General features: G+C 46.7%; 1 protein-coding gene across 1 annotated transcript; it reads left to right on the top strand.

Moving 5' to 3' along the window:
- Positions 1–38,366: 38,366 nt before the first annotated feature.
- Positions 38,367–46,479, top strand: BDNF (brain derived neurotrophic factor). The gene is made up of 2 exons (XM_009483459.2): positions 38,367–38,396; positions 45,718–46,479. Exons 1-2 carry the CDS (start codon positions 38,367–38,369, stop codon positions 46,477–46,479), a joined length of 792 nt encoding a protein of 263 aa, XP_009481734.2.
- Positions 46,480–72,089: the final 25,610 nt, after the last annotated feature.

Raw genomic sequence — 72,089 nt, 5'->3', positions numbered from 1 at the left:
AGGTTGCAATAGTAACAGATTACGGCTGTCATGTTTCTTTTTTCTCTAGGTTCTGATTTCTCTCCCTATGTCTGGTTTTATTGTAGCAAGAGATACCCGGTGGCTCATTTTGCTCAGGTCATCCAGGACAACTTATATGGGCCAACAGTTTCGATTACATCTATCTCATCTCCTGTCTTTTGCAGCTAACCTAAATGAGTGCCACACAAGCAGATAAGATATAGTCTGAACTACATTTGCATCATTGGTAGTTTGACAAAAGCAAAACCTTAATTCTAGACGTTTTCCTGAAACTTTTCTATAAATGACTAAAATAGTTTAAGCAAAACTTTTTACAGTAGTTGATGGCAAATTAATACTTAATGCAAACCTCTCAGACTGGTTCTTAAACCCCTGCTACAGCCCCAGTGTGCTGCAAGAGCGATGTAGGGGGACCTAGAGCCAGCCAAAAGTGCAGAGCAAGGGATTGCCCCAGCAGGAGCAAAGCGGTGGCTGACACAACACTGGCAGACCCACTCTTACCTCTGCCACATTTCCTCCCACTCTAGCCTGCACTGTTGTCTCTACAGTGAGGAACACTGGCCAAGCCACCCGTCTCAAGGTGTTTGCTCCAAACACCTTGGATGATGGAAACCGTGATGTTATCCTGACTTATATCAGGTCTGGGTTTCCTTGGGCATACCGAGCTTGAGCTTCCCTTGGGTCTTTCTGCTGGTTTTACCAAGCGTGAACACGAGCTTGGCACAATTTGTGATTTTAAAAGAAGTCAATATGCAAAATGCCTCCCACTGATGCTGACACTGAAACCCCTCTCCTGGGTCGCTGAGCTGAGGTGGGTACGAGCCAAGGCTCTGTGCTGGCTGTGGACCCACTGCTCCACCTCAGGGCTCTCACCCTCTCTTCCCTCCAAATATGCGCTTGGAGGCGAGTCCGTGCCGAGCTGTTCTGTGAGGTACAAACACAGAAAGCACACTTGCTGCTGCCTGCCTACTCCAGAGGATTTCCTGGTGCTTTCAGGAGACTGAAAGCAAGCTGAAATGTTCTAGCACTTTAAAGGAGGACTAGGCATTGGTGGGAGGCTTGTTTGGTATCTGAGTGGGATCATGACTACGATGTTCATCTGCATGTTACCAGCATGGAATATACGCAGTTGGGAGCAGTTTGAAGACTAGTAGGCTCGGAAAGAAAGGAAAACTCCTCCAGGGAGGGAGGAGGCAGAGTGAAAGACTGCTAACACTTGCTGCATGAAGATCAGGGAAAAGATGGAGATATCAGAGCAGGATAATCTCCAGGAGGAGGAGATCAGGCACAGAAAATCAACACTTGATGGGAGGCTACCCTAAATATCTACTGGGAGGATGGTATTTACCCTCCGGGCAGTAGCAGGATGGGTGCCAAATCCGCCTGTTGAAGAAGCAGGAGATTACCAGCCAAACTAGCACACAGTGACCCCAAGAGACCTTTCTTTCAAACACACCATTAGCTTGCTGGCATGCAGGGAAGCTGGCAGCCCCATTTCACACCAGTGATGATGCAATATAGCTCTTATTTCAGAACTATCTCCATAAAGCCACTGTTATCGTCTGATTTCACTCAGATTGCTAATGCTGGGGGTTGAGGTGGGTTTTCAGTGATCTCTGAAGGAGCAGCCCGTGCGTAATGGATGTAAGGTGTCTTAGCATGTGCTTAGCAGTCATCCACACATTTTGGTAGCCTTTCAAGCACGTGAAAAAGCCAGCCAGTAATAGCTTATTGTTTTCAACCATGTTTTAAGGAAGGGAACGATCATTTGCAACTCACTTAGAAATTTGGGGTGTTTGGTGGGTTGGTTCAAGGCACTGTGACTTTTTAGCAGTGCTCCTGCAGTATTCTTCACATTCTTTTGCCTAAGAGAGGGAAAAATGTATGACTGATTCCCACTTAATTAGGCCTCATCTGCTAAACAGTTATGTCACTATTTACATATGAGTAGTCGCACTGAAGTCAAGTCCTACAGCTGTATACTTCATCTGGTAACAATGTAAATCCAAGATAAACAGACTTGGAACAAGAGATGTACATTGCCTTATATGTATGAACTACCTGAATATAGCAAATACTGTGCGGTGTCATTCTGCCAAAAGCTAACAGCTACCCTGTTTCAACACCCTCTAAATAGATCACCTGACTGTGAGTTTTAAATGATGGACCAAACTCTACTCACTAGTCCCAACTTTTACTGCAGTGTACAACTTGTCAAATTAGTAACTTTGAATCAGTCGTGCCCCTCTACGGTAATAAGGAAAAAAAAAAAAATCCTCCACACCTACTGACATCAAGTGATTTTTCATGGCTGGGTCTCCCATTGCCTAGGGATCAGCCCCTCTAGAGATAAAAAACATAGTCGGAAACAAGATGTAGGGAAAGGAAATGGCTGGAAACTCAACAGACATCTGGGTTTAAGGTTTAATTCCACTGCGTCCCCTTTCTAATGCCCTTCTTGCAGGAATCCCTCTCAGCTGCCTGTCAGTGGTTTTCCTCTGTCATTTTGGTGCATTGACTGATGCCCCATCTTCAGCTCTGGTCCATCAGAACGACTTGGGCTGTTGTCTCACCAGTGAATGGCAGTACAAGGAAAGGACCGTGATTGCTTTATACTGCCTCCTCCTCTTCTGCCAGATAATTCCCATGCTCTATAGCACCCCTTATCACCCTACCAATGACCTTTTATTCTTCCATACACTTTGGTGCCATTCTCTTGATTACTGTGCCTGTTTTTTTCATGAATTACCTCAGACTGACATGATTGAAGCAATGTAAAGCAAACTATGCCCTCAGCAAACATGCTTAATTTGGTCTAACAAGTATGAGATGGGTTATCAGCTGTCACCTATCCCTGGTGAAGTGGGTGGTGTCGTGTTGTGTTATCTTAAGCAGAAGACTTGTCCAGGAGTGATTCTAGTTAGCTCTTTAAAGGAATATCTTTGCTTGTGGTTCTGCCAGCATGACCCTGCCTTAGTATTACTGGCCAACCCCATCGATTTAGTCTGGAAAATGCAACTGGACAGAACTGAAATGATAGCATGTCTGGTTCCTGCTGTAAATCTCCTGGGAAGCTTTTGTGGAAGTTTTTCTTGTAAGTTTAACGTTACTACATAGATATAATACCATGACCCAGCAAAGGTTTCCTCTGGACATCTCTAATGACTGAGACCATCAGAAAATGGAAATATCTAGAAGTTAATGAGATGGAAAGTAGGGGGGGAACAGCGTTGTAGATAAAATACTTTCTTACCAATGATATAGCTGGAATTACTTTCTCAATGAAAGACTATATTTCTTCAGCTATGAAATAAGTATGTAGAAATTTTTTTTTTTCACTGATACTGCATTTTTATAAAGTTCTCTCTACCCAAAACCACTGAGGACTCCATGGAGTCAGTAACTTCTAAGACTTAGATACAGATTTGTGTAGTCAAGATACAAATCGTGTGATTTACTACCCAAAGTAGACATTATGATGGTAATGTCTCCCCTGAGGGAGAGGCAGGAGCTATTTGCTTAGGGGACTGGGAGAAAGCAGAACCCACTGCAAGCCCACTTGAAACGTGACCTTTTTTTTTTTTTTTTTCCTTTAATGTAACTTAAAAAGTGGTATTCTGGACTAGTATTAACACTAACTATGAGTACTTCCAACTGTTGGAAGAAAACTTCAGCTTCCTGACTGAAGATGAATACTTGAGGTTGGGGCTCAGGTGACAACTGATAGGGTGATCTATTGGGTGCAGCCTTACATCAGCAACAGCCTTTCTGAACAGCTCTGCCTGTTACATGTCATACAGCAAGCATGTCATGCCGGTGAAGGGATTCAGCAGCCCTCTTCAGGGCAGCTTTGCTGGAGACCACTTGACTTTTCTTCTAACACCTTGCCCCCGGGACAGCCGAGGCAGGAAAGTACCAGCTGTACCAGTCTTAGGGCAGCATCTGCTGGTTATTGCATGGATCAACATAAATGGTTGTCATGGAAGAGGCTGCTTGCTTTGGCTCCCAGGCAGAGGTACCTGGGACTCGGGGGGGGGCGGGAGAAACAGGGGCGCTCTGGAGAGAAACGACCCGTACCTGCAATTGCAGCAGTCAGTCGGGAGAGAAGGGGAGCGGGCAAGGAGCTTCTGGGTCTTGGTCTTGCTTTTTCCTGTTCTCAGAGGCAGCACCCACAAACTTTGGAGAGTCCCGGGTCAGTTGGCTGCAGTTCGCCGCCAAAGGCAAAGAACCCCGCACCACCATCACCCTGCGCCCGCCCCACACACGCGCTTCGCGCTGGCGATAAATAAAGTCGCGATACGGAGCCAAAATGGGGGACGAGGACTTTGGGAGACTTGGCAGGAATAATACCGGGGCTCGACCACCTCCCTTGGGGAAAGAGGCGGCGGTGGTGCCCCGGCGGGGGTTTTGCCCGCAAGAGGGGCGAGACAGAGGACGCGGGAGCACCGGCGGCCGGCGGGCCGGGGGAAGGGGAGAAGGGGAAGGCAGGTCCCCGGGATGCGCCCCCCTTCCCTCCCCCTCCTCCTCCTCCGCCTCCCCGGCGGGGCGGAGGGGGGCAGCCCGCCCCCGGGCCTCGCCTCCCGGCGAGGGCAGAGCGAGGAGGGGGAGGAAAAGTGCTGGGAAGTTGCGGCTGGGGAAAGGCAGGGGTTTCCGAGGGAGCTCGTCTTGGCAACTGTGCCATGCTCCTCTTGTGGCAGGAGCGAGTATGCAACAAGTCCCTGGAGCACTTCCCGTGTGAGCGAGAGTGAACGTGACATTTTAAAAAGCCAAATGTTTACTTACCTGTCACCAATGCAAATCTCCAGAGCCAGCTCGTCTTGCACGGCCCCAGGTGCGAGCCGGGAGGTGGAAGGAGCGCGGCCGGGAGTCAGGGCTCATTACACAGCGCGCCCGGCCGGCCAGGACTTTCCTCGGGAACTTTCTGTCCCGCTCCGGTTTCCTGGGAGGCGGCTGCGATCACGTTTTATACCGTGTTAGTTGGTAACCCCTCTCTCTCATTCATTAAGCTCACGTAAGAACTCAAAGGGAAACGTGACTCTGAGCTAAGGCGTTTGCGTAAATCTATAGGTTTTTAAAACTCCCTGCCAGTTGCTTTCCGTCTTCTGTAGGCACCAAGGTGGTGGAGAGTTTAAGCTTGCGGATATTGCAAAGGGTTATTAGATTCATAAGTCACACCAAGTGGTGGGCGATCCACTGAGCAAAGCAGAAGTTCTCACATGATGACTTCAAACAAGACACATTACCTTCCAGCATCTGTTGGAGAGACTGGATTTTAAGACACTTCTGTCTCCAGGACAGCAAAGAAACAATGGTGAGTACCAATAAAAAAGCCTATTTTTATAACTGGAGAGAAAAAAAAAAAAAAAACCACAACAACCAAGGACGAAAAAAAAAAAAAAGCTTGAGATGTTGCTTAACGACAGTATCTAATATCACGGGCTCGGCTTTCTAGTACTTAATATACCAAAGCACGTAACCCGCGGAGGCCGGAAGAATTGTGCTTTAGACAGTGTAACTTTAATTGCAACGCTCTTTGATTTAAGGCTGCGATGGGAACACCGCGTTTGAGAAACTTGGAGCTGCCGGCGACTTGCCTGCGGCCGGCCGCCCGCTGCCCGGGCTCCCCCGGCGGGCAGGGGAGGCGGCCGACGCCCGGTGGGGGGGGTGGGGGGGGTGCGGGGGCCCCTCCGCGCCCGGGCGCGGAGCGAGGGCCGGGCGCTGCCCCGGCGGCGCGGGGGGGCGCGGAGCGGCGCGGCCGCGGCACGTGACGGCGCGGGGGGACGGGGGCGAGGAGCGGCCCGGGCGCGCAGCGGGGCGCGGCGGCGGAGCGGCGGCGGCAGGAGCGGCGGCGGCGGCAGCACCCTGGACAGAGGCGGGGGGGCGGCCCGCGGGGGGCGGCGGCGGCCCCGCACCGCTCCGCACCCCGCTCCGCGCCCCTGCGGGCTCGGGGAGCCGCTGGCACTTGGTACCGACCCCCCCACACACCCCCCCCGCCATCCCGGTCCTTCCCCTCCCCTCCCCGCCCGCCGCCCGCTCGCCCCGCTGGAGCTGGGCGAAGTTGAATTCCTAGCGGTGCGGGCTGGAATAGGAAAAGGAGGAAAAAAAAAAAAAAAGGCAAAAACCCAAAAACCAAAAAAAAAAAAACAACAAACCACCCCAGAGTCTTGCAAGCTCCGGGGGTTGGTTTGACGGTGTCAACTTTGGGAAATGCCAGTGTTTATCTCCGCGATCTAGCCACTGCCCGTGGTGTTAGCTGTGACTAAGGTAAGCGGAGGGGTCCCCCCCGGCGGCCCCCCCTCTGGCTCCTGCCTCTCTCTGTGTGGCGCGGGGATGGGTGCCTGCTCTTTGCCTAGTTTTGTTACCTTGCCGGCTGCTCGGTGTGTGGAGGCTAGAAAAGGTAGGAGAAGCTTGATGAGATTGCACTGCGAGTTGAGTTAAGTTGTGCCTGATTTAATCTGGGAATCTCGTGTCTCTATGTGCGTGTGCATGCTTTGGGCAGAGATGCAACTGATCTTTACCTAGATAAGCAGATGCGACGGATTATTTTTCCTAGCTAAGGATGCAAGTTGATTTTGCATAGCTAAAGAGATGCAGCTGAGCTCTAGCTGGCACTGTGCACAACCGATCTTACAGAGATAAAGAGGCGCAGCTGATCTTTACCTACATGGAGATTAGCTGGTCCCCAGCTTGAGGGATCACTGATGGCCCCTCTGTGTACGCAACCTACGACTGAACGGGAGAGCCGTGCATGTATTGCTGATGATCCAATATCCGCATCTACTTTGCTATAATTAAAAGGGGGGGGGGGAGGGGAGGTGTTTGACAAGCCTGAAACCCAAACGCAGCCCCCCCCCCCCACCTGGAGATCATTCGGATAAGCTTTCTGCTCATCTCCCTCTCTCCAGTGCCTCCCCCCCTTCCGATTCTTCCTACGTAGAAATGTAGCTAATAATATTTAGTCTCCGGGCTAAAAATAAGCTCTGGAAAGTCAGCAGTTTGGCGGAGCAGCGGCGGGAGCAGCAGTGCTCGCAGGTAGAGAAGCTCTGGGGGTCTCCGGCTCTGCACGGAGACCGTGCCTCGATCGCCCACCCGCGCTGCCGGGGCGGGCTGCGCTCCCGCGGAGCAGGGGCCGCTCCCGCGGAGCAGGGGCCGCGCCGAGCCGCGCCGCCCCCGCCGCCCCGCTCCAGCCAGCGTGCGCCTGCCCGCCCGGGGGGGATCCCGGCCGCCGGAGGCCACCCCTCCTCCCCGCCCCGGGGGAGCCGGGGGGGGCCCAGCCCAGCCCAGCCCAGGCGGGCGGCTCCGGCCCCCCCAGCCCGCCACGGCGCGGGGGCGGCGGGCGCTCCCTGCGGCAGAGCCGGCGGCGCCCCGCGGCCGGCCCCGCTGCAGCGCCGGGCCCCGCCGGGGAGGGGGGGAGGGAGGGAGCGGGGGAGGGAGGATCCCGCGGCCCCGCCGCCCCCGCCTCCCGCCGGGCTCCCGCTCCGGCTCGCACGTAGCGCCGCCGAGGAGGGAACCCCCCGGCAGGCGGGGGGCTGGCACCGCCGGGGCCGCCCGCCGCGGGGGAGGGGGCGGCATCCCCACCGCGCAGCCGGGCGGAGCCGCCGCGCAGGGCGCTGCGCGCCCGGGCCGGGGGCCGGGCTCCCCCCGCCGGTGTCCCCGGCCCCCCCCCCGGCCCCCGCCGCGGTTGCTACGGCGACCGCCTCCCCCCGGGGGGCACCGTCCTGCGGAGACGGGGGCGCGGTGCCCGGCGGGGGGGGGTTGGGGATGCCGCCCCTCTCCCGCCACCGCCGTGTGCCGTGTGCCCCCCCCGGGAGCGGCACGTCGTCGACAGCCCCCGGACGGTGCCGCTCGCAGCACCGGAGCCGGGCCGGGCAGCGGCACCGGCGCGCACAGCCAAAATGGAGGTGCTGCAGGACGGCACCGGGGGGGCGCCGGCGCGGAGCTCCCGCCAAAGTCGGTCACCTGGCGTCTCCTCTGCGTTAGGATCTATTGGGGGGGAGGGGGCCGTGGTTCTGGTGGTTTGGGTTTTTGGGGTTTTTTTTTTATCATTAAAGACAACCGCCCGCCTCTCCTGGAGATGCGTACCCGCGGCCTGCGCGGACCCCCGCCCCGTGGGGTGGGAGCCCGGGGAAGGGGCCGGTCAGGATCCCTCCCTGTATTTTTCCATTTCCACTTGGAGAACTTGCGTTTGCTGGGGATGCCTGTCTGGGTGCGGTGAGAGGTATTTCTCGGGAGCTCTAAGGCGAGGAGAAACTAGCCCGAGAAGAGATGGGTCTCGGAAGCGTCCGGCAGCGGCGGGCTGGATAAAACTCAAATGCACCTAGTTTGCAGTATCAGTTTCATTAAATTCATAATGAAATGTCCTCTCGCCTTTTTTCACTTAGGAAAGAGTCAGGTGGTAGAGCTAATACTTGAATACATCCACTGTGATCTAGTGGTGATGAGCCCTACTAAAACCCATCCAAATCAATGGTTCTGTTATATAGGAGGTTGCCAAGGAGCTTCTATTTATACAAATTTTCCGCCCCGTGGATAATTTTGTATGCCTTCCTATATTTTAATTTTACACCCATTACTTTCTTACCAGCTCTTAAAAAACTCTTGGTTCCGATACTTCCCTTTCTGCCTCTGTTGCCGTGTTTGTGTTGAATTCAAATCGTCCTCTGCAGAGACGCATGGGACAGACGGCTGCTAACAAATGACACTGGGCCATATTTGGTCACATTTGCTCACAGTGACTCATACCTTCATCTGCAAGTAGCTTTATTATTTTAGTATCTACTATTTCTCCAAGAGCTGTCACCACTTTGGTGGTGGTTTGTCACCACCTTTCATCTCTTGTGGTTATGATACTGTAAAATGTCCGATCTCCTTCAAATATCTCTTCACCCTGCAAAGTTTTGACATGGCAGTCTTTCTTGCTCCTTTTTTACAGTTTTCCTTTTATTTTACCTTATACCACGAGTGTTGTCTTCAGTGGTTTGGTGGCTGTCGGGTGTCTGTGTCCAGCATGAGATGGTTTTTTTTTTGAATGTGGTATTTGACGTAGGCATGGTCTCCAAGTTTGTCATTCTCAGCACCTCTCCATTTGGAGAACCGCTTGATTTTCAGCATCATTCAATAATTTCCTATTTCAAATGGTCTGATAGTTCTCACTATTTATTTTTAGTGGACACCATTCACAGGCATGTATGCTGGAGGATTATGTCTAGCATTTCATTAATCTGAGGTGGCTGGATGCACACATTTGCCTTTGTACAGCAAGTCCTTCATTTCGTTTCTTTATCACACTGATATTGTTGAGCTCTCAGAAATGCCCAAAGAAAGTGCAGACTGGCTGCCATTTAGTAACCACACGTTGCTTCCTAAATACGGTGGCATACGATTGCCCTGCCGTGAGAAATTCTGGAAAGGTGGATGAATCTCGAGGGACAGATTTTCCTCAGAGCTGTAAGTCTTACCATGAATCACCACAGTAAATCACCACAGAGCACTCGAAGATGTAGCTGCTAGAATTTTTTTAATCAGATACGCAAACAAAGAGAGCATCCATAAGATTTTGGGAGATCTAGTTCATTCCTCTAGCAAAAAATAGTCATGTCAAGTGCTGTAAACAGCATCTGTAAGAAACAGTACCTCTCCAAGTTGTTGAAAAACAGTAGGATCCCTAGACCTGGGAAAGAGACAGGTAGCACGAGGTAAAATACATATGTGACAGACACTTTCACAGCTCCCTCCCCTTTGAGCTAACATTAGATTGGGGCTAAGAAACTGGGGCTAGCAAAACCAGGCTTGTCAAAGTGGTCCTTAAAATGGAGGCGGGGGCTTTTAGGGCATGAAGAGCTAGAAAGAAAGAGCTGAGAAATGCAGGACTGGTTTTGTAATCCTCGTTGCCATTTGTGGTCAGCGAGTCCAGCTAGTAATAGGGACCACAGAATATGGGAAGATGGTATGTAAAATAAAAGGTGATGCTTGTATGCCTGGAAGTAAGAGCTTGAAACAAGTGTGAGTATCCCATGTTTCCCTCGTGTTTGGGTTTCCAAACGTTTTTACACCTCCTTCCTGCGTCTCTCCCACCACATCATTAGGAATACTAAAATGCCCTGTCAGGGGACGTCCCACAGCGCCTGGGGTGCATGATGAGCAGTTTTCGCGTGCAAACCTATCGCCAACTTCAGTGAATCCTCACACCCACACGCCAGCAAGGTGCAGGGCAGGGCAGGGCACCGACTTCTCCGATTAACTGAAAATATCTCTGAGACATACTCTTGCAAAATTATAGCCGGGAAAACATACCGACTGACATGGAGTTCATATAACAACTGCCCACCCATATCATTATTTCACAAATGTGCGATTCGTGCTTGTGAGCTGTCACCGTTAACATTTCCATCTGTCTCAATATTGCTTCTATTCTTAGTCGCTATGCGATAGATGTAGGTGTGTGAAAAGGATTTTTCCCCCTCCTCCCTGTGTCATGAAACAAAATAAATGAAAGCCACATATATGTATCCACGCATTTCATGCAGGCAGCAAGAAACACAGGCACCTTCGTGGCGCTCCCATTACTAGAAGTGGAGTAAGAAGCACGTGCCTGTGGCCTCTCAGTGCTGCTAGAACATGTACTCAATGGAGAAAAACATAAATATCAAAATCTAACTGCAAAAGGACAACATTGCTTTGATCTCCTTTTGAACATGCAGTTTGAAAGACCTATTTTCCTAATCACGTAAGTATGGGAGTAACTTTACTCATCACGTAATCCTAATTGGTCTTTTCCTGAGGCAATCTCAAAGGGAAAATAGCTGTGACACGCTTCAGTGTTCAAAGGATCAGGTCCTCAGCTGTGTAGGTATTTCCAAACTCGGAGCTTTCAAGGTGTCGCTTGGACAAACAGAAGACTCTTTGCATAACATAGGCAAAACCTGCATTTCTTGGTACCTCTATGCCCAAATGGGATTCGATGGGATACCTGTAGAAGTGAACAGACATTTCACAACAGCCTCCAGCAAAAGCGAAATCTGGCTCCAGTTGCTTTATTCCTGTTGTCATTTCAACTTCATGGCAGAGTGCGAACTCATAGTCTCCTGATGAAAAATGTCTTTTGAAGTCGCTAATGGATGTGACTTGATTTTCACCCCTGGCACAGCTCGCTGCTTCCCAGAGAGGCAGGGATTAGCCAGCTCTGGTCCGTGGCGTAAGCAGGGCTGCGGGGGGTTGGCCCCTGCTCCTGCTTGGCTAGTGGAGAGCCTCGGGGCGGGCCATTCGCCATAGAGCCAACTCTGCTGTCGGTAAGTGGTTTCCCCACAGTCCCAGGCTGTTGTATAGTCTCCTGTGGGGAATATTAGCAGTGGGACTGTAATGGACCAAGGTCTTGCCAGAAGTGGCCAAGTGTATGCTTTCTCTTCCTCCTACCTTTTCGTGGTCTGGTATGTCCGTCTGGGGTTTTTTTCCTTCCCAAAATAGCAAACAAAACCCCAATTTAACAAGCGTAAACCGTACACTCTGGCCTCCAATTTATTTTGACATTTGGCAAGAATGATTACGCAACATGTTCATTAAGTCATAACATTTTCACTACTTTCCCATTTCAGATCCTTATTGACTGTAGCACATGCAAAAATAATGAACTTACTTATTCTCCAAATGGACAGTAGACCCCAAACCTCCCAAGAAAACGCATTGTTTATGGATACAGTGTATGCAGGGACTTTTAAAGCCCTAGGTCTCGCCTGACTGTAAAAAAAATAATGGTTCATTTCTGAAAGGGGTGAGGAGGGCTTTATCATCCACTAAAACGTTTATAGGGTTGTGCGGCTAAGGTTTATAGGGTTGTGCGGCTAAGGATGTCTCATCAGACAAGTTGTTTCCTTTTTCTTAAACAGAGCCCCTTCCTCCTTTGTGGGACTTGGGAATAATGCAGTAAACAGTTATGGTAATAGATAATTAGATGGACCAGCTAAAAGCAATATGAAAGGGGGCTGGTAGCACAAGGATTACAGAAGGTGTGTGGGCATTTTGACATCCAGAAAACATTATAGATCTGGTCTCAGCTACCTCAGTCTCATGATGATAATTAAGAAATGTGGGTGTAGAAAAGCTCTTTGCATGGTTTGGTTGGATTATTGCTGCAGTTCAAAACACAATTGGCACAGACACCCACATTGGACATGATTGCCCTTTGATGAGGCAGATACTGACTTTTTAAAGCTGACATAGTGAAAATTATGTCTAAAGTTTATGGGGCCACAAGCTTCTGACTAGACTCCATTATTATAACAAATGGTAAAATAGAAGTTGAAGCAGTTTAAAAAAAAAGGTTGAGGCACATGGAGGAGGAAGGGACCCTGGCAATGGGAAGGCTTCAGGATTAACCCTTCTCTCATCTGTTTGGCAAGAGTAGAAGAACAGGGGCAGCGTCCAAGGGATTTGCTTTGTATGCGTGGTCATACATCCTTTTTAAAGACAGACTGGAGAGAAGACCAGCAAGGCTAGTTCTGCGGCTGCTCCCATTAATAACCCACAGAGTGTAAAGTCTAGTTCCTATACAGCTTGTGCGTTGTATGGCAGATCTTCCCAGTTCTTTTGCCTCCGTTCATCAATAATACAGAGATATTACCAAACTTCCCTCTGAGCACTGAATAAGTTGAAAAATACTATAGATTAAAAAGAAAAAATTATGTTCAAGCTTCTTTATAAGTACAATTTTTTTTAAGAAACACTTGTGAATGGTAAGAGATGATAGAGGCTGTATAGATGGGGACTGCCCATGCCTGAGATAAGACATAACAGTATAGCTTAACGTACTCATTCTTGCAGTGTGTTATTCTAATATTAGAGACACTAAACCTGTACAGCTACGGAAATGTCAAAGTATCGACTTCAAGCCTGATCCTGCATTCAGGTTTATTCATTCCTTTACACGTTTGACTCCTTAAAACAACAGCAACTGAAGAAGGTTGTATGGTGGCCCAGTGGTCACTCTATATTTATGACAGCTTCCATTCAGGTTTTCCCTGAGGAACCGGAAAAGGCCACATGTTGACAAAGTAGACAGACTTGCAAAAGTATTTGACATTTCAAAACTATCTTTTTTTCCAATATTTTCAACACAAACTCAGTTCTATATTGTTTTACAAAGTGTTCAAAGAGGCTTTCAGTATTTCCCTCTAAAACTATCATCAGAAGTCCGACAATGACATTGGATAAAATATTTAGATTCAAAACAAAATAGATCACAAAAAGACAGTGGATTTCAGGGAAACAGGTGGTTACCAAAAGAAAAAGAAAAAAGGGGGAGCTGGTTTCTGAGAGCAAATACCTTTTGAAACCTGACCAACTCTACTGAGAATGGGATGCAGTGAGAGTCATGAGCAGGGGTCAAGAGACTGGAGCTGCTTAGGCGCTTAATTGGCTCTGACAAATACATGTTCATTCACGTCTGCCGAAAGTTTATAAAACCATCTGAGAGGATATTTGGCTGAATTTTGTAAACAGATATCTGATAAGATAGTATTGGCCAGGAAAACAAAAAGCCCTAGCAGTTTTTAAGCGAGGCTGAATTCTGGGTTTGGAATTTTCCGGTGGATGACAACACATCTCAAATGTTTTTTGCTTCTGTACATGTCACTTGCTGTAGCTTGAAGTGTGGTACCCCTTATTCTACTGCTGGAAATTTATTGCATCAGAGAAAAAAAAAAAAAAGAATAATATATCTATTGGTTATAGAAAGAGTCATCCGCACAAGGAGTGAATTTCACAGTATTTCCCATATGAATCTCTTTTTGTGTCCCAAATTTGGTTTATTGACTAAGTTATTCTAAGTCCTTATACCACACTCATCATTCATCGTGGTATTTGAACACCTTTCTAAGTGACATGAGTAATATCTGTCACACGTTTTGCTTTCATCCTCTTCCGAGGGAACAAGCACTTGAAGTCTAGGGTTTTTCCTTAGGTTTTTTTTTATTGTGAATAAGTCTTTCATAAAGGCCTTGGTGGCGCAAGAGGTAAGAGTTTAATCATAGATTCACCTGATTCTTCTCTTTCTCCGTGGTATTTGCTCCTACATCAGCAGTCGGTCACTCTATCCACCACCTATTCCCCAGGCAGATCTGATTCTCGTGCTTTTTTTCCGCCCACCACCTGTTGTTTTCCTCTTCCCAAATCCTTCACCTAGACTCAGTCATCAGCTGCCCACCATGGTCATAGCCCAGGATACCCACTGCTTTTCTTGCCTCATTTTTCTGAACACTTTCAAAGACCCAAACATGTCTGACTTCAGAGGGGCTTTTAATCCCCCATCTACTGCCTTTGGCACCAAATAGTTATTTTTGTCATGTACTTTCCCATCACAGATTTCCTGCAGCATTCCCTAAAGAAAATTCTGCTGGCTCCCAAATTTTAAGGAAACCAAAAATAACTGACGACAAGGCTAAGCCCTTTTTAAGGCAAAGCTGGAAAGTTAATTCAAAATGGCCAGAATTTTGTATTCTTTTATCCGTAGGGATTTTCCAGACAAAGCAGGGAGGAAATTCAGACTAATGTGAGGCATACGCTTCAGGGCAGGAGGAAAGCCAAAGATGATGGACCATTCAAAATTGTTTTCTTTTGGGTCCGTACCGTCCCCTGGCAAGTCAGCCCGTCCAAGAGCAATAGGGCAAGACCAAGGCAATGTACTGACTCGCCTCCTTGACCACCAGAGGCCATTTCACCAGCTGCTGCTTGTGTGTGACAGCTGCCTGGGGCTCTGATTAGCAGCAGAACTTCCCGGCTTGCCTCTGCCAGGGCTGTAAACACAATGATGATGATCTGCATTATGCCAGTTCCCTCTCAGAAACGGAGGGTCGGGCAGACTTTGGTGCATCCTCCCCCAGGACGTACTGGGGATGATGCAGCCACGGAGCCGAGTCTCGTTTGGAACAGTCTGTCTTTTTATCTCTCTCAGTTTGGGTTTCCAATATGACTTGCAGGCTGGGGTATCCCCCAAGACCCTGCACATAGGATCAGCCATCCCCACGAAGCCGAGAATTGCCTTCAGCTCACGGAGTTAATTGTGGGCGGACATTAATACCTCCCTGCATAGCCATAGCCTCCTGCTTGCCCTCGCTGCAGACCTGTCAGTGCTAATGAGCCACGCGCTGTTCCCACAGACGGAGAAATGGAGATAGAGGGATGGGGGACTGTGCAAGAAGGTGGTTCGGAGGTCGCAGAGCCCCTGATCCGACCAACCATGAGAAAAGGGTGAGGAAGACATGGAGAGCCCCTGGAAGAGGAGGTGGGTTGTGTGGCACGAGGGAAGGAGCCCCATGGAGGGGTCTCTGTGGGGAGAAATGAGGCAGGTGCCTGGCGTGCTCCGGGTGCTCAGCCTGAACACTTGGCATCACTGCGAGTTTGGTCAACCTCTTCTCAAGCCTTTTCCGACCCCACTTTTGACTCCTCCTAGAAAAAGGCAACATAGTCTTTCAGACACAGATGTTCAGAGACTTTGGGCCAGGACACAGCACCACTGCTGTGGTGGGATCGAGCCGTGGCCACGAGCCCTCCCCACACCCCCCAGTACCGCTCCCACAGTGACAGCCCAGTGGTGCCCTCGGAGAGGAGGCACCTGGGCTGTGGCTGAGTTAATTTTCCTTTGTCTGTTCTCGTGGGCACTGTCACCGCTTGGCAAGGCAGAGACTACATGGAGATATGGTAACGTAGATAGGCAAGTGGTAGGGAAGGAAAATTATAGGGTTGCATGGTTCAAGCACATACGGAAGGGATGTGCTTTAGGTACCTGAGAATACTCCCAAAGCCCTATTTATTACACTAATACAAAAAATTGCTATGGAAGGCTGTTAGTGTTTATCTGAAGACTCTACCAGGTTATTTATAAAGATTAATTTGAACGTACCTCTCTCTTCGGCAGATGAGGAGAGAGGAAGCACTGGGCCAGAAAGCAGCCCAGATCAGGAGCCTACAGTGCACTTACACGGGCACTTTAAACCAGCATAAACGCCTATCCCCGTCCCTGCTGGCTTAGCGCTGGGCTGGAGCAGGTCCCTGGGCTGACTGGTGGTGCGGCTGGAGGGTGGACCACCACAGCCCCCCTGCCAGCGAGGAGCTGTGGGAGCACCAGGAGGTGACGGATGAGCACCAATGATGGATAGCACTGGAGCCCCGGCAGCCCCGGCTGGCCCATGCCAGGGGAGTAGTGCTCGGATGGAAAAAAAATAGCGGTGCGTCTTGTCCAGTATGGGGGAACATGGGATGAGACGTCCATCTTCCCAGCAAGCCAGCTTAGCAATCCCTCGGCTTCAGCAATCCTGTGGGCGTCTGCGAGCATGTCCTGCCTGGCTGTATCTGAAACCTTGATGGGGGAAGCTGTCTGCCGCCTTCTGAGTCCGTGCTTTTTGTGGGATGTTAGTAAAGATGAATGGTTAGCTAAAAATCAATCGGCTAAATTCAGATGGAGGTCTAGGACCAGTTTGTCAAACAGACAGCGAGAATATGTTTTTCCTACGCTTGTCTTTCGTTTGTGTTAGTAGTTGGGCTCAGCCTTTTTTCCTGAGTCTCTCTAAGCCCATCCGTACATGGAATTAACACAACATTCATTTACTGTGAGGGTGAGGGCCTGACAAAAGCAGTGCAAACCCCAAACTGCAAAATAAACTATGTTATCAGCTACACTTCCCCAACACTGGTAATTGGTGCAATTTTCTGGCAGTTAACAGGGTCTAAATTAAGAAACTAATCAGAAATAAACCTCTACATTATACCGGTTCTTATTTACTTTCTTTTATCTTGATACAACTTCTTAAAAGAATATTTTTAACAGATCTTTTAAACATTTCTAGTAAGAGGCAATAGACAAAATGTCATAATTTCCATATGAAGGAGTTTCTCTCAGTGCAATTCCTATCTAAAGAGCCATTTTACCCTAATATGGTCCCAGAGTCTAAGTAACATATTCTGTCGCAATGACTTTTGCATCAAAACAATTTTTCTGTTTCATATCTGAGAAAAAATGTTGAATATTTAAATTCCATATCCTTTTTGATCTTAATTCCCATCACAGAAGAGCTCTTTAGGCCTCATCAATGTGCTCTAGGTGCAATATCAGAGTATATTTTTCATATTATGGGATCTAACCCAAATTATGAAACCAAAGGGGAAGAAGCTATACATGCCTGGAAGGGAAAGGGAATCTGCTCGGAGCATGTAGCAGGGTAAAGCATCAAACAGAAACGTAACGGAAGTCTAAAAGAATGGTTTAAATGCCTTGCTGCAGAGTCTTTGCTGAAAGTCTAGCAGTTGGCTTTCTTCTGATTTAAATACTTGGCATTCCTGTTGACTTCATTGGTGTTTATATTCAAATAAGTAAAGGCACTATAAGGCCATATAGTACAACTGTGGGTTGCAATAAATTATAGCAGATTAAACAGGCTAACTAATGAAATACAAAGAGGTGTTTAAAGCCACCACTCCCTTGTAACCATTTACGTTTCAGCTGTATAAGCTACATGAAAAATAAGCAGTGTCCAGGAAATAAATGTAGATAATGTTGTTTACGAATTTGTACTCCAATGGCATGAGTCCTGAACCACCAAGAAGAGGCCCCACTAAATGTCTCGCCAAAGCCAGGGGTGGATTTCACTTGAGTAGTCTTTGAGTTGCATCCAACCCTAAAAATAGAGGGGCTTTGGGCACATTGGGTAGAAGGAAAAGATAGGAGAGGAGCCAGTGCTAAGGCACTGCGGGTCAGCCCGTTTGTGAGATGTTGGATGGTGAGAGCAGGCTGCCGCGCCTTGGGAACACATATTGGATGTGAGCGATTGCTTTCCTCCTGTTTGCCGTTCTGGTCGCGTGGGTTTTGTGGTGGCAGCTGTGTCCCTGCTGGTGGACGCTCCTGCCCCCTCGCCCCTTCAGAGCCACCCCAGCCTTGCACAGGCTGGCTTCTTCGTGAGACAGAGAAATCAATACGTTTCCCCATTTGAGAAATGGTGTAGAACTTGAGGAAAGTTATTTTAAAATATCTTAAAATTTGTATTGATTTTCTGAATCAATATTTCAGGATTTTTGGATTCCAGAGCAGCCATACATCCGCCCCGTGTTTCGTTCCCATCTCTCTGCATCTATAAATGATAGTCCGAGCACACCACGTGCTGTAGAGAGAGAACCGGCTGCACATCCAATTACTCCCGTACTGTACTTGCAAGGAGGAAAATAGTATTTTAATAGGAGTACCACAACTACAACTATACCGGTACTAATTGCTATTTAAAGAAATTCTGCATTGCAGGTAGATTAAATCATTTCATCTGGCCCATGCAGAGAAATAAAGACCCCTGTGCAGATCCGGTCCCTGGGGCTGGGCTGGGTGTTAGGGTGGAAGGAAAGAGGGAGCGGGGACAGCACCCTCTTTTTTGTTGGCATCTTTTGCTCTGCATTAACACGCCCCCGGGACTGGGTGAGCACGTAACCCGACGCTGGCCCAAATCTTGACTCTTTTGCCTCCATCGGTGCTCGCACACCACCCGGGCACTCCTCCACCACGGATGAACAGACAACCCCTTTTATCTGGACAAGTGAAAACTGCTGGCCTGACACATGGCTGCCTATTAATCTCCAAAGTGAAATGCAGTAACGTTTATACACAACATGGTTCCAGTTGTTAAATTAGTGGAAGATTAACAATCCCAAGTGTTCAATAAACAGAAAAGACAGCAAACAAATGAAATGTGTTAGTCAAGGGAAATTTTGGCTTTAGTGAGACTAATCTAGTACTTGTTTCTTGAGCCACAAGTCACAGTAACTGGAGGAGGAGAACATAATGTGGTGTGGGTTTCATTTTGAGGACTCTATTTAATTTTTATTGCTGCACTGATAATTTTAGTTTGCAATTAACAAAAATATCTACTGTTCCTCAGATACTTCTCTCTTTAACGCTTTAGGTGGTTAATATGGAAAATGTTTTGAACTCTAGAGTTGCTTCTTAGGTAAAATAGCTCTATACCCTATTTAAAAAAGAATATCTTGAATTCATCTTAAACACATCAGCTCGTTAAAAGTATTGATGTGGCTGTGCTTTAAAGAGGGATGGAGCCAAAGCACCTTAACCTCTTTGGGAAGATGAAGAACTATCTAACTGCAGCATAAAACACTTTAATATGAAAGTAGCACGGGGCAGTAGAGCTAGAAGAACTATTTAATGTTTACACATGCTTTTCATTCCCAAGGATCTCTGCGTACCCGAGGAGGATCCCTGCTGCCAGCTCCAGGCTGGAGCGGGGCCCCGCGGGCAGTGGGCACCCCAGCACAGCTACCGGCCCCCGGCGCCGAACGCCATCCTCCGTCTCCCCTCCCTGACTGTTTGCTTTAGATCTCTTATCACCCATCACCCTCCGGGCAATATCGCTGAGCCGCCGCACCTGGCGAACAGAGTGCTTGAGCTTGATGTCAGAGGAGATTTTAGTTGCTTAAATAGAAATAAACTACAAAGGAGCATTTGCAGGGCTGTGAACCTGGGGTTTTGGGACTTGCTTATTTTTAGGACATAGCCAAAAGAAGCTCTCCACAGTTAAGCACTGAGGAGGGTTTGGTAAGGCACGTACCTACTCTGACAAGATGCCTGGCTAAGTTTATTAAACTCCTGGAATCTGATCCCTTTAAATATTAAAAATAATCCACTGTATTGCATCTAATTGAAACCCACTGAATACTTAGAGGAAAGGAGAGATGAGTCAATCCCAGCACCTTTCACCCACAAGTGCACCAACAGTTTTCTGATCTTCTTTAGTCATAGAGCTCCAATGGCCGGATTCGTCACAGGAGTGCATCTCCAGCCATCTAACCTTTCCGCACTCGGCTCGGGTTTCCCCCATCCCGAGGAATCACACATAACCTCTTTGGGGGAGAGGGGATTTTCTTTTCCCTTCCCATGTCTGCGGCTCACTCGGAGCCTGCTTTTTTGTTGTTGTTGTTTCATGTCCTCTTTTCTGTCTGCTGCAACAGAGCCGTGGCTGGGCTGTTAGCAGGAAGGTCAAGGGCAAGCGGGGAAGGGCTCGGACACCGTACGCCAGACACCCGGTACACTGGATACTCTCAGGCGCAACCCGGATACTTTGCTCTTTGCTCAGGCGCAGCATGTTTAAAGCCTCCAAAACGACAGCAGTAAGGCAGAGATATTTGGGAGATGGATTCCTAGTTTTAGTGAGCGTCAAAGCATCAGGGAATCATAAACCCAACTTTTAATTTTGCTGCTGGGTTGGATTCATTCTCTCCTTTTCTGGTTCTCACCGTTTCGGCCATGCCACCGTCCTCAATAGCCACCCTCCACCCCGAAGCGCAGGGTCAGCCTGGCGCAGCTCTGCGCTGGCCGCAGGACCGGGCGGTCAGGACGGAGGGGGAATTATCCTCCTGGCTACCCCCAGCCCTTCTGCACGGGCAAGAGGGATTTTGTGTCTGGTTTAGGAGTCCCACTGCCCAAGCAGCATGTGCAGTTCATGCCAAACCCCAAAGGGGAAGCCTAGAGATTTGGATGGGGAGGCGCATGTGTGCGCGTGCGCGTGTGTGGTAATTGTCACGTATGACTCATATTCCATTTCTGTGACAGTTGATGGCAGTAGGACAGCTACACGAGTGGTGGCAAGGAACACACACAGAAGGGGCGTGCTCATCAAAGAAGTATGTTCATAAGCAGCTTAATAAATTTATATATAATAGACACATGCATTTCCTCATTTGCAAAAGACTAACCTGCACCTACCACAGAGCTCCGTTGTAGAAGTTTCATGCACCTAAATTGTGCTGAAATCCCTGACTAGAAGGCATAGGACAAGATCCAGGGTACAGATCCCCCCATATGATGGAAAGCTGGTGTACCTCTAGCAGACATGAGAAGAGACCAATTATTTTAATTGTTTATTGGAGTTTTAAATTCACTTTTGCTGTAGCTGCAGGGTGACGATTCTGAGCTATTAGGTGATATTTTCTTCAGCAAAAATGTGGTTTTGGTGCCTGTGATTGAAAGGGTAGGTTTCACCGCTTTATCCTGTACACATGCAGCCTACAAACTATGTCTAATGAAAGATCTTTGGGTTTGTATTCCCGTCTTTACTGTTTCACATAATACTTTCCCTGCTAAAATGAGGCCGAAAGGCCTCTCGGCAGACGTTGTTCACTGAAGGCGAAATTATGCTTGATATTAAGAGCAAGTACCCTGTGCTATTTAAGGCACAAGGTATATTCTGGCCACCCAGCAAGCTACTTGCAGACCAGAACCACAGCAGCTCTTTGCAGGCTGGACACAAGGTAAACCTCGAGGCTGTGAGACCCACGTGTCTCCAACCCCAGGGCATTAACACGCAACGCAGATGCCTGGGAGAGGCCGTGGCTGCAATTTGGCCAAGCCCTGGGTGCAAGGGGTGGGCTGGAGAAGTGCTCGCCACTCTCCTCTCTTCATCTCACTCAGCCACAAAGACTTTACACAGTCGAGGCCAATTACAAAGACTTTACGTAGTTGAGCAGAATTTGGGTTCAGTCCTCAAAAATGCTGAGGGTTTTCTACTCGCGCTGATGTTAGTGTGGAGCATCAGTGGCTCCGCTGCGTGTGCTGCGATCGCTGAATCATCGGAGAGTGGCGTCACAGCCCAGTCATCTTCTTACAAACGCGACGTGCTTGCAACTTCCAATTGTGTTTATAACCCGTTGCAATTTTTAGCATTACTTGAGTTGGAAAAGTTTATTTCCATGAACTTTCCAGCCCTTTAATGTGAAAAAATAGCAAAGATAGGTAACTAGGAAACACGAATAAACATAATTAAACATAAAATGCTTGTAGTGATATAAGAACTGACCTCAGCCAATTAAAATTATTAATAGAAAAAATACTCTAGTGTCAAAACCCAAATACATCAACAGCATTCTCATTTGTGTAATCAGGATTAGTTTATATTTCCTGACAACCAAGTGAGAGGCAGTCCAAATTGTAGCTTCTTGACCTTTTTCTCGTTCAAAACCAGGTTGAGATACTACGTGAATAAAATGAGGAGTGTAAAGATACATTTGGGGGGGGAGACTGACTCACCAGTTATGTATTGACTAACTATGGACCTTTTGAGAATGTTACTCTTTTCAAACATTGACTTTTTTTTATTGCTTCTCTTACAATTGCAATGGGGGAATTTAAGAGCCCCACAAACTACTTTATCATATAATTAGTTTATCAGTAAATTTGGACCTCGTACATCAATCACTATAATGCATAACCTCCACCGAGACAGAAACCAGATGTGCGTGCTTCTGCTTTCTTCTTTATAGTATCTACAGCATCATTAGTGCCTATGCTACAGTTTAAATTTAATTCAGCAAAAAGCAATGGTCTTACCCCCCTGCAAGCAATCTGATATTGCTGCAGGGATAAATCAACATTATGTTGATTGACAACTCGTACTCTTTCTTACTCCTTCCCTGACACTGTACAGAAAAGGGTGAAGTGTAATTTGTGTATGCAAAAAAGAATTTTAACTAGTTGCGTGTAGGAGAAAGATACTCGGTTTCAAGGTGAATGCTGTAGGGCGGGCATCCGCCTGGGAATCCGCGGGAAACATCGGGACGTCTGATCATTGCAGCCTAGGTATCCCACAAATTTCGAAGGCGAGGGTGTATGTATACCTCTAAGCTTACAGTACGTCTTGAGGACAAAGGAGTGGAGCTCTGACCAGGGCAGTGTCTCCATGTGATGACTGTCGGTTGCTTCACAAACTAATACCTTGTGGGCCCAATCTTTTGGGGCTCGTTCATACAAAATTCTCCTTGAAGTCAGGGTCTGATTGAAAAATAAGGAGCCCAGCTTGTATGTGCATAAAAAATCCAAACAGATCATTATTTACACTATTTTTTTTCATTTTCCCAGTAATCAAGCACTGGCTGCTAATAATCCCCAAAGGGCCGATTATACCGGCTAGATACAGCAGCTCTCTGGCCACACCTCTTCCCCGGGGAAACCTCCATACTGGGGCAAAAGGCAGTGTGTTTGTAGCAGAGCAAAATGGGAACTTCAGCGCACAGTTGCCTGGAATTGATGGTTCTCACGTTCTTAGCGGAGCCGAGCTGAAAGCGCGTACCACGGAGCGAGGACTTGTCAGGCGGTCTGTAACACGCTTCCTTTCCAAAATTAAAAAACTTATTCTGATTGCAAGCAGACTTTTTCAGAATATGTGCCTTCTCCTTCACTCCTGAGAACAAGCCAGCAGATGCTTCGGTGTCTCTAAAGCACGATACTCACTGCTGCTCATCTGCATGTCTGGTGTACCAGGAGGAGAGTCCCTCCTCCAGGAATAACATGTGTGTAATGTATTACATTACAGCTAATTAAAGTAGCCTCTGCTGCTGCTGTTACACTTGACTGGTAGATCATCCAAATATTTGCAGGCATCGTCTTATGAACACACAATATTAAAACTGTGCTATCTTATCACTATGCAAAAAGGCTGCTGGAAACATGCTGCCCTGGCACCCAGACTAATACAGTAGTACCTGGAAAGCTGAATGGTATCGTGGAGAGAAGTCCAAAACTGTAAAATAAAATGCACACGTTAACTTAGCAAGTTCCAGTTACGATCCCCGTGTTTGATATCGCACCCAAACACCCACCTGACAGTATCGTTGAGAGATAGAAGGTTATACCGGTATATTAGAGCGGGAAAAGAAATGGCTCATGTATTCCTAATGGCAGAATTTGAATATTACAGAAACAGCTGAGCAGGACTTGGCCTGCAGAGCTACCTTTATTAGCGTCTGTATATCAGACAGCAAGAGCTGGGCGTGATTCCTCAGGCCCAGGCTGTTAGCGAGGACTTTGAAAAACCGTCTCCTTTCTTGTAAATTGAGTAGATTTGGACTAGCAATCACTGGGACAAAAGAGATGGAACTGTCTTCACAGCTCAGTGACACTTTTAGTTCAAACATGTGAACCCAAAGCCCCAAGTGCAAGAAGGATGGTAATGCGGTACTGGAACATGATTTTTAAAGAAGTTCTTAAAGCTGCAAAGGATATTAACCACCAGGATTGTTTCCCTTAATATATATTAAAAGCTGGTTTATGTGGAAGGCCTTAGGTGTACTCAAATTTCAAACGCCTGGGGTATTTTATTACTTTACTGATGTAATAAATGCAGGTGTTTCATAGCAAAAGCACACAGGCAATCAGACTGTCTGAAGGCAGCAATGAGTTGCACACGTTTCTCCTAGCATAAATAAATGGCCACGAGTGCACTGAAGCGGATGGGCCTTTGGCGTTAATTGCAATTAGATGGCAGTCGGGCTTTAAGGTGTAGAAGGATACTTGTTTTAACCGATTCATAAAAGACGTGGGATATCTTCTTCTGAAAATTGACCGCCTCCAATTTTACCGGTGAGGGGACAGGGGAGGGCCGGAGGTGGGGCCACAACGGCCCGTGCCAGGCTGGGGGCCAAGCGGGTGCCTCTCCCACGCTGGCTGTCGGCATGGGCCGTGGCATGAGGCGCACGCCGTGGTGTCCCCCAGCACACGCCGTGGTGCCCCCCAGCACACGCCGTTGTGCCCCCCAGCACACGCCGTGGTGCCCCCCAGCACACGCCGTGGTGTCCCCCCAGCACACGCCGTTGTGCCCCCCAGCACACGCCGTTGTGCCCCCCCAGCAGACGCCGTTGTGCCCCCCCAGCACACGCCGTGGTGTCCCGCAGCACACGCCGTGGTGTCCCCCAGCACACGCCGTTGTGCCCCCCCAGCAGACGCCGTGGTGTCCCCCAGCAGACGCTGTGGTGCCCCCCAGCACACACCGTGGTGTCACCCCAGCACACACCGTGGTGCCCCCCAGCACACACCGTGGTGTCCCCCAGCACACGCCGTGGTGTCCCCCAGCACACGCCGTGGTGTCACCCCAGCACACGCCGTGGTGTCCCCCCAGCACACGCCGTGGTGTCACCCCAGCACACACCATGGTGTCACCCCAGCACACGCCGTGGTGTCACCCCAGCACACACCGTGGTGTCACCCCAGCACACACCATGGTGTCACCCCAGCACACACCGTGGTGTCACCCCAGCACACGCCATGGTGCCCCCCAGCACACGCCGTGGTGTCACCCCAGCACACGCCGTGGTGTCACCCCAGCACACACCGTGGTGTCACCCCAGCACACGCCATGGTGCCCCCCAGCACACGCCGTGGTGTCACCCCAGCACACGCCGTGGTGTCACCCCAGCACACACCATGGTGTCACCCCAGCACACACCGTGGTGTCACCCCAGCACACGCCATGGTGCCCCCCAGCACACACCATGGTGTCACCCCAGCACACACCGTGGTGTCACCCCAGCACACGCCATGGTGCCCCCCAGCACACGCCGTGGTGTCACCCCAGCACACGCCATGGTGTCACCCCAGCACACACCGTGGTGTCACCCCAGCACACACCATGGTGTCACCCCAGCACACGCGTGCGCTCCCGCTCACCGCAGCCAGCCCGGCCGGGGAGCGTGCCACCTCTCTGTCTTTACCAAGATCAAATGGAGCTACTCAATCAGGGGATGCCATTATTGCCTCCACCATGCAATTTCCACTATCAATAATTTACTGTATTTGCTGCGCAGGCAGAAGGGGGGAAGGCAAGCCAGATTTTTGACAGGGGGGAAGGAAAAGCCAGCCGGCGGGCAGGCGGGCAGAGCCGAGCGGGGCGGCTCGCCGGGACCCTGCGGGCACCGCGGCCGCCCCGGGCTTCGCGGGCGGGCGCTGGCGGGACGGGCGGCCGCGGCTGTCGGTGTCGGTGCCGGTGCCGGTGCCGGTGCCCGGCGGGCAGAGCCGCCCCGGGGCCGCCCGGGCTGAGCACCCGCGGCCGCTGCGCGCCTGCAGAAAGTCACCGGTGTAACGTTACCTGGGGCGCTCATTAATAAGCAATGCCTGTTATTATCTTGATTGCATTCCTAATAGGCAAACTGCGGAGAGGTCAGCGCGGGAGCGATGTTTAAATGGGTCGGGCTTGCTTAATACCCGGCGGAGTAAACCAATATCCCGCGGCGGGCGGACCGACACCCCCCCCCCCGCCCCGCTCCCCGCCCGGCCCGGCCCCTCCGCGCCCTGCCCGCCGCTCGGGGGGCGCCGGGGGAGCGGGGGCCGGGCCGGGCGGGCGGGGCCGGGGAGGCGGTGCGGAGGCTTTAAGCGGGGCAGCGCGGTGCCGGCGGCCGCCGCAGCCGCTGGCCGGAGGCGCCCGGGCGGGGGGCGAAGCCGCTTCGCGGGGAGGCGCGGCGCGGCGGGGCCGGGCCGGGCCGGGGCGGGAGGCTCCCGGTGGGCGACGGGGGTGGGGGATCCGGCTCCGCTGCCCTCCCGCCCCTCATAAAGCTTTGATGAGACACTTGAGCCGCCGCCTGTGTTGCCGGGGCGGCGGGAGGCGGCCGGTGGGACCGGGCGCCCGGGAGAGGATGTGACTTCCCGGAGGGGACCCGGCCAGGCTTTGTGTGGACGAGGAGGTACGGCGGCGCCCCGCCGGGAAACTTGAGGGGCCGGGGGCGGGCGGCTGCGGGGCTGGGCGGGCGCGGGCCGGTGCGAGGCGTCCGGGGAGCGGAAGGGCGGCGGCGGGGAGGGCCGGGCCGGGCCGGGGCAGCCCCGCGCCCCTTTGTTCCCGCACCTGTCGGCCCGGCCGGTGCCCGGCGGGGCGGGGGCCCGGCGCGGGCGGGGGCGCGCTCCCGTCGGCGCGAGCGGCAGCGCGCGGGGCCCGGCGGCCGTTGGGCGCCCGCGGCGCTTCCCCGACGGCGTCGGCGGCCGCGCGGGGCGGGGCGGGGCCGGGCGCGGGCCGCGCTGTCCGCGTGGCGGCGCCCTGCGCGGGGCGCGGCGGGCGGCCGTTGGGCGGCGGGCGGCGCCCCCTGGCGGCGGGCGCGCGGCGGGGCGGCGGCCCCGGCCCCCCCTCTGGCGGCGGCGGCGGCGGCCCGGGGCCGGGGCGGGCGGCGATCCCGGCTGCGCTCCCGGCGGCGGCGGCGGCGGCGGGACCCCGCCGAGGGGCGGGCGGGCGCGGAGAGCGCCGGGCTGCGGGCAGCGGCGGCCGCGAGGGGAGCGGTGGGCGGGGAGCGAGGCGGCCGGGCGGGCGCCGCCCTGCGCTGGCGGGCGAGGTGCCGTCAGGGAGGGGAGCCGTGCACTTGTCGAAGCGCAGCCGTCGCCGGAATGCGAAGCACGCCGGGCGCCCTCACCGGGATGCCGGTGCCATGGGCGGCTTTGTCCGCCGCCTTCCCCCGGCCGCCGGGAGCCCGCCGTCTGCGGCCGGGAGGGCGGGGAAGGCGGCGGGGGGGAGCGGGGCGGCCCGGGCGGCTGTAGGTGGTGTGGCTGCCGCGCTCGTCGGTGCGCGGGGAGGAGAGGGGAGAGGTTAGGGCCTCTGCTCCTCAAACGCCACGGGTTCCGATTGCCGATCGGTGTGGGACACGCTTAGCCTCCAGCCAGAAGGCAACTGGCGTCAGACGGCAACTTTGGTTGGCACAGGTTTAATGCTTTGGAAGCCGTGCGCTATCCCACTGATTTTATTTTTTTTTTTTTCTTTTATAGGATTAAAAGCATAAGGTGTAACAACTGTGGGCCACGGTTGCTTTGCTTGTTTATTTTTAAGAGGCACTATCGGTATCTTGGTTTGTACCTTACGGTTAAAATACGTACTTTTCCTTTCAGTTTACTGTAGTTTGCTGTTCTGAGGTTATGACTATTGTGAGATCGATAGTCATTACTTATTTATGTTTCTAGTAACGCAGTTCTAATGAATGCAAGAATCTATCCTGGTGATACATTTTTCTTCAGCAAGTATTTCTGTAATCTTTAATTCATGGTGTGATAAGTACATAAAACGAATTTCCTCGGTCATCTTTAGATATGGGCCAAGGGGTGGGCAATGAGCCGCCTGCTCGCGGGCAGGAGCAGCTTTCACATCACTAAGTTTGAGTGGCTGTTGGGTAGCAGAAGTGAAGGGTTCGCTCTGTTTGCACGTGGTCGGCTGTCCCAAGCTCGGAGGTCGTCATACGGTCCTGCTCGTTTGTGTCAGGTAGCACCTTGGAGCAAATCAATGGCTCTGCTTGCAGAGCAGGAGTGCTGCCTGCTAGTGCTCGGGTGAAAACTTAACCCCAGCGATGGCCCAGAGTTAGTCTAGGTATGGGGGAATGTAAGCAGAGGGGATGCCCTTGGCTCGATCCAGGCTGCGAATCCCGTGGTTTGGCATGCGAGAGGAGGTAGCAGCTGTCGGGGATGCTAGGGCTCCTCGCGTGCGGAACGGCAGGGCACTGGCTGTGTAAACAAACCCAGGGCGAGGGAAAGGGAGAAGGCAAACTGCGACGCTCTCCTGCCTGCTCTGGGAGCAGCAGGATGGAGTGCTGTCCCTCACCGGGGTCTCAGGGCAAAGCAATGGCTCTGTTTCAACTCTAAAATACCTTGAAGGAGCTGGAAGACGTTTCAGCTATTTGCTTAACGTGACTAGATGCAGGAGCCTTTCTACAGGGCACTGTAACTTGCAACAATTTTCTGCTCTAGTACTACCACTTAACGTTCAGCTTCGCTGAACCTCGGCTGGGAAAACCCATTTGTAAGTAGCGTGCCTTCTGTTCACGTCGCCAGTGCTCTCTGCTTTCTGGAGCTGCAAGGTAGATCCTGTCATTACGTGGCTGTGAAATCAGGGTATACTGGGTCAGAAGGATCAAGAACACTTTATCTGAATAATCCAGATAGAACAGTAGAGGAAAATGGGAAAGGACTTTTATCTTGGTGGGAGCAAGGCTAAACTGAAAAACGTTTAATTTCAAGCAGTGTGCTTTTAAACGCAAAGGTATTATGTTGTAGTGTAGTGCTATGGGAGTACTACAATATGCTGGAATACTATGAAACGTAGTGCACAGATGCAAAGGATTTTAAAGACTGATTAAAATGTGAAAGAATATAGTGGAAAATAAGGATCTGTGCTTTTGCTTAAAAGCTTTGCATGTAGTGATAGTGCTGAGCTGAAAGTAGCTGCAGTTAAAAGTCCTTACAGTACCTGTAGCACTTTTTGCAACTGTTACTCCACTGTTACAGTGAGGAGAAAGCAAGAAGCTACATGTTTAGCTCAAATAATGGTTCTCTGCCCGGGTGTGGGCATAAAAGCAGGTCACAAGAAGCTCATGAATAGGAGACCCTCTCATCCCTTCAATGAGTAAGCCTGCATGAAGATGAGAAAAACTTGCTGAGTGAATTGGGTAATAAGTGTGGTCCTATGAAAAAGGAGAAAAAAAAAAAAAGTATTTCCTGTATCTGCCTTCCTGGTTTGTATAAAAGGCTAAAATGTTGTTCTAAGAATGTGTCCTGCGCCTACACTAGAAATCTCACATTAGGCATTGTGTGAATTGGTGGAGGCTCAACTAGAAGAGGATATATGCTTTTAATAGGTTAATTACTAACTTGTCTTGACCTGTTTTCAAGCATATGTTGTGAGCACTTGGTTCCTCCTAAATAGCTAAAACGCTGCTTAATTAGGAAACTCTCAATCATTTCTTAGATCAGTTCATACACTGGCATTCTTGGTAATGCTTAGCTGTGAACACCCTTGAAAACAAAGCTTTTAAAAGCGCTGAAGCGAAGCTATCTTTGTGTATTGCCAAAATGAAGTGGTAACTCAATAACCTTCTGTCTCCAGTTCCACTAGGAAGGTGCTGTGCGTAACAACTCTTCTGTCCCCTGCAGTACACCATTCCCTGCAGTACAGGTGTGTACGGAGCAAGCTGCCTGATGCCCAAGCTGGGATGGGGCTGGTAGGCTGTGCCCACTGTCTGTCAGCTCACAAATCTTACTGTCTCCCTTCTTTATCCATACCTATTGTTCCGTCTTATCTTAGACTGTAAGTTGTTTGGGGCAGAGAGTCTCGCCTGTCTTCTATTCCTGGTACCTGACAAGGACTCCTCAGTGCTTTTGTAATACAAACAATAAATAACAAATTTTGCTACGCAGCGTATACTGGCAACTCTGCTATCGTGCATTAAACTGACGTGTTATCGACATAAATCCTTATGCTACTTGATTTGGAAACACTAGAATATACAATAACAGAAGAATGAAATGCTTTAATTTTGGAGATACACTTGTGAGTTAACAGGGTAGCCATTATACTATGGCCTGTGTCCTCTGATAGGATCTTATGTTGGCCATGTTGCTTACAATTCTAGGCTCTGAGCAGTCCAATGAAGAACAGTGTTTGCAGGAGTTGTCCATGCAGAACAGGACAAACAGTCGCATGCATAAAGTGTAAGGTTATCTGTAGGGTCAGGCTCATATCTTCCTCCTTTTCAACATTCAGGACCTAATGACCAGACAGCTATAAATCAGTGGAGTTAAACTGCCATACCCAACAGTAACAATCAACATGGAACAGTCTGAAATATTGAAGATGCTATGGACTTGACTGAATAGGCAACAGTCTTAGCAAAAAAAAAAAAAAAAGCCAGCCTCATCTCAGGCACAATTTCTGCCCTTTATAAATTGTGAACAGAGGGTTGGCTGGGATGATGCTGATTTGATGTGATTGTAAGCCTGTAGTAACACTGATACTAGTGGTAGCAGAACGTCCCATTACAGCATAATTTAGGCATCACAAATGGCTACAGCTGTCTGAAGATGAGTCCCATGGACAACCGGAGGAAGCAGAAGGAAACTTCATTTAGTGAATTTTCATGCCCCGGTGACAGCTGCCATAAGGCTGTAGCAGTTGTACACTTTCCTCGGTAAGAATATTGTATCTTTCAGAGAAGTCATTTTTTGAAACCAGTTAATTAGGACAGTTATTTCTGGCCGTGGCATTTGTACAGAACAGAAGGCATGATTGTTCTTATGTTTGTTTCTCTGAGTCCTTTGATCGACTAGAAGCTCTCAATGCTTTACGCTATAAATTACCTCAATACTTTGGCAGTTCATTTCTTTTCTTGTGTACTTGGTTAGGAAAATGCAGAAATCCTTGTGACTCAGCTTCAGACTACTATAAATTATGAAGAAATGGGGGAGGGGGTCACATTTCAAATTAGGAAAGGCAATTCTAGGAGGATGGGAGGAATACTGGTTGCTAAATTTGAGATAAGCATCTCTTGGTATCTCAAAATCTGAGCAGCTACCGCCACCTAGAGATGCACAACCCAAACACGCCGCTATGGCTGGCTCTTGCAAGTGAGGCTGGACAATTAAAAAGAGTGAGGCTGCTAATCCCAACCATTCTTGCAGCAGTAAATTGAGTGTATGAATGCGGGCTTTTTTTAACCCTGTAACTGAGGTGGTACCTGCGCATCCTGTTGTAGCAATGCAGGTAACTAATCTTTATACGGTCTTCCTTGTGTGGCTCAAATAGGTAAACAAGAAGGATTGTTTTCAGTAAATCATTTGCTGACTGAACTTTAGATTACACCTAAAGAAGTATTTGCAAGTCAAATTTATACTGGTTTGTTACAGCTGTCAGTGAGACTTAATAGTGTGTCCAAAGCTTGCACAGAAAAAGTGCAATGTAGAACCAGTCCCTTAAGGATTTGAGTTGGTTTGGGGGGAGAGGGGGTTTGTTCCCCCACACCATCATTGAAGTCTACTTGGTAGGGGGTGTCCTTCAGTAGATACTTGGTGGGATAGAGAAAAATTCTGATTTTCTTAATGTATCGGCTCAGCAGCCTTTAGTGTGGTTTCACTAGATCCAGGATTTTCCCAATTTCAAAATCAAGTACCGAATTTAAACTGGGTATGTGCATATTTGTTGCTACCTCAAATCTGACAACATGGAGTACACTTTTTATATCTGCCCCTTGGTTCTTAGGATATAGCTTCCTGTTTTGTTTTCAGCTCAGAACTTGATTTGTATGTTTTGTACATCAGTCTTTGGCTATAGCAGGTTCTTTCTCTGCATTTGCAAGAGAAGAATAAGCACTGTTCCCTATTTAATTTGTGAGGAACTGCTTATAAAAAGAAACGCTGTGCCTTTTTTACCCACTGAACTCATAAGCTCATGTGCAATTATTTCTGTTTGACTCTTACACAGTATGTTTTGGGGGCTTTTTTAATAACTGCTAGCTTATGGCTATCAAATGCCCAGTGGAATAAGAAGCCCAACACAACTAAACTTCAGTGGGAGCTGAGAACTTCCATCTCACAGAGCCTTGAAAGTGCAAGCCACTAGTTGATGGCATGTACTGCATATCTTTCCAGGTGATGGTTTTGATAATTTCTTCAGATACTTGAAATCTGTCAGTGTAAAGTACATCAGGATAAGCGCTTAATGTATAGCTTCTGAGGGAACAGTTTTCCTGGGGGAAACTGAGGAGCTGTGACACAGGGGCATTTGCCACTCAAGTCAGGAGGCAACTGCAGACTTTATACCATACGAGAGTGTATGAGGAGAGCCATTGTACGACACTAGTGTTCAACAAACTACCCTTGGCTCGGCTGGAGTTCCACATCCAACCTCTGCTGCTCCAGTACGCGCACTGGGCTACAGGTAGGCTTGCAGTCCTTCGCATGCATGTAGCATAGCAGGAGGAGTGTGGAAAAAGATCAAACTAGGCGAAGTCTTGAGCAAAATACTGTTATACACTCTTTATTATCTCAGCATGCGAAAGACTTGGAGCACGTTGCTGCAGTTAAGGCTGTAACAATAAGAACAGGACTAGAGTCTCCCCCCCCAGCCCCCTAGAATCCTGTAGTATATATCTTATGAAAGAGAGTAAAGCATAATCTTGTGCCAGTTCTAGCGCATGTTGTGCCTTATCTAACATGATGAAAACACTGCTTTCTTTAAACCTAACAGCTCTTGGAGAAATGCAGTTTTGTCTAGATGAAGGAATTAAAGGTTATGATCTCTGGATTCCTTCGTCCGTTATGCCATTTACTTTCTAAGCTTGGTGCAGCGTTTAGTGTCCATATGGTTTAGTTTACCCTGCTTTATGCTGGCCATGGCGCTCTCGGTGAGTGTTCAGCACTTGATATACTGAGATGAAAAGAAATGAAATCTAAACTTTATTCAAGTGCTGTATTAGTAAGTAAACCAACCTACCCTTAGTCATAGCTGTCACCGTATCACAGAAGTGTATGGACACTGTTGGGATGAGCGACAGGACTTGTTTTGCAGTATTTCTAGATAATTGTGCCTGCTGGCTGCCTGCATTAAGACTTGGATCTTCACTTGCTATTTACATTCCTTTTGAGTTGATAATCCAGTTTGACTGAGCCATAAATGCCAAGAGAGAAATGCTATTTGATAGAATTTGTACTTAAAGCCAGTGTGAGTCCAAGGGGGAAGCAAAGCTACTAATAAGTTCAAGCTGGCAAGGGTAACTTAACCAGAACTTGTGCCAGGAAACTGTGGTGAAGTATGAATTTGCTGCTGAACATCATGACCACCCTTTATCTTTATAATGGGTTGAACCAAAACTAGAAATAAACACATCTGAAGTTCTCCATTTTTGCTTTTCCAGATATAAACATTACAGTTTATGTCAATGTCATGATTTTTTTTTTTTTGTCGGCAGCTAATGTCCTGCAGACTGGTGAAGAAGGATTGTTTTATTTTATGGGAGGCAAAGAAGGATGTTTCACGTCTCATTACAACAGCAGGGTACTTACTGGTATGGCGCCTGCAGGTTGCAGCCGATAAAATGGTGCAAAGAGAGGATAAGCAGGTGCTTTTTTTTTTTAAATCTTCTCACAGAATACAAATTTTGTGTAATGACAAGCAAAAGAATGTCTGAAAATTAGTTTCCCCCTTAAAAGCTAATGATTTGTACCTGAATTTAAAACAAAGCTGCTTTCCTTGGAAGACTCATTTTAAGTCCTTTTCTCTCCCTGTTTTGCACTATTGATTAATTTTTGCCATCTCCTGTGCAAAACTTTTCTGCCATTGTAACTGCAAAAGTAGCAGGAGCATTGATGAGCAAGGATGTTGCAAAAGGATGAGTAAGTCAATTCCACATGCCTCTGTAAAAAAAAAAAAAACAAAAAACCAAACAAAAAACCCAAACAAACAAAAAAACCCCAAAAAACCCCAAAACCAAAACACCCACCCCCAAAACCAACAAAAAACCCCAACAACCCCCAAAACAACAACAACAAAAACCCCCAGCAGAAATAAGAAACTACTTAGAGGTCTAAGTTTCCAAAGAAATCTACCTCTGAGTCTGACAAACCTAGATGCAACAACTTGAATTCCATAATCCTCAAGCATGAAGTCTTGTCACCTGGTTCTTAATCAGTGTTGTTCAACATTGATATTGTTGTATATTTCTTCCTTGCTCTGATTCTTGTAACTGTTATGAAAATTGTAAAATCTTATGCTTGCAAGTACCAGAAATCATTTCCCCTGCCTCTAGCTAACAGAAGGACAGGTATGCAATGAGAGCTAGAAAACACAGTAACTTCCTGTCGTGGTTTAGCCCCAGCCAGCAGCTCAGCACCACGCAGCCGCTCGCTCACTCCCCCTGCTCCGGTGGGATGGGGGAGAGAATCGGAGGAGTAAGAGTGAGAAACACTCCTGGGTTGAGATAAGAACAGTTTAATCATTGAAATAAAGTAAAATAGTAATGATAATAGTAACAGTATAATAATGATAATAATAATAATATCCAAAGCAAGTGATGCACAATGCAATTGCTCACCACCCGCTGACCGATACCCAGACAGTCCCCGAGCAGCGATCGCTGCTCCCTGGCCAACCCCCCCCCAGTTTCTATACTGAGCATGACGCCATATGGTATGGAATAGCCCTTTGGGCAGTTTGGATCAACTGTTCTGGCTGTGCCCCCTCCCAGTTTCTTGTGCCCCTGGCAGAGCATGGGAAGCTGAAAAGTCCTTGACTGGCATAAGCAGTACTCAGCAACAACTAAAAACATCAGCGTGTTATCAACATTCTTCTCCTACTAAATCCAAAACACAGCACTGTGCCTGCTACTAGGAAGAAAATTAACTCTATCCCAGCCGAAACCAGGACACTTCCATGTCTACCCGAAATTAAACACTTCGGAGCAAGTCTTCAGTTGCAAAGCACCACCAGACCTGTTAGTATTGAAGTTGTACTCACTAGAAAATGACTGTAGGGGAACTGGTGATACTCTGAATATCTTGTAATTAGTCATGTTCAGGCATACTTAACATGGCCTGTAGTTTTGTCAAGGGCAGTCCTGAGCCATTTGTATTTTTAACAAAGATACATCTGTGGAGATGCATTGGGAAAAAAAAATGACCACAAATCTGTCATCTTTTCTCCTTTCATTGTTTTGATGGGGATGGTGCTGCTACACTGGCTTCATCCCCTGTAAGGGCTCAGCATCCATGTTACGAGTAAGCATAGCCTTGCTCTTCTCCATTTTTATACAAATTCAGGCTGACCTTTGGTCCCTGGCAATCTGTCTGGTTTGTGTTTATAGGACTGGTAAATACCTATTTGTGCAGTAGTAGTTTTCCATAGGAATAGGTCTTTCCTGACTTTCATAGGAAATTTGCTGTGGGTAAAAGCAGCCTCTGGGTGAGATGGGAAGTTGTGTTGCATTTCAAATCAAACCTCTTAGAGGTTTTAATGGTGAAGGATATTTCTATTTTAACACTAGTTTTGCTTTTCTTGTTGTTCTGTTATATAATGGTTGAGCCCACAAATTAGAAGCATGAGGCTAAAAGCTGAAGAATGAAGGAAGAAACAAAAAGCCATATGGCAATAGCAGGAGGTCCTGCCACCCCACCTTAGGCTCGTGACAACATGCCCTACATTTAACCTACAGTCAGAAACTAATTAACGACACAGATGGAAGTGAGCTAGCATATGTATTCAAAATAATACCCCTAAGGTTTTAATCAGCTGCCCTGCCTCTTTCTGGGTTAGACATCTAAGTTACCATAGAGAGATTTGCAAAATATGTGAATGATACATATGGTTAAGCTTTGTGTAGTGTGGCTGAAGCGAGGGATTGGGAGCAGGGGCTCCCCTCTTCTCTGGTTCAGCAGCAACTTGCTGTGCAGTCTGGGGTTAAGTTGCTTAAATGTCTGTATGGGCTTCAGCCTACCCAGAAGGAAAATAGGATTTCTGATGCGGTTCTTCCTCACCTAAGTATGTTGAGATTCAATGGTTGCAGAGCACTTTGGAAGCTTTGGTAGTGTGTTCTCCAAGAAATGTTGTACAAGTGGAGAGTCACAGCAGCATAAGTACCGGCTTTCTTTGCTCTTGCAACTTCTAAGTGTTTTTTTTCCTCTTTAGAACTACTAATTATCTCTGATAAGACAGCTCTGCTTTTGATTTTGAATAGGATGGTGACTTCTAGATAATCTATCATGTTGTGCAGAGATTTGGGAGAGGGAGCACACTTAGCTGTTTTCAACAGACTAATTGGGTAATTTAATGTTTCTCGCTTTAACTTCCTCTTTCCTCCCCCCACCCCCAGCTATCTGAAGAGAGGCTCTCCTTCCCTGCAGGGCAGTAGGATCTGCTTATATGAAGGGACAGGTATTGAAGTTTTTCTAGAGAAGTGTTTATTTAATGATTGAAATCCCATATACAAACCTACCCTTTGGAGCTTAAGGGCTCTTACAGTGAGAACAGTACACTGGCAGCAAAGCCACTTTCTTCAGCAGGAGTGTGAGCATGTGAAACAAGACACCCAAGTGCAGAGTGGAGGAAAGTTAGGTGGTGTTGGGCTGGATTTTGCATACTTCTGTTTATAGGCATGTCTGGGCTATTTATGTGCTTATATGTGGGGGAAGGGAGGAGCTAGTCTGCACACCTAGAAAGCCTTTTCCCTTCCTCTTTAAAGTGTAATTATTAACAAATATGCATGTATCCCTCAGGAGTCCTGAGTGTGAGGAAGCTGTTTTGCTGAAACCTGTCACATTTTGTTCTGATACAGCTATTAGCTATAGTTTAGGTGTTGGCCCCATCTGATTTTTATGACTGTGTAAGTACTGGGCCACCTTCACAGCTGGTATAAATCTATGAACAGAGCACTATGGGTTTACACCAGCCAGTGACTGTGTCCACCAGAATTGGGTCCACTGGAACATACTGCTTCAATGAACCTCAACAGTTTTTGTGAAAATGATTTCCCATGATGCCACAATCTATAGTTCTATCTGGTGGCAAGTGTGAAAAATCATGAACTGGGTAAACTGCATTTTTAATTGGGGAGGGGAAGGACCCAGTGTCCATGTAATTCACAGGAATCAGTGTAATACTCATCTGTAAATGAAATTGCACCATTATACAACTAGGAGAATGCAGGAGCCTGATAAATTAGGTTTTCCTGCAAGGCTGCAGTGTTTTCTTTTTCTTTATGTTCTGTTAAACACTTGTATCTTGAGCAGTACAACTAATGAAGCTTGTTTTCAGACATTTGCATCTTTGCCAGATGTATCTCCTCACCCCTTCTAGTAGTTCCAAACCCTTTTTCCTCTGTGGAGCTTGGGAAATGAAAGCAACAATACACAGTGTTGTAAGTGGGTAAGCCCATACACTCGTGTTTGCCTGACTAAGGGGGGGGGAAGGTGGGCTTATTTGGGTGGGTCTCAGCTACCTGCGTGCCAGTTACAATATGTGACCATGGAAACAGTGTTGTCTGTGAAACTTGTATCCCTCTATTGAATCCGGTTGAAGTTGCCCACCAAATTTTTAAGATAGATTAGGGATAGAGACCCCGGCATAGCAATTGCAAATCTTGTTTCAACATGAAACCACTTAGAAGGTGGAAAAAAACCCTGAAAACTATAATGCTTTGAAATCTGTGGTGCGCTGTATTGTCATAGTAAAATGTCAGTGGTGAAAGAGCACTTCTTGCCAAGTGTTTTCAGTACAATTACGTTAACATATTAACATAATTTTTCAACAGTGTTATCTCCAAAGATAAAGCTGTTGTCACAGCAGGACACATGTAGGACTGGTTGCCCAGTGAGGTGGGCTAGATTCCTAATGAGTGCATCCTTGTTAGATACAAATTCTTCATTATTCCATTAATGTAGGTGGCTCTGCAAACTTACAAACTTCTGCTACTAGTCTGGTTGTTCCCGTGTAGCTTTGGACTTGAATACTCCCAAAAGCTGCTGTGGTACCTCAGTGTTAAGCTTTTATGCCTTGCCCCTCTATGGAAAGTATTTCCATGGAGATGCCGTGCTAACAACTGGACTGAGCATGTGGTGAGGGAAATTTGCACATGAGGGCAGGCAGCCAAAAGATGACTGATAACACCACTGGCAAATGCAGGTATATTGTTAATACCTGTCAGGGCTCTGACAACAGGCATTTCCAGTTTCTGGTTCATGCACATCACAACGTACTGATCTGCTTCGTTTCAAGGACTGACTATGGCTAAAAGCAAGGTATTCTCTTACAGCAATGCCACACAGAGTCAGGGTCTCAGGAAAGGTAAGAGTCTTGCAACAAATGGGTATAGCCCTTGCTCTCCTCCCTTCCCTAGAGAAAGCACTGCCTGCCCAAACCACGGGTAACGGCTCCATCTGATGCCTATGCTTTTTAACCATTAATTTTCCTTGGCTAAGCTTCACTTATGTTCCTGTTGAGTGCATAATGTTCTATAGGTCCTAGGAAGTTTGCCACTTGCGGCAGAACCAATGGATGCGTGGGATGTTTTACATGCTGTTCAATAGTTTATAGGCACTCGTAAGATCCAAGCTCGACTGGTACAGCAGCTTCTGGGTTGTTCCAGGGCTGCTGGACACATGTCACAGTACAAGGGATCCAACTCACGCTAGTTTGCATGCAACGTGCTCCGTTCTGTTCCTGCTCTCGGGTGCCAATTATCCTTGACTTCAGTGGGAGCTTCATGTGTGCACTTGGCAGAATAGCTTAGTCCTGTGACAATTCAGCACAGTATTTCGTACCAAAGAGCCGTAGTGAAATGAAGACAAACCACAGATGCTGTTCAAAGGTCTGAGGTTCTGCCCTAACGTTCTGCGCACAGGTTGAATTAGCATTATATAAAGCTCTAGTGGCTATCGAAGCAAATGATTTCGGAGAACTGTAATTATCTGCTCCCATGGAGGAACCAGATAGTATCTTGGCACGGAGCAGTTCTTTTCATGGAATGGTTTTGTGGTTGTTTTTCTTGTTTTGTGGGGGGGTTTAGGTAGCCAATTCTATAGGTGAACTTTCCTTTCACAGAAGTTGCATGTTACTTTTGAACGAACGCAGTAATGTTATGACTGTATCTTGACAAATACTCTAAAACAGATTAATGCAGTTTTCTAAGCCTGAAGTCAATTTTGAAATTGGAATTTGCTAATGCTTAGATTTTAGGCTTGGAAGTCATGCCCTTACTGTACAGTATTTCTGGCATGGCAGTAGGAGTACAGCATGTTACCTTACCTGTGATACTCCTGATGAGCAACAACAAACCTGCGGGTAGCGCTTTTATTTGAGAGGGACTTTCACTGCATACCTTGGTATTTCAACACTAAATCTTGGCAAAAAGTGTCGTGGTAAAGCATATTGTGTTTGATATGTATAGTGGCACGCACACAAGTACCCTTTTGGAGCTGAGTTTCTTTGTTTACAGTAGGGCTCACAAATCCCCATGCAGTTTGAGTGCCCCGTGTGTGGGATGCTGTACAAACAGCTGGAAAGGCAGTATGTGTGTCACTGGCTCAACAATCAGTTCCCATTGTGAAAGTATAACAATAGTGCACATCTGCTCTCTTCCATGGGTGTTGTCTCTCTGAAAGCTCTGATACCATCTGTGAGTCTGGCCTGCTATTCCTTCACTTGCGCATACCGCCAAAACTCATCCTGTCTGTTTGCTGGTATGGGCAGAATGGGTCTGAGATCCATCCGACAGAAATCCGACTGGGAACTCCTCGTAGTCCTGCACGTGGCCAATTTAAGTATAAGCATGCTTGTAATGAGGAGACTGTCTGGTCTGTGCCCATTAGAGCAGCTGAATTCTCTTTCTCAGAGCTTTGAAGCAAGTGTGCCCTTTGCAAGGCTGTTTGGGTGTCTGGAAAGGTATGATGAAAGTTTGTAGGAAACTCTGATGCATAGTTCTGTGAAAGATCGGGGTGTAATGTCATGGCATTATTATTTTGCCATTATTTTCTTTGAGTTCTTTCCCACCTCTGGTTGACAGGAGAAGTTGTGATTTTTGTATGCATTGGGGAGAGAGTCCGATAAAACCTTGGAACCCCATGAAAACTCCTTGTAGTGCTTTAAACAGATGCATACTTCTCCAGAGCCAATGAAGGCATTGCTGGAGTTTCTTTGCTCTCCGAAGTCGTACCATAGGCAATATTTAGCAACATAAGATGAAAGCAAATTTCTTGTGTTAAAAGTTGTAGTTTACAAACTACTTGTAAATTTGCTTGCTTTTTATCTTAGTCTTCAAAATGGTTCTTCGTCCCTGCCGTCTCTGGCATTATGGCTAAGTAGATTTTATTACCTCAGGGAAAACCAACATGAGAATAAAAATAAAATGGGTTTCTTCTTCCTGACATGAAGAACCAACTTACAAGAATACAAATTGCGTGTGGGTGTGCATGTGTATGTATTGGGGGGAGGGCGCTTTATTTTCAGTAATAAAAAGTAATTATACAGTTTGCATAAATAGCCGCAAGGGTAACCAGAGTGCGTCAGACATCCAGTTATGCATGTGTTAAAGGTTAATACTATTTGTTCTCAGTACATTTAGTCTTTGCAAATCATGTGCTGACATGCATCCCATTTTGGTATCTGTTCACACACTCCGGTAATGATGCGTAGAGCAGGAGCTTGTGCCTGTGCCATTCAGTAGTATTTAGTAAATTGAACTTTTGTATAAAGGTCTTAGAAAATGGCATGCAGAAAATGAATGTCTTCTTGCTGCTAATTTTATCTTCCACCGCACGCTCCTTTCTGGAGATTAAAGCATTATGAATCTATTCACTACTGAAAGTTATTTCAACTTTCATTGCACATATCAGGATGCAGAAAAGCAAGTACATGTTCACAGCTGTTCCTCAGGTCTCTCTGCTGGAAATACAACCTGTTAAGCTGCTAGATTTTTGCTTAAAATAACTAAAAATAATGAAATAAAACAATTAACTGCTGAATCCTCATTAAATACAAATACTGAAATAAATAGTACAGCTAGGTAATTGACTGCATATGTAAACTAGTGGTAGATAATTGACATGACCTTCATTTAACGAGCCTCCATCCCATTAGTAGAGACGACTGCCACAATTACGTGCCCTTATTCTAGCTGTAATTGTATGGACTTTATTGAAGTACAAACTAGGTCACGTCTTCCTGAGATCTGGTCCATGGTGGGTGACCTGTTTTCATTGCTTCAGCTTTGCTATGCTACATGAGAGAAGGAGGGATGTTCTTGCAGTGATGAGAATGGATGTCGTTCAGGAAACCAGTCTCAAATGTTATTTCATCAGAGATGTCTTGTGTGACCTGGGGGAGTAGCTTAAGGCTAGGTCTTGAGGAGGCTAGCATACGTCTGTTTTAAATAGCTTCTATCTATTTTCTACAAGTTAGTAGGTGTATACAACAGTCTATGGGGCAGCAATTGAATGAAGATTTCCTCTCCTAGAGCAGTCTTTGATCTTTTATGCCTAGTTACGTAGCTGAACAGGAGGAGTCCAAAAGCTGCAGCCTTTAGTTGTCATTGCTGGAAGGTGGGGAGTAGAGACCTGAACCTCCTACAGCTGAGAAGGAAGGGATTGGATGCATGATAGGACTACAGACTGAGGCTGTATCATCAGTGATTTTATTTTGTATTTTTCTAGCTGCATGCCTGACTAAAAGTGGCCATGGCTACTCTGTTTTGTCTGGCATTCAGTTGTATTGATGCCCTCAGAACACGTGGTGTCAGCCAGGTTGCTCCAGTTAAGAAATACTCAGCACTGGTGAGCCTCTGTGGGAAATAGTTGCTCAGTCTACTAGAGTAGCATCAGGTGTGGGTGTATGCAGAAGTCCTGGGACATCTCCATGCAAGGCCTCGTAGTGGTGGATGAGCCCAGCACGGAAAGGGGCAGTACCTTGCTCAGTAGTAGCATGCTGGGAAACCAGGAAAATAACAGCTTTCTCCCGTGTTCCCACCCCAGTTCCACTTCTGTGCGGGGTGGCATGGTGACTTCCTTGTAATCGGAAGGGTGTACGTAATCTGTTAGTGTTTGGGGTTTACAAGGCACTTATTGTAACAGGACAGGCAGTATCTTTAATCTTTGCAATATAATGAAGGTTTGATAGTTGGGGAGCAGAGGAAAAGGACTGGAAGCTGCCATCCAAAGTGTTTCCAATGACCTTTTTGGTGCTGCGTTGGGATATTAGTCCTGCCTCACTAAGAAAGAGATGAACCATGCATTCATGAGTCAGTTCAATAGTAGCTGAAAGGTTGTGTGTTTCTATCCATGGAGGGAAATTTACATCTTATTCTGCTACAGCATGATAAACTAGGAGATTTTGAGCAGCTGTTACTAGAAATTGCTATGGCCTCTAAAATGAAGAGATTTCCTAGGTGTTAAAATATTACTTCCTCATATTAAATCACTTGATACCATTTGGCTGCCAAAGACAAGGACTGTGTAGATTGCTCAAGTCACTGTCAAGATAGAGAAAAGAATCTTTTCACATCCTGCTTGCACAGTTCAGCTTAGTCTGGGACTCATTTACAAAGAAGTAGATGTTTGATCTGTGTTTGCTTGCTAGCAATTTTCTATGTGTCTGTGCTGCTAAAGCTTACTTGGACATACTCTCCTTCTGTTAAAAAGGGAGGAAGAGGGGTGGCTTTTAAGGGAACACATTTCCTTGTGTATTACCAGTATGTTATGTGGATAGTGGCTGTCTTAAAGTTGCTGGTTTTCAGAGCCTAGTTGTACATTGTTTCTTGCTACTCCAGATAATAGTGGCGGTCATATGTCATCAGATTGGATGTAAATTGATCAAGCTTGACAGCAGTTTCCTTCCTAAATGGAAGGCAAAATTGATTCAGGAAGGAATAATTTGATGTAAGATATAAAGTACTGTTAGATCTGGTGACCAACCAGCCATTGGTGGAGGATGCTGAGGGCTTATTGAAGTCAGTTGGTGAGGCTTCTCTGCGCCTCTCTGTCCTCTGTCGTCTTCCTTGCAAGAAGAATGGCCATGGAAATGAAGTTGCACAGCCACCATTCTATTCATTTGACATCCCTCCCAAGTTCATTGCTACCATAAGAAGTAAACGGCCCAATGACAATAGTGAAGGATGTGGCCTGGTCCAGGAATCCTTCTGTCCTTTGGTCACCTACCTAACTAATCAAAGCAAATGTTCAGCCTCCAAGTGGTGCACTTAACTGATGAGTGCAAGCTGCTGCTTCTCTCTTTTGTGCTTGTCGTGGTGCCTCTGGTGTTGTGTCCTCTCTCTTTTACACTGGAAGGCCTGTTGAGGTACTACGTGCTCAGACAGAGTCTGTCCTCCAAAGTCAAGATATTGGCTGGGACCTCTGGGCACTACTCTAATAAAAATAACAGGAACTTGATTAGGAGCCGGAAGATCTGTGTTCTGTTCACTGCTCTGGTGGTCACGAAGTGTGATGTGGGTGTTTGGGGTTTTTTTTCCTTTTAAGTTTTATATAAAACAATTCTCAGAAGAGGGAGTGTATGAATATTATTATTTTTGTTGCCTGTTCCACTGGCTCTACATTTGTATGCTAGCTGAACCACCCCTTCTCCCTCTTGTCTTGTCTCTCCTTGTTTGATAAAGGAAGACTGATAACCTTCCTTGTGTTGTAAATCATCTCTGTAGTGTCTCTCTTCCTCCCCTTTGAGGAAGAAATCTGTTATTACTCCCTGTAGAATGTTTTAAAAATCCTAGGATGAAAAAAATCTGCAAAATATTAATGTTCTGCATGGTTAGAGCAAACACTGTGTTCCTCTGAGTCACAGATGTCAGGTTTGTTTAAACTTAATAAATCTATGCCACAATAACACTTTTAAACAGGAAGAGAGATGGAGGGATGAAGGAAGAGTTGTGCTGGGGTAGAGAAGATTCTTAGCCAAAATCTTGGGGGGGGGTGCTGGGGGTGAGAGGGGCATGGACACAAACCCAAACACCACCCCCACCCCCACCGACTTCATTAAGTAAACTTTGAGACCTACATTTTGGGCACTGCCTTTCTAGTACATATTTCACTTTCTTTGTATGTTTTATGATAGATTGTCTTTCCATGTTCAAGTCTTAAGAGTACTAGTTTCCCACAGCATATTTGCAGGAGATGAAGTAAGGCTTTTTACATAGCACCCTGTTGGCAAACAGAAATAGCATTTACTCCAATGAGCGCTGCCAAGTATGAGGTACTTCCGAATGAACTTCAAAAGCTCTGAAACAAGCATTAGCTGCTTCTTCAAAAATGTGAACAATGCCATTGCTTTCTAGCAAGCAGAACTGGTGAGAGCAGGGATCGGAAGGAGGAAAAATAACAACTGGATGTGATGGATGTTGTAGTAGCACTTGGGATCAGACAGAAAGCATAGCTCTGTCACTGCAGGATTTGGGGGTTCTTGCTGTAATAGTACCTGAAGTGTGTACTCTGCACTTGAGGAGGAAACAATTTCTACCCTGAGGAACACACAATCTACGGAGACTTAGTAAGGCAGTTGGGAAGGAGCAGTTACACAAGCCCAGGCTGTTGGGAGTGCTGGTAGGAGTGAGTCGTGCTGATTCCAAGGCCAGTGAGGAGTTTCCTTCCTGGCACTCTTTCCTGGTGCCACCTCTCCGTGCTCAGTGAGGACAGAGCCAATCGTACACGTAAGCCTCAAAGCGTGGCCCATTACATGTGCCAGAACTTGGGGCAGAACGTGAGAGAAACAGGCGAACTGCTCTGTTTTAAGATGGCAGTAGGGCTGGTTGTGCTTCTGGTTTTCATGCTGAGCTCTGAGCTTTAACTGGGTTTAAATAGGTGCTTTGCCCGCTTGAGAGCAGGTGGTATGGGGATCTGGGGAAGTACGGTACCGCGTTTCAGTATGGCTCTTTATCAGCTCTGCAATGCAGCAAGTCCCTTCCATGGCATTCACATCATGCAAGCAATCTTTCCAGCTCAAATGCTGGACCGTTTTTTGTTCTATGTTTATGCATACGTACCTTCTACTTTTAGATGAGGAACTGACCTGCTGAGACCTCAGAATTTGTATGGCCTCTTCCTGTGTTTTGAAGGTTGCTTTCAAAATACAAATGCGATTTATCCTGGTGCTGTTCAGTTTCTTGTGGATAGAACGATGAAATATTTTTGGCGTAGATAGATCTTAAAAATCAAATATTTGTATTTGCACTTGAAATGGAAGTCTTGCCTTTCACGCTTGCGAAGCAGCCTTTTACTGCTGAAATGTCGCATTGCTAAATACCAGTTCTGCTTTTGCTGTTACTTGAAATAGGTATAATCAGGCAATAAATAAGGAGCTTGCATAGTATCTAATCTAATACTTACTATAGAAAGACTTTGGCACGTAAGAACTCTGACTTGCTGGTATCAGTGTTGCCTGAGCTTTGGCATATGCTTTATCTGAAACTCTAAATCAAAGAACACCCTTGTACGAGAGTATGCTTTATCACCAGTAATGAGTTGCGGCTGCATGCAGCAGATCTCTGCAGAAAATGCATAATGTCTCATGACAACTCAGGTGAATTTTTATTACTCTGTCCCTTGTAAATTAAATATCTTTTTTTTTCTCTCCCCAACCCCCCCCCCCCCTTGTTCATGTCTTTTAACAGTTCCACCAAGTGAGAAGAGTGATGACCATCCTTTTCCTTACTATGGTTATCTCATACTTCAGTTGCATGAAAGCTGCCCCGATGAAAGAAGCTAGTGTAAGAGGACAAGGCAGCTTGGCTTACCCAGGTCTTCGGACCCATGGGACTCTTGAGAGCCTAAATGGGCCCAATACTGGTTCAAGAGGACTGACATCACTGGCGGACACTTTTGAACATGTCATAGAGGAGCTTCTAGATGAGGACCAGGACATCCAGCCCAGCGAGGAAAACAAGGATGCAGACTTGTACACATCCCGAGTCATGCTAAGCAGTCAAGTGCCTTTGGAACCCCCACTGCTCTTTCTGCTCGAGGAGTACAAAAACTACTTGGATGCTGCAAACATGTCCATGAGGGTCCGGCGCCACTCTGACCCAGCTCGCCGCGGGGAACTGAGCGTATGTGACAGCACGAGCGAGTGGGTGACGGCAGCAGAGAAAAAGACTGCAGTGGACATGTCCGGGGCGACTGTCACAGTCCTGGAAAAAGTCCCAGTACCCAAAGGCCAACTGAAGCAATACTTCTATGAGACCAAATGCAACCCCAAGGGGTACACAAAGGAGGGCTGCAGGGGCATAGACAAGAGGCACTGGAACTCCCAGTGCCGAACTACCCAGTCTTACGTGAGAGCTCTCACCATGGATAACAAAAAGAGAGTTGGCTGGCGCTTTATAAGGATAGACACTTCCTGTGTATGTACATTAACCATTAAAAGGGGAAGATAGTGGATTTGTGTTGTATAGATTATATTGAGACAAAATTATCTATTTGTATATATACATAACAGGGTAAATTATTCAGTAAAAAATAATTTTATGGACTGCATGTATAACTGAAGTTTATACAGTACAGTGGTTCCACAATCTATTTATTGAACATATCCATGACCTGAAGGGGAACAGAAGTCATTTGCGCACAAGTTTAAAAAAAAGAAAAAAAAAACACACAAAAAAAAAGAAAAACAAGCAAACAAGTCTGCATTACATTCCTTGATAACATTGTGGTTTGTCGCCGTTGCCAAGAATTGAAAATACAAAAAGTTTAAAAAAAAAAAAGAATAAAATTGCATGCTGCTTCAATTGTGAATTGATGATAAACTGTCCTCTTTCAGAAAAATAAATTGAACCAAAACATTCCGTTTACATTTTAGACAGTAAGTATCTTTATTCCTGTTAGTATTATATCTGTTTACTGCTTTTAACTTCTGATAGCGTTGGAATTAAAACAATGTCAAGGTGCTGTTGTCATAGTTTTACTGTTTCTCTTTTACTTTTAAACTCCCATCAGATTGAAAAAGAAAAAAAAAATCATTATCTTATTCTGGATTAAAATCAAATTTGTTTTTTGTATGTTGTGAAGGTGTTTGCAATAGCAATCCAACTACTGACAAAAAAATAATAAAAAAAAGAGGCAACTGAAAAAGAATGGTGATGTTCCACTTCACATTGTTGAACTTCAGGCTTAAAGACAGCACTTAGTTAACTGTATGGCAACATGCTTTTATTGGGTTATTTTCTTTCTTTTTTTTTTTTATTTGCTGTCTTTTGAGACCTGCATTTGCTTATATCATGTTTGTTTGTGTTTGGGTTTTTTTTCCCTTTCCTCCCTCTGGAAGGATGTTGGTTGTCACCTTTAAAATATTTCACTTACCATACAACTGGAGCTTGTCATATAGAAAGTATTCTACAGAGCGTGGAGAGCAATGATTTTCATGTAATAAAAGACTTTGTGCTTGGATCAGATGTCTTGGTGAAGGACAAGAAGAATGTCACTAGAGAAGGGTCTAGCAAGGTGATAGTGGAACTGACATCAGGTCGGTCGTGGGACTGGGTAGCTCAGCCAGTTCAGGGACAAATAACTGTGTTGGGCTGACTGGGGCTATCCAAATCGTAGCCGGCACTGAATGTGGTCCTGTGCATCCTCTGCGAGTTGCCTTGTACGCTGATGCAGGCAGCACAGCCTTACCCTCCGGAGCTTGTCTAGCAGCCCCAGGCTGGCACAGCGTGGTGTGCAAACTGCAGTGGCATCCCTGCCCGAGATTGCTGGGGAAGGAGGCAGGAAGAGGCCCTGCCTCTAGTTGAAAGCAATTAGCATTTATGTTCGTGTGGCTCTACCTCTGCTGTCAGCCTTATTTTATGAAACAAATAGTGGTGTAAAAAAGAGTCTTGAAGAGCAAGTGCTGGAGGAGTTGACTTAATGTTGCTTAGGTATTTAGCCCTGTGCTACCCTTCTAACTATCCTGACAGAAGTATTTCTAAAAAGGCGGGCTGTAAGCCAGAGCTGTGCATAGCATTTGCGCTGACTACGGCGGGCTGAGAGGCAGAAATAGCTCATTAGTGAGCTCGCTGAAGGCAGATGCTGTATTTGTAATTCCTATAGATGAAGAAAACTAGCTGAACAAAGAGGAAGATACTGCAAAACATAACTCCTTCTGAATGCTGCAGAATCTGCCTTGCTGCTGAAGTTAATTACAAACCTGGACTGGGCAAAGCTTGGTTGAAATGTGATCCCCCATGATAATTCTCTTTGAAGAGTAGATTTAGGGCTGAGTTTATGTCATTACTAGTAGAAACCCATGCTGGAAGACTAACAGAGACACCTTCAAAATCAGTGCTTTCTTCTACTTAGGGTAGAAGGGCTTCTCCTTCCCTAGGATAACTGTCAGAGGAGAACCACCCCAACTGCACAAGAAAACCTTTTGCATTGGCCATGTGCTCACTGGACCATGAATGAGAAGAGAGGGTTGTGCAGCCCACCTGAACTTCAAACTTCAGCCTTCCCAATCAATTGCAGATATTCAGGCTCCCACATAGAAGTGAAAAAAAAAAAACTTACTGAAATGTCTCAAAACTTCAACTGAAGTATTCTTCATGCGCATTGAACATCAGTGCGATGGAGAATTTCATTTCACTCTGGCCAGTACCTGCACGTGTATTATAATTCTTTGCTTTTAATGACCCAGACGTGGCTCAGGAGTATTCCTAAACTACAGCAGAGAGATGGTGTAATGGTGGCTCCCCTCAAAACCAGGGTTGGTTGCTTAGGAATGGGTAAAGGATGATGCTAATGAGTGAATAACAAGCAGATCGCTCATCTAGACTGGAAAAGAAATGGCAGCTAGGACATGACAGTAATCTAATTCAGATACAGGAATGACATCATTCCCAGTTCAAATAAATTGAATTTCCAAAAAAGAAGTGTTAATGCATAAATCATGCTAAAGTTCCTCATGTCCCAAAGTTAATTATGGCAATATCCTTAAGTCAGAAGTGCTCACCTGGCATAGGTAAGGGAGGCACCGGTGTGGCAGAATTCAAACAGCGGGATGGTAGGTTCAGAGGGGTAAAGGGCAGCCCACGCGGGTGGGGGACGAAGGGGTGGAGCTGAGAACCAACCGAAGAACCGTGTCCTGTAACTGCCTCTAGAGTGATAATCCCATAATACTACACCAGTTCCATGCCTGTTGGTATAACGGGAAACTGGCAATTAAACTGCAGTCCCATGGCTCTCACCTGCCTGACTTAATACATCCATGATCACAGGCTTGGCAGTTTTAGTTAAAACAGAGATGGGGGGGAGGTTGGTTTTCTTTCATGTCACTTAATTAAACTCTTGCTGTGGTCTGTTTGTGACAAAGGTATATCATGCATGTCAGCAGGCCTAGTGCTGTGTTAAAGTAAAGACTCTTGCAACTGTAAGTTAATGTCTGTGGCCTTGTTCTCTATTATTCACCTTGTGTAACATAAATATTTATTGTATATTTATATAATTTTATGTTTTTTGGGAAAAACTGAAATTGGCATTAAAATTTAAAAGCAACTGCGTCATATTGTAAATATAATTAAGCTATATTTAAGTGTACTGATTAACATAATATATGTTTAACTATAGAGTTTTTTATGTTTTTAAATATATTTTCAAAATATATATATAAAACTTGGGGTTTTTTGGGGGACCATGTGACTCTTTTCTCTAATTGTAAAACAAACTTGAGTTTTACTATAAAGATGTGTGTTCTTTGTTTTAAAACAATTTTTACTTTATTTTAGCAATAAAATCTCACTCGGAGGGCAGATAGCCCCCTGTTTCATAGCCAAACAGTTAGCATTGGGAGGGGAGGGGTGGCAAGAATTTACTTTGCATAAAAGTTGGGGATACTCACAGAATGATGTATTTCCATTTAATTCTAGCACATAAGTCCTCATGAGACTAAAAACCCATGAATGACACATATATATGATTTGATTCAGTCATAAAATAATGAGCGTAATGGAAGTGAGGGGAGGGGTTACTAACCTTAGTAACTAAGGAATAAGTGAGACATAAACTCAATAGCTGTAGTCCAGTCATGTACCTGAATTTTAAATGGTGTCATGTGTATTTATGTCCCCTGTGCTGAACTTATTTATGACCCTGCAGGGCACTAGGAGTGGAATTCCTTGGATTAAACATATTGTTAGCATTTCTAAAAGAATATGCTCTACTATAACTGCCAAGCCTTTGTATATTTAATTATCCCATAGCCCTAGAACAATCAATAAATCTTCATGATGAATAGAAAATTTTCATATAACTTAAGGGGGAAAAAAGCACAAACCTAAACTCTTAAAATTCCACTGCTGCAAATTTCCCAAGAGCCCAGCGCCAGCACCGTCTCCACAAGAACTGAGGAAATGGTGCTTCTGCAGATTATCATTTATATTAAACACACATGCGTGCACATTGCTTGCTTTATTGTTGTCTTAAAATAAGCTAACGGAAGCAGTAACAGATACTCAAACTGTTGGCGTATGGAAGGATGGGGCCGCATCATTACTGCGCCATGTGCCTGCTCCTGGCTGCAGAAGCCGGCTCCGCTCGGACCCTGCCTCCTCCCCTAGACAGGACAGAGATGGGTGAGGTTGCTTTAGCTTATTTTACTGTTAAATACATGCCATAGGTACCTGGGGAATGAAATGGGCCCCCTCAAAATACATATTTGAACTACAGAGGAAGATACAGGAGCTAACTGTTCATCCATACGCTCTACTGAATCCTAGCTCTGTAGGGGAAAAGAAAGATATTGCCATAGCTTTTATCACTTGAAGCAGAAATAAAGGCATAGCTAGACTTTTAAATTACTCAGCCAGAGAACAATAGCAAACAGTAAAAGAAGACTTTTTCTAAGAGAATATCAAGGCTACATTTAAGTGCAATGAGAAGGCGAGGACATTTATTTCAATTTGTTCCAGGTGGATCCAATACACTGCTTCCACAGGCTACTTCTCCTAATTAAGATCTCATTGAGAAGACACCTTCTGACAGGGCAATTAAAATTAAAAAGGAATGGATGCACATGTTTGGAGTAAATATAAAGAGCACCAAGGCCTCACCTTGTGATGCAATTTTAAAATTAGGAAGATTCTGCAGGGGGTATTTTGGAAGAAGAGAAGATTTTTCTGAAGCTTTTTCTTGGGTGGGTTGGTGGGGGTTTTTTTAACCACTTGCTACCATTTTGGGTAGTCAAAGACTGTGGTTTCAATATAAATCAATGGAGTTGAACTGATAGTTTTTTTTTTTTTTATGCCTGTGGGAGAAGAAGGCCTGGAGATGGTATGAGAGGGTCCAACTTTTCCAAGCAAGATTTGGATTCACTTGTGGAATTTGACATGCTTCTGGAAATTAAGTCTTTTAAATTTCATCCTCTTAGATGGCGGCAGAAAGTACTCAGAGGTAAGCTGCTCTTTGCTACACCAACCCTCTGTTGAGGGACACAACACGTAGCTGCTGGTTTTTGCTTTGCTGTGCAAGAATGAGTCTCTAAAACCTGTCTGAAACCTGATCACTTCTCTCAGGGGTGGTCCATACTGAAGTCACAAATATGTATATGTATTTATCTAGATGTAAAACCTCTATTGGTACTACTGGTTGGCCTCTGTTGATAAGGCTGGTGCTGTGTTGTTGACTCCATATGGGATTGCAGCCACCCCACCTGTTGCTGCAGGTCCCCGTCTCTGTAGGAATAACCTGCAGAGGGAACCAAGGAGTGGCAATTCCCAGTAATTCCCAGTGCCCCGGAGGGCTGCACAGGCAGTGAGGGCTTCCCTGCTGCCAGGAGCCCTCAACTGCGTCAGCTTGCAGCAGACACTGCTGATCTCACCAGCCCAGCCATTGCCAGTGTGTTCACACAGGGATTTTAGGGGATGAGGAGGAGGATTTGGCACAGGCTTGCAAGGCTTCTTGTCTAAATCCCTCCTTTCTGCCTCTGCCAGCTGGGTAAAGTACCCGTGTGGCGGTGGGAAGAGGCAGCGAGCTGCAGGGCCAGGCCTATCCGTGACCGCCGGGATTTGCACACGCGGGTTTGCCTTCGGTCCCCGCCGCGGCGAGGGGATGCTGCGGTGGGCTGTCCTGCCTGGGACTGGCACCACCTCACAACTGCAGGAGGCTGTGACTGGGCTTGGAGGCCCTTCCAATAGGGCCAGGTAGATAGCTAGAATAAAATGGGCCCAGGAAAACTCAGCTAAAGTGTTTGGAGAAGAAAGTTGTTGCTATGTACTGATACCAGCGAGCAGAAACCTGAGTTCCCAGTACAGGTGTTGTTCTTATCTATTGGCGCAAGGTGAAATAATGCTCTCCCTTATCTTCCTCTGAACCTGAATGAACTCCCTTCTTATCACAGTAAAGAATGCCAGAGGAGGAACTCCAAAAGCATTTGATTTATTTAATAGGAGTAATCTCTCAGGTGATATGCAAAGGGATGGGTTACAAGGAAGGAATATATCCTGCTAGGAGGGCAGAGTTTTGCACTTTCAGAAAATTCTCATGTGTCTGCACTCTGAAAATGTTTTCCCTTGCTAAAAATCCTTCCTTATACCATCCCCTCCTCCCCTTTATTAAAAAAAGACCCTGAGCAAACAATCTGGTCTAGCTTAAGTCTATAAAGTACTGGAATTTCCAAGTTAAAGCTGCAGTTCATGTACGTAAACCAAGCTATCTTCTCCTACTGTGTTATGTTGGTTATAATAGCCTTTAAAACTACTCAGACTCTAAGTAACAGCGTAGGTACTTACTGCACTAAATATTCCTTCAACTGGCATCTACACTGAGGATTTTAAATTATCCTAATAAGGTTTCCAATTATAATTTTTTCTGACCTTTAACTAAAGACCACTCTGCTGGGAGTCTCATTTTTGTTCTAACCGCAGCATGGTCCTTCATAGAAGTTTCACTATATTTGGACTCCAGTCTTGGGAATCTGATATTTAAAGACAATATAAAGTATGTGTGGCCATGTTTGTGTTACAAAAATAGTTAGCACTGCCAACTTTGTCATTTACATCCATGAAACGGCCCAATGAGGCCATTTCACTCCTGGTTCTGCACTCCGCTCTTACTCAAACACACATAATACATGCACAGATCGGCACAGCTGTAAAATCGAATGGAAGGATGTATGCAAAAGAGCTTTGAGAAACATAAAAAGAACAAATCTGGTGAGCTTTGTCAAAAGCAAAGTACACGTGATGTGGGACAGTTGCATCTTAAGTGCTGCTGCTGCCCCTTTTTGTAGCAGGATGGACATCCCCACCTTTGCCAGTTGTGGTTTAACCCCAGCTGGCAACTAACACCACCCAGCAGCTCGCTCGCTCGCCCACTGGTGGGATGGGGGAGAGAATCAGAAGAGTAAAAGTAAGAAAACTCATGGATTCAGATAAAGACAGTTTAATAGGTAAAGCAAAAGCTGTGCACGCAAGCAAAGCAAAACAGGGAATTCTTTCGCTGCTTCCCATGGGCAGGCAGGTGTTCAGCCATCTCCAGGAAAGCAGGGCTCCATCACACCTAATGGTTACTTGGGAAGACAAATGCCATCACTCTGAACTTCTTCCTCCTTCCCCCAGCTTTATATGCTGAGCATGATATCATATGGTGTGGGATATCCCTCTGGTCAGCTGTCCCAGCTGTGTCCCCTCCCAACTTCTTGTGCCCCCCCCAGCCTTCTTGCGGGTGGGGTGGGGTGAGAAGCAGAAAAGGCCTCGACTGTGTGCAAGCACTGCTCAGCAACAACTAAAACATCCCTGTGCTATCAACACTGTTTTCAGCACAAATGCAAAACATAGCCCCATACTAGCTACTATGAAGAAAATTAACTCTATCCCAGCCAAAACCAGCACACCAGTCACCTCTTTTGGAGCAGGAATAAGCAACAGCAAATGCATACCTAAAGTCCTGTTTAGTTACAAGACATACATTTACTTGAACAAACAGCACAGAGACAAATCTCTTTCTTGCCCATACTGTGCAGCTTTTTCAGTTGGTTGTTTTTTTTTTTTTTTTTTTTTGGTCCCTCTGGCCTGCTTTATTCTTGGGACAAGCGAAATTGCTATCTTTGATGTCCCTGTGTGGCGCAGCCTACGTGGAGAGCAACAACACTTGTCTCAGCAACAACAGGAGTACATTTATTAAAAAAATAAATAAATAAAATCACTACATCACCTTGTAAATTAATATTCTTTCTGCCCTGTTGGAGCTGCTGCCCCAGAGGGTACGGTCAAATGGATGTGGTGCTGGCATAGGTGCAGATCTCTCTGCTAACAGAAGGCAGTGCTGGGATGCAGCAACAAGGTGACTTGTGCTCGCTCCATCTAATGTCAAATCACCTCCCAGCTGGTTACATCTTTTGGCCCCTATTCCCTTGGGTTTGATTGACATATTAGTCTTGGAGATGCCATAGTCTGGCTGTTGAATTCTGAAGGGCGCACAAGAAAGTCTCACTCAGCTTCAGCTGAACTATTCACAACAGATGTATTATCTTACACTTTTCTTCCTTTAAAATTTCCCCCTCCTTGCTGCCAGCTGTGCTGGTGTGGAGTACTCACCTCCCTGTTTCAGGGGATATAAGTTCAGACATGCTCATCCAGTCTCACTAATACCTGCTGGTACATACCTCTGAGCTGCGCAGGTCTCTGCCGAAGAGCTGTCACAGCAGGAGGGGGGCCGGGAGGATGTGGCTTCGGAAAGCGAAGGGGACCCTGCACCTGGGAAGGCAGGGCACGGCAGCCTGCAGCCGGCTCTCCTTGCCTTGCTACGCAATGTTTGAATAGAGTTGTAGTAGGTATAAAACAGGAGTTCTTGTTAGCTCACTGCAAGGCATGACACAGTGTAGGTGACCCCGTGCTTAAATTCTGACAACCGGTAGTCTCCACTTAGCGCTTCAGGAGGAATAAGCCACGTTCCTGTTTTCAGAAGTCTTGATGTGAACGAGCTGTCTAGTGAATGGAAATTCATCACCTGAAGTGCTAAACAGCAGCTTTGTTTTCCAAGGGAAAACTAGGGCAAACGCTCAGAAGAGGCTATTGGAGGAAAAGCATTGGTTTGCATATTCCCTTAGAATATGCATTGCATTTAGCTCCCCAAAAAGCTAAAAATCTTCATGTGACTATGAATTGAGGCCGCCATAGTGAGGTATTTTATTCCAGTAAGCCTAACGAGTGCAGGGACCACAGGACCCTATTTGCCAGCTGTTAAATTCAGCTTGCGCAGTGCGGGACACGGAGGGAAGGCAGATGAGCACATGAAACCTCTTCATAAATCTGTCAGGTAGGCATCCGCAGTTAGCAGTAGCACTGCTGCTCTTGTCTGTGCCTCCTTTAAACTAAACCAGAGATTCCAGGCATAACTCTGCATGTCCTTATGGCTTCATAATTGTTGCCTGCATGGCAAGTCGGAGAAATAATGAGGATAAAGTAGTGCAAACAATAGCTATACAAGCTAATTAGCCCTGCTTGTCACTGAAAATAATACAGTGGATGGGCTGATGATCTAAAGTCTTGCTTGAACTTTCAAAGCAGGAAGCTAGTACGAAGAGATCCTGAAGTAAAGTGCGCCTGTAGCCTGAGATGATTTTAGGGGTCTGCAATCCATTACCTACTCAATGGTCACATCATAAATTCCCCTTTAGAACCACAATACTCTGTTACGTGCTTCATAACAAAATAGATATCTACGGTTTCTGAGAATTGGAGCAACGTCTCTAATAAAGTATGTGTCAGGTATTACACAGGGCTATAACTACAGTATAATTTACAGTTTGGTGCCAGACTACTGAAATGACCACCTACGCAGTGATGTGTTGGAGCATTTCAGAACAAAGCTGCAAGCCCAGAAACCTCTGCAAACCTTCTTTCTTGGAGCTTTCATTTTTCTCGCCTTTAAATAGGACAATTTCTCCTTAATCACAGAGACTAATTCTGCCTTTGAAAAGGACAGCGTCTACTGAATTTAAGTGGGAGGATTGAAGAGCAACTCAATAAATCAATAGAGAATAAACCTAGCAAAAGTCATTCTGTGCAACATCAGTTTTTAGCTCAGGAGGTCCCTGGGATGCAGACTGGTGGAGGAGTATTCTGGGAGGCATTTGCTATGAAATGGCCTGGTTTCTACCCCCATCCTGGGCACTGGCTGTTGGCCACCGCTGGAGGTCAAGTATGAGGGTGGCCAGACCGATGGTCTCATTTGGTGTGGGCTTTCTCAGAAATGCATCCTGTGCTTGCAGAGGAATGTGAAAAAAGCTGCTGTAGCAGGCAGGGCTGGCGTGCACCTGCGTGGCTTCCAGCCCTGGTGACCACTGACCCCGGAGGAGGAGTGAGCGGGGCCTCGCCTGGTCTGGGAGGCTGCTCCGAGGGCACGGGGGGTCGAGCCTTCTCCTGGGGGCCTGAAAACAACCACATGCGTAACTTCTTCCTGCTACTTTGGTCTTGACGCTCCTAAATTGTGCGAGTTCGGCTTTCTGGTAAATTAAAGTCAGGCCAGTGGCCTGTTTCAGATTTATGTACGTGTATTTGAGATACAGCTAGCCTAGGGAATCGAGCAAGGATGAGAAACCCGTTGTGTCTCGGCGGTGCCACAGACGTGACACGTGGCCTCAGGCACACTTGAGCTCCCTGGCTCTGCTTTCCCGTTGAGTTTTGTCTTTGTTGTTGTTGTTGCTCTGAATGTTGTCGATTATGGGGTTTTTTTAGCAGGTTGCTAGCTGCAGAGCCCTATGCCTGGGCGGGGGCAGATGTCCTGCAGCTGTGCGGCCGGCCAGGAATTCCCACTTTGCTTTGAAGCGACTGAGCTTGTTCCACCCAGCAGTTTTAATCCCTCACCAAACAGAACGCAGACCCTCTGCTCTGGTTCAGGGCCGTGGCCGCCATCTATTTCTGCCTCTTATGTGCTATAGATCATACCCAGAGGTTTCGGTTGTTACCCAGGAGGGGGTTTTGCTGTGTCCGTCCCTAAGCATCATCGGGTCCCAGTAAGGAGGCACTTAAGAGCTTGCCTTTAGGGTCCTGCAGGGTTTTGCAATGTGTCGGTGTTCGAGCAGTATAATTACTTCCTGCTTGTTTGCAGTAGGAGAGGTTGGTGTTTTTGCAGCATCTGGCATGTGAGTGCTGTTAAAAGCCCGTTGGGAGCTGCGTTTGCCTGGCAGCAGCCTGATGGAAAGGCAGTGCATGGCATGCACCCATGCTCTGGGCACACCACGGCCACGCAGGCAGCGCCCTGCCGTCCCCTCCCAGCCCACAGCTTGGGCAGCCCTAAAACTTACTGAAAACCAGCATGGTTTTGGGCTGGAGGAGAGCCACAGCCTGGCTCCTGCGGGAGGAGGCGACGGGTCACCCAGATCTGCTGTAGCAGGCGAGGGCTCCCATCCCGGCTGGCTGTCGGGCGTGCGCTGCGCTGTGCCGAACCCCACAGGGGCCCTTTTCCCCTCGGAGTCCACGCTGCTCAATGGCTACCGCAGATCTGCCTTTGTGCGGAGAGGTTTTTAATCCTGACTTTTTGTAATCCTATATCATCAAACCCACGCAAACTATCCCGAGCCCAGAAGGTGTACACGGGAAGCCTCTGTGAGCCACATGGATGCAGAGCTCCACCAGCATCCCACAGCTGGGTGACGGGGAGGCACCCGTGTGTGTCAGCGTGGTGCGAGTGTCTTGCAGACCTTACCAAGCCTTGTCCCAGCCTACCCCAAATGCCGTAGCCCCCACAGATCCCCATCCCACCACAGATTTTGAACTTTGCGTCTCCAATCCCACCTTTGCACAATGAGAGGCAACTCCCCCAAAGCACTGCATCCTCAGCAGCACAGCAAACCCCACATCTCAGGATGGGGTGGCTGCTGCACCTCAGGCTTTGTAGGCTCGCTTCTTTGGGTACACTCGTCCTGTTGCTCAGCTGCTGGGACCGCGAGTGCCCAGTGAGCAGCCCTGCATGGTGCTGGGACTCGTGGGGAGGCAGCCAGGTACGCACCGGGCAGGGGGGGTCTTGGGGAAGAGGGTGCTTTGGCAACCTGCAAGCCAAATGACTGTGGGAAAGGTTTGGCATCTGATCCAAAATGCTAGGCACTAATTGCAGTTCAAAGGATCAGGACTGAAAAATAGCGTCTCTCAGAGGCACTGAGAGCAGCTAGCAGGAAGTTGTATTTCCTGTGAGGTGCTGCATAAGCTGGCAAATCTCTGTCATCAGGGAAGTTTTAATTGTCCATCCTTCTGAAGCCTCAGGGAAAAAAATCAGAATGATGTTTTGGAGAACTTTTTCCTTTCTAGTGGCTACCAAATGTTTTGAAGCCCTCTGTGGCTTGGATTCCCTACAGGGAGAGACTTCTACGAGTTCAGATAACTGGTGCTGTGGTGTCTGCCCGTGTAGTTGGAAATGGACTCTGTTGTACACGTATATTTAAAAAAAAAACAACACACACACAAAAACAACAACCCAGAAAAGGCTTTCTGCCAAAGCTGTGATTGCTGCGAGTAGTAACTAGGGAGTTGCAAGAACTTGTATTCAAAATGCAACGCTTGAGCTGCAGCAATAGAACTCTGCCTCGTCTACTCGCACGGCAGGCACGCTGATCCATCTTTGTGGGCCAGCTTGGTCTACAGGGCAGCAAACCTAGCGTTATTCCTTAATAGATCTATTCTAGTTGTAACGAGTGTACCTGGGAGAAGAATTTGGGCCAGTGACACCATTTGGGTTGGGGAGTATAAGAGGATTTGACTAAATATTAATGTGATTAGGAAAAGTGTTTCTTTCAATTACTACCACCATACTTTGACCTACAGTTTTCTTTCTTTTGAGATGAGCAATATATGATGCCAAAACTTTTTTTAGTTTTGAAAAACGTATTTATGAAGACTTTAGCACATGACTGGACGCAAAAATCTATCCTTTCTATAAATATGTATTGCGAAATATCTGTTCATTGATGTTAAATTATCTACAATATAAATATTTTGTAATATAAATATAACTCTACATTAAGTAACTAAACAAAACCCATGACAGGCTGTGTGAGTCATTAGAGCAGATATATGCTGTATTGATTGCCGATGCAAAGGTCCACTTTGTAGGCTGATTTTATTTATCAGAATACACGCACTGCTCCAAAACTGGAAATACTCCTACCCACAGAGTATTTAAAGGATGTTCAAAATAAAATCCCCCTCTGCAAGTATAAAACTCTGTCAAAGACTTCAGACTCTTCAAGTACACTTCAGGCTTGAAATGACGGAAAATATGGGCTCCAGACTTTTTTTCTTTTTTTGGCCTGGCAAACAAATGTTGTGACATGTCTCGGTGAGGTCCCTGGATCCAGCACTCCCCAGCACAGAGCTCGTCATGCACCGCAAAACAGCTCTTGCACTTGGCGCTTGGACGGGTCCAGCTCAGCCGGAATCCAGCACCGTCTGCGCTCATTTCCCACAGATACTCGACTCTAACCCGGAGCTGGGTGTATCGACAGTAACCCTTTGAGATGGGTGCACGTGAGGGTCCAAGCGTCTGGGTCTCGTGAGCCTAGGTAATCAGGGACTAGGAAAAATACCAGGACCTGGCATTACCCATCCAAAAATCCCTGTGGATAATGAACTAGAGCTACTTTGTGGTCACACCATCATTGGTCTCATCCCCTCGGTCACGCTTCCCTCCTGTGGTTTCTGTAACTCCTCACTTGGAGGAGAGCCCAAAGTGAGGACAGGCTTCCTCCAAGGCCAAGGCTGCAGCACAAACCTGGCCCCAGGGATGGGCCATCTCGGGGCAAAGCCACTCTCCCTCCATGAGAGACCTTTGAAGGGCCTGTCCCCATGGGTGAAGCAGCTGTGGGACAGCTCGCAGGACATTTTGGGGGGGTGGCTGCGTAGGTCTGCACTTCGCCAAGGGGGTAAGACCTGCTAACCGCTTCCCAGGAAGAAAAAAATGGGACAAAGCCGTTTCTGGCAGAGGGGACAGCATTTGTCCCAGGAAGGAGCCGCCTGAGGGATCTCCGCAGCCTGGGAAGTGGATGGGAAGTTGCTTTCCTGGCTTCTCACAGCCTTGGGGTGAAGAGGCTGAGATGTGGCATGTGGAGGTGACTAGATGGAGCAACTGGAAAGAAAAGTCAGAGAAACTAAACCCAGGGGAAAATGCTGGTAGCTGGGTGAGCGTGTTTGCAGGAAGGAGAAACAGAAACGGGGGCGATGCGGCCAGCTGGGGTTGGGGGGGAACCTTCAAAATACTGCACCAAGCTGCAGGCCAGGGGATGCTGTGGAGCACAGCAGGTTAGTGAGAGGCTGGAGGTGCTGGGGGGGCCGGGGCGGCCAAACGCAGAGGCCACGAGCTTGGTGTGGGGATTCAGACGTGAGCAGCCTCCGCTCGGGGCTTGTTCGTGCTTGCGCGCTCTCGGTGTCTGAAACAGAGCAGCTTCGCTAATGAGCAGATGTTTTCTCCATGTGGCTGTTACAACATCCTTTAGGGTTCCTGCTAGAGATGTGTAACCAGTCCCTTCCCACCCACGCTCCGGCTTTGAATGCAAGCCGTAATACACCCTTGTGCAACAGCATTCACTTCACACCGCTCCTGATGGTCCAAGGTATGTACAGAAACTGGAGCTTTAAAAATAAAAATAATCCTGCTGCTGCTATAAACGACTTGACATTTCTGATCTTCAGACACTCAGCAATCTGCCTTCCTCAGAAACCCGAATTTGGGCTTCCCAATGCGCCAGCCACCTGCGCTGCCTGCTTTGCAGTTTCTTCTTACCTGGTTCCTGAGCTGCTTAGTAAGGTCACCCCAGTCCATACCCGAATCAAGTACAGGACGCACGGAGCACCAGAGCTGCGGTCCCAGCTGTCTCCCCCAAACTGAGCAGCCGTTCAGCATCACACGGCAGCCAGCTCAGCTATGGGGATGCTAAGGCTGTAAAAAACCATCGGGATAGTGTAGAGCAACAACTGAAACGTTACTCGCGTAAGCCATGAGCGCTTGCTGCTTTCGTGAGCTCTGTAATGGGACATCAAAAACTTTTCAGAGAAAACCCCCAGCCATCTGCATGCACCTAATCATGCAGCAATCAGTTAACATCACTGGCAGAGATGATGTACAAAGGACGTTGTTTATGCCGTGTCCAGCTGTAAAGCAAAAAACCAACCCTGTGGGTTTTAGATAGTGCATACTGTAATTGATGGCTTAATTATAGCCTACCTGAGGCAGAAGTCTGGTCTGTTCCATTTTTCTGGAAAAGTCTCGTTCAGTTTCTCATTTATCACCTGAGAATTAACGTCTCACACAGACACCGCAGAAGGTGGAAGAGTAAGTATTGCTTCGGCGCTAAAAATATTTTCATGAAAATGGAACGAATAATAATAAGTGCTTGTTTGTTTCTCCTAATGGATTAGCTGGCCTTTTAAAAGAGATTACTTTTCTTTACTAATATTATCTTATTTAAATATGCAGTTGTGTGCTTCTCTTATTTCGCTCTCTGTGTCTGAATGGTATTTCTGAACCTCCCTAATTGCTGCTGTTATTTGTGCCTGAGCAGGGTGAGGAGCAAAACTCTGCTTTGACTTAAGCAGATGTGTTTGCATATCGCCTAGGTTACCATTTGCATGGAAGGGAAAAAGATTGCAACCACGGCATCCTCCGTCTTTCCTGGCTGAACCGTGGCCTGTGGAAAATGCTAAATGCCGAAGAAATCATCAATAAATCACAATGCTCTTCCCTGTTTGAGCAGTTTATCCTGGAGAATCTTAAATTGCAGTTATTTGCAGAATACTGCTGCGAGGTCCGCAGATGTTTTATGGTTGGGTAAACTCAGCACAGAGTGTTTAAGGGATCAAGATCTCGCAGCAAAGTAATGGCAGAATCGCCGCGTCCCCTTTCTTTTCTGAACTGGCCATCATCTTTCATTTGAAAGAAAGTGAGAAAGCCTTGTGTCTCCCCTCTCCACGTTGCAATGAGGAAACATAGTGTTTTCAAGGGAAGGGCCTGGTTTTGGGTGTGGAGGTTCTCGACGATGTGGTCTGGAGGAGCCGAAGGCAGCGCAGGCAGCCTGGCCGGGGTAGGCTGAGTCTGAGGCCCCTGGGGCCACAGCTGCGGGGGACAGGGCAAGGGTGGCACTGCCCAGGGACCTGCCGTGACCCCAGGGGCTGCCAGCGGCCATCCACTCTCCTTTCTTCCACCCCCTCCTTGTGTTTGCCCCGTTCGAAGTCCCCACGGCCGTCAGCGGGGGAGCGGGCAGCCTTGGGGAGCAAGAGGCACCGGGAGGAACCAGCGGGTAACGGCAGAGCCGATGCTGGAGCGGCTCTACTCTGCGGCGTAACCTCTGCGCTGCGCAGGACAGTGCGTTTGTAAGTCATACTACGAGCGTGACACGTGGCGCCCGACGTGCGTACTCTCTGCCGCCTGGGATGCTTTTGTAGTCATCTTTCTCCTGATGCTGAATTAAGGTTCCCACGCAAAATGTTCAACAAAGATTATCTTTTATGCAAAGCAACAGTATCCTGTTTGCAAAGCTTGCCTCCGCTGTGATTGCTGCTGACATTATCTTTCAAGCAGCTAAATTTCAAATGAGAAACAAACTGTCTTAGGAATGGGGTGGGGGAGGACCAGGACTCAGCGAGACGGTGATAAACGGTGGTGATGAGGGCGAGGAGGGAAGCCAGCATCTTCCAGCAAGGTTACAGCCTTGCCGGAAATGTTGGGTTTCAAAGGCTATCAGATGCACAAATAAGACTGTCGCAGTTAAATTAATCCTAGCTTGACGGAGCTGAATCTCTACCGCAGGCTTCACCAGCGCTATTCAATGGCGTTGGAGCCTAGCTACGTAATGATACCTGGAGATGCGCATCCCCACGTTTGGGCAGGGTTCCCAAAGTGTGGCTGCTCCGGTAAAGGGGGGATGACTGAACCGTCTTCCCACACAGCTACACCGTCTGTAACACTCATGGTTAAAGATGCCCGAAGTGTAGAGCTGAAGCTCTATTATTATGGGGTTTTTAACAGTAGATGCTCAGGTACCTCTCATTTGCTTTAGGGGCCTTTGGAATTGACATTTTCTCTGTAGCCATCGGGGCTGGAAACCTTTATTCCCCTAATAAAAGCTGAGATTTTCACATAATAACATGATTCTGGTAACTAGAGCTTTAAGAAAAAGGTCAGATAATGTGACACTTGCAATAAAAGCTCAAGATTTGACAAAGCCGTATTTAGTGCAGTTCCCAGCTGAATGGGGAATTGCCATTATGCGTTCAGTTTAAAGTACACTTACATTTATTCCAGGAAAGCTCTAATGCAACCTTTTCCTATTAGCTAAATAAAAGATTAAGTTAATGCTGCCACCTATTTTAAAATTTACTGAAAATATCGGGGGAAAAAAAAAGGCAAAGACTTTTGTAGACGAGTTGCTATAGAAATACGCAATGTTGGTAAAACTTTGCTCAGCATTATTCATTAATATTCACAGTAGATTTCACTAATTATAGTCTGAAGCAATGCTTCCTCATATTTTTTTAAACCTTTTTGGTCATTTCACAGAATTTATGGTGTCGTTTTATTAGTCAGCGAGCATGCGTCTCTTCTGGAAATGAGGGGCAGGGGAAAGTTTTAGGGCACGTACTGCTCAGAGGCAGTGAAGAGGGTGAGGAGTTTGAACGGGGATGTCTGCAAGCAGGCGCTATCGGTCTTTATCCTACTGGGGGTTTGATAACGGGACAGGGCTCTCGTGGAAATTAAGCGTCCTCCCTCCTTTCATGTGGAACCATTGCTTTACTTGGGACACCTGGCATCAGGTTTTATCCTGCCAGTACTTCCAGCATGAGCACGTGAAAACATGACTACAAATAACAAGAATACAAATCTGGGCAAGGAACTTACCTTTTCTTTCCAGCATGGCCCAGATCAGATTAGAAGATTTTTCCCATACTTTCTAATGCCTGGCAGGCTTTTGTGTCCACAGCGCAGATCATTCAGGGGACACGTGTTAAAATGGTTGAGAAATAATCTTTTTTTAGCCAAACTGTGTCCTTTGCCCCAAAAGACTTTGCAAGGATACCTATGATTTTTTCTTTAATGAAAAGGATTCCACCACATGCTTTTTTTTTTAGAAAAGCGGAGAAATATGTCAAAATTGGTCAAAAATAAGCTGTGCAAATAACATTCAATATTGTAAATGGGAACATGAAATGATTTGTGGTCAAATTTCTATGTTTATATTCATAAAGATTCTTCCAGAAAGGATGTTTTATTCCATTTTTCCCTTATTTCACTACTAAGCAACAAGATTTTATTGCTTCTCATATACCCATGCTTGCTTTTTACCGACACTGCTAATGTATAACGTGATTTCATATATTCTTGCCACTGTTTACCAAAAAGTCTTTAAATTATTGAACCCAGTCCTGTATTAGCCTTTCACCATGGGCTTCATTGGGTAGGCATAGTACGGCATCTCGTTCGTAGTCTTGCTCCTTCCCTTTCGCTTGTTAATTAATCAGTTTCATACCATTGATCAAATTTTGAGGGCTAAAGACTGTTTTCCTGTATTCTAAAAATACACAAAGAAATGTTGCTGTAAAGGTCTGGTGTTCAGGGAAGGAGCGATTACTGGCTCCAGCGAGCATCTAGAGTAGAGTAGCATCTACTGGAAATTAAATGAAATGACAGCTCAGGAATTAAAAGTACAATAAAACCTTGGCAATACAGAGAAGGTGGCTGCTTCCGCTCCTCAGAAGCAAACTTTCTGCAGCCCGCGGGACAATGTGATTAGGAGAAGCCCAACCTGGATAAATCCACACAGCCGGGCTGTTTGGTATATTCCTCAGTTAGGTTTTATCGAGGCTCTTAAACAGAGGAGAAGACCTCACAGGGGACAAGTCAGTGCCTCGTCCCACCTGTCCCCTCCTCTCTCCGCAGGTTTGCAGGGGCCAGTGTCCCAAGAGCATCTGTGGGAGGGGAAGGGATGCTGGGCCACAGGCCCCCCTGCTCCCCCACTTCTGCCGACCGGTCCCTACATTGTGCTACATCTCGGACTGGCACCCTGCTCTCCCAGAGCAAGGCTTTGACTGGAGATCCTCCGCGGGAAAGGAGGAGGGGTTTTGCTAGAACTGAAAGTGAAATCCTTCAGGATTTTGGCCTGGGATTTCTGTATGGGGCTTACCCCCCCGGCCCCAGAGGTAACGCATAGCCGGCTTCTCTGTTAGCATCGCTTTGCATGGGTAGCTCGAACCATGCGTCTGGAGTGAAAGAGGGAAGGTACTTTCACTAAGTGGGCTGCCATTGATTTTCATATGTTCGTAGGTATTAGAGAGGAAAAAGACCTATTAAATCATCTAGTCAGTATAATCAGTGCAGAACTATTCCCTGCTGGACATTTACTGGTGGTTTGTCAACTCTAGTTCAGGAAACTGAGTTGTAGTGTTCAATATAATGGATTCTAAATTTCCATTTAATATCAGTTTTCTTTGGTTTCTGCTTTTGCATTAATGCATTGATGTGCTTTATATTGATTGACTTTTCTTAGTGTAATGAGAACAAAATGCCACTTATCATTTAAGTCGTTTAACTCAAACTAGCAAGCTATCAAGCTAGCTCCTCCCAGGGGAAAATCATAATGGCTATAGAAGAGAACTATGTCAATACAGAAGTGTTGGTAAGATAGATAATTCTACAAATGTTTTAATTTATTTCAAAACAATGGTAGAGACTTATACAGCTGAATATACCATCAAAAACTACTCAAACAATGAATTAAATCCTCAGCACTAATCTTGCCAGTCCTACTTGTATTCCAGCTTCCTAGCAGTTTTATACATCTTACGTGCTCAGCTGCGTTTTCAAAAATACAGGAAACTCTTCAAAATCATGTGAAACAAAGCAAATGTAGCGTTAACCTTTGAGCCAAATCCCTACTTGGTTATGACCACTATACCATGGAGATCTGCTTGAGAAGGGCTGAAAGAAGAAGAGTAGACCCGTTGTTTTCCCTCCCCTCAACTAATAAAACCTGATGCTACTAGTACTGGATTATTCATAGATTTCAACATAGCAGCAGACCTAGCATGACAGTAGGTGACAGAAGGAGGTTTTGATCCTTATAAGTAGGTTGCTGAAAAGACGCTGTGATATTGTCATATATATCATTACTTAATATGAAAAATACCATACCCTTCTAGTACCAGGCTCTTATAAACTTATTCTGAGTTTTAACACCCCAACTGTTTCGCAAATGCTGCCAAACTGTTAGCCGCTGGAAGAGAGCTCTGGGCTTAAACATCTGTAGAGCACAGATGCAGTACACTGTGAAGTGTAATCTAAATCTGCCGTAAAGCAATTAAAATCTTATTGTTCTTAGTAACACATCACTGGAATTATTTATAGCATTAATTTTGAATATCGGGTAAGAGCCTTCCCTACATGTTGGGTAAGAAATGATCAAACTGAAGATGTTGTACTCCTGTGATATGGTCCTTGCGCTAGATTTTTATGAACTTTTAATAAGTTTGAGGCAAAGAAATAAGGCAGATGATACAACATTTTCTCTTTGCAGAATGATGCAGTCATTTTTAATTATGAATTCATGGGAAGGTATGAGAAGGAAAAGACATCCAGGTCCTTTCCTCCTCTCTTTCTTGTGTTGTCTACCATCATATTTACTGTATTGCACTGGTCTACATCTTGCCTGGAGCATGCAATTACTGGCAGAAGTTCAGTATTTACCCAGTATTTCTCTGAGGTGTTCCAATCCAGCCGGAAAATATAAAAGCCTTACGACCACTTCTGACTGTCAGCAGATCTGTTCTCATTCCCTGCCAAAAAAGTTAATTACAAATAAACTATTTCAAGAGAATCTGAAGTGCACTTAGACCAAGCAGACTGCTGTCAGTGATTCTCTGCAGAAGGTGAAGAATCGGAAAATTTCCCATGACTTCAGGCTGTTTCCCTGGAAAGGTGTCAAAGACTGAACCCAGGAGAAGGTGGTTGGGAGCACAGCTCACTTTCAGAACTAATGATACTATTTACATATGACTGCTCTCCAAGGAAAACAAATCTATCCATGCTTTCTCCATCCATCTTGCTTCATTCCAGAAGCTGCTTTTGATTCACCCACTACAATTTTATAAATAAAGTCAGAAGGGAACATAAGGGCAGCCAGGCTGAAAGTCCCTGCAGCCCCATAGCCTGTCTCCAGCATTGGCATGAGCGGGCTACAGAGAAATAAGAACAGAGCAAGTAAATACCATCCTTCCCCTAATGGTTTCCCTTTTTGCAGATGAGGGAACTTCTTGAGCTGATACTCGCTGAGCCTCCTGTTGGCCCCCCAGATGTTGCATCCTTGGCCAAGGAGTGCCGGGGGCATTCTGTGAAGGACCATGTCTGCGTGCCTTTTTCAGCGCTGGCTCCTCCTGGGTCCCTCCAGTTCTTCCCAGTGTTTGTAGTGGAAGATGTGAATGCTTGACCCAGCTCTGGTCCCGTGACTTGGGGCCTCTGGCTTATCTCCTCAGTTATCCTTTCTCCAGATGGAAGAGTCTTAGCCTACGAACTTGTCCTCACAGGGAAGACTGTGATACGTGGTCATGCTTGTTGCTCCTTTTTGACTCCCTCTGCCCCCACCCCAGTTCTACTACAGCTGTTTGAGACCAGAACTGCATACATACTGAGAACATCCAATCCATACTAGCAGAGTAAGCTTATAGTAGCAACATTGACCTCAGAACTGAGATAAAACATGATTTTTCACTTCCCATTCTTTGTAAAGTGGAGACACCAGACACAAAATCAGAAGCAGCAGCTGGAGCTGTGTACACCCCCCCGGTGCTGAGAAGCAATCACAACGTGTAGTCCTGCCCATCCATCCACTGGGCTCCTTCTTAAAATAAAAAGGATTTTCTGCTCCTATTCTCCTGCTCTTCATCACCATTCCTGTTAGAAAACTTTCTTACATCTTTGTTCCTCTTTTTGGGTTAGAAACCTTTTTTCCCCACTTCATTTTTGGTGTAACATCATTCATACTCAGATTATATCTCTTGTTCTTCTTGTTACGGGTTTTTCTTTGGCTTATGGATATTTTTCGTGTCCGCTTTCAGCTATAGTTTGACTAAGGCAAATGAAATAAGCTCTTCTAACTGCTGCTTAGGATGAGCAAATCCTTCTGGGACAGTTCAAGATAAATCACTAAAGCCAAGGGTCTCTCCACTAATCACGATACCTTTGGCTCAGGCAACTGTCCTATAGGTACAGTTTACCCTCCTTTTAATCAAACAGAAACAGTAATAACATTTAGTATTCAACACTTAAATGATACAAAATTTCAAACACGTATAAGAAGAGCTTGAACTAAACTAATGAAGTCCCTTAGCCCCTCCGTGTCACGTGGGCCTAGAAGTCTTGGCCAAAGCATCTAGTTTCACTTTGTGCAATGTGGTGAATCCTTAGCTGTGGTTGTGGTATGGATTTGATCCAAGTTACTTCACCTGTCATAATTATTACCACCAGTGGACCCTACCGTGTGACGATGAGGGTGGTGAAAGACTGGAACAGGTTGCCCAGGGAAGTTGGGGATGCCCTGTGCCTGGAATTGTTCAAGGTCAGGCTGAATAAGGCTCTGAGCAATGTGGTCTAGTGAAAGACATCCCTGCTCATTGCAGGAGGGTTGGCCTAGATGACCTTTAAAGGTCCGTTCCAACCCAAAGCACTCTGTGATTCTATGACGTTATTAGATGAGCAATGCAGTAGCTCTGATATATGCAATCACTCATTTATCTGTTTTATCCACTGGTGAGGCTACCTTAGGGCAATGAGGATGTCTCTTGGAAAAATTAATTGTGAAGAAATATATTCCTATTTCGTTCCAGGGACCAATTTTTCCCTCTTCGGATATGGGTTCTCCTGTTTGACTTGTCCTATATCATAACCACATATATAATGTCCTAGTAATGTTTCTTACTCTGCCAAAACTTCTCAATCTGTTGCCTTTAGTCAGGCTGGTACGTTGAACACAGCTCTGGATTTTGTTCTGCTAGCTGGTCAAATCCTTAGAAAGTGTCTGCAGTCATGAAAGTGTTTATAATGTGTGTAATTTGCATATGGCTATATCTTTGTTTCTGGGGATCTTTCCTTGTAGATATGTCAAGCGCTATTTTTCCATTGGCAGTAACATCAGCTTCAGCTATGGCGATCTTCTCAGAAGGTGATATTAAACTTTTTACAACCACGAGCAAAACCCAAAGTTGCCTCCTCTGAACATACTTGTATTTAATATTTTTAGTACATAAAATCTGCTGCCCTGTGGCTTAGATGCTGCTGTTGTTACCCTAGCAGTCCTCTTGCACCTGTCTGTAAGGAAACTGAATTCTGCCTCTGATCAACCCATGGTCAAAGGGCGTCAGAAGCGGGGCCTCATCAGTTAATTTAATAGAAAATAATTCACTTAATAAGATTTGCATCACGTGAGAAATAGCCCTCATTTTCCTAGCGTCTGTGGTTTGCTACCTTAAGTCCACATTTACCATAGCAAGGAAGGTTTGTACTGCGTTCTTGTCCCATGGGGTAAGCCCTTCACCACCATCATCTACTCCGCTAGCTCAGTGCTTCCTCCAGGCCAGTTGACTTCCTACAGATTTTAGGGTTTACGTGTTTACTGCCCCTCCACGCTCGGAGGTGACAGTGCCCACGCATGTCTGCTGCTGGCACTGGGATCTGTTGGGGCCAGGGCAGGCGTGCTGTGACCCATGGCCATGCAGCAGGTACGACACTGCTGACGGACTCATTTTCATAGACGATTCTCCCTTTTCCAGCCACTGGCATAGAATCATAGAATCATAGAATGCTTTGGGTTGGAAGGGACCTTGAGAGATCATCGAGCCCAACCCCCCTGCATGGCATGTTTGTTACTTGAAGTAGTTTGTTGCTTCTGACAGCTGCTTGGCTAAACGGCATGTATTATAGTGCATCAATGCTCTCCGCGAAGCAACCTCTGAGGTGCAAATCCTGCAGCTGTGCCTGGCATAAAATACAGGTGAAGCCCTTGACTGGTGGATTGTAACAGGAAAAATAAAGGAGGCGACTTCCAAACTAAAAACTTTAGCCACCTCAGAAAAATCCAATAAGTGTTTATGCTCTTTCCTTTTAAGCAATTCAACCTGCTTATTTTAAATCCAGAGTTAGTACGGACGTGTCCTGTAGGGCCATAAATCAGAGCGGTCTGTCTCTTTGCCAGTACAAGATGGACGCCTGCATCGTGTAATGACTATTCAAACTGTACTCAGGCTCTGAAAAGCAGCGTTGAAGCGCAGGGCTGTCAAGGCACGGTGCTGAGGGTGTATCATCTGGTTCTCTTCATCCCCCGGAGCAGGAATATACCAGCAGCTGCCTCGGCCGTCTGGCCCCAGAAAGGCTCCCAGGCCGCTCCCGCACGGCTCCATAGCTTGTTTAGTGCCTCTCGTCGAGCATCTGCTTGTTACTCCCCCAGTAACTATTCCTTAGTGCTTTCCCTCCAATTATCTCCATTTCCTGGATCCTGTATGATTGCTCACGTAAATGTTACTTTCATTATGTGCATAGCCGGGGCAATTTCTGCAGCTCCCTCGTGTAACTGGTCTGCACCCCCCCCTCCCCACCCCAGCGAGCGTTTCTGGTGGGTTTTTATTGCTGCGAAGCTGGTGCACAGCTGCTGGAGGATGGCCAGAGCCTCGGCGAAAGGAGCGCGGGAGCGTAACCACCTTTTCCCAAAACTGAGCCTTTACTGAAATGCCAGGTATGAGAGCTGAACTTTTCCTGGGGCTGTGAGAGTTCCCTGATAAGATCCTGCATGACGTGCTGGATAACAACGTGGGGCAGGCTCATTCCTCTCCTCATGAAACGACATTAGTGGAGGTTTCACAATGTATAAAACAACAGAGGAAAATATTCAAGGGAACGGTGCTTAGTCACTGGATATTAAGCAACGCAGGGCAAACAAAGATTACAGACTCTTTGGGGACGCCACGTCAAGTAGCCATATGGAGGCAAGCGGGAGCCCCAGCATGGGAGCCCTTGCCCGACACACGTGGGCACAAGCATCTGTCACCGCAGCCGTGCTCTGGCCCAGGGCAGGAAGGCAAGAAAGGAGAGGTCCTTAAAGCCAAAGTGGTTAAATGCACCTCAGCAGGGTCTTGTTACTCATCTGGGGAAGGTAACAGGAAAAGACTAGAAAAGTTTATCTTAAAACAGAGCTAGAAATGCAGCTGGCTATTCCAACAAATCCTGATTTTCTTTTATTTTTTCTGTACTTTCTTAAATAAAGACATATGCCTTTTATTGAGTAACAATCAATATCACCCTGATTTCCTCCAATGTGGGGTTTTTTTAACCTGATAATGAATACTTTATTGCTAAATTTCAGCTCAGGTATTTATACGCAGTCTTTATTATACCTTCAGCTACATATTTTATTTTTTTATATTCCCTTCTGAAATACTAATATATTCAGGCATGAACAGAGGATGTCCTCAGATGTCCTCATCAGAAAACATTAAATGCTAAAGGTACGTGGTAATTAACTTGTGCTTAGAGAACTTCCTATTGTTGCTGTAAGCTGTTGCATAAATCCAAAATTATAGCAGCCAGAATTACTTCAGAGTTTATTTCATTGCATAAATATGCATCATCAGATCCTGACTTACTCCTGTGGACAGAAATAGTCAGAGTTTTAGCTAATATTTCTTACCTGTGGTTTTGGAAAAGCATAACGTTATAGATGCTAGAAACAAGGGAGTCCTTAGTTGCCACAGAAGCCAGGTAGCAGAGGCTTGGGGGGAAAAAAAAACATATTCTGAGAAATTGCAAGTGTCAGACTTGCTAACTGTCAGGCTTACATGGCAAAAAGTACCAAGAAGGCTTCTGAAAATAAGTTAGAGACAATTTTAGCACAGATTTCTTCAACCTCACACAGCCAGGCTCTGGGCTGAGTAATTGCGCCGGGCTGTGCTCCGTGCGCGATGGCACGTGCGGAGAGCGCAGCCATGCCCCCCATTCGGATACGCCAAGGTTTACTGAGCCATATGGGGAACTTTAACTCTTGCTCTAAATT

Source organism: Pelecanus crispus, chromosome 6 (genome assembly GCF_030463565.1).
Source record: "Pelecanus crispus isolate bPelCri1 chromosome 6, bPelCri1.pri, whole genome shotgun sequence".
Lineage (NCBI taxonomy): Eukaryota > Metazoa > Chordata > Aves > Pelecaniformes > Pelecanidae > Pelecanus > Pelecanus crispus.
This window is presented reverse-complemented; position numbering and strand designations above follow the sequence as displayed.

Excerpts from the sequence above, each read along its gene's own strand:
- BDNF (XM_009483459.2), top strand. The coding sequence starts at position 38,367 with ATGCCACACAGAGTCAGGGTCTCAGGAAAG. Across the intron at positions 38,397-45,717 it reads GAGTCAGGGTCTCAGGAAAG|TTCCACCAAGTGAGAAGAGT; the intron begins GTAAGAGTCTTG and ends GTCTTTTAACAG.